This window comes from Rana temporaria, chromosome 2 (assembly GCF_905171775.1).
Source record: "Rana temporaria chromosome 2, aRanTem1.1, whole genome shotgun sequence".
Lineage (NCBI taxonomy): Eukaryota > Metazoa > Chordata > Amphibia > Anura > Ranidae > Rana > Rana temporaria.
Window position 1 is genome coordinate 340,673,466 of NC_053490.1, and position 72,089 is coordinate 340,745,554.

At 44.9% G+C, this 72,089-nt stretch overlaps 1 protein-coding gene across 1 annotated transcript; it reads left to right on the forward strand.

Moving 5' to 3' along the window:
- The first annotated feature begins 24,810 nt into the window (after window positions 1-24,810).
- YOD1 (YOD1 deubiquitinase) lies at window positions 24,811-43,096 on the forward strand. The gene is made up of 2 exons (XM_040337531.1): window positions 24,811-25,104; window positions 41,218-43,096. Exons 1-2 carry the CDS (start codon window positions 24,897-24,899, stop codon window positions 41,910-41,912), a joined length of 903 nt encoding a protein of 300 aa, XP_040193465.1. The 5' UTR covers window positions 24,811-24,896; the 3' UTR covers window positions 41,913-43,096.
- Window positions 43,097-72,089: the final 28,993 nt, after the last annotated feature.

Here is a 72,089-nt window from a genome sequence, read left to right on the forward strand (position 1 = left end):
ATGAAACACGCCCCCTACTCGCCGATTTGAATTACGCACCGTTACGCCGCGAGAGATACACTACGCCACCGTAACTTACGGCGCAAATTCTTTCTGGATTCAAAGCTTTGAAAAGTAAGTTACAGCGGCGTAGCGTATCTCACATACGCTGCGCCCATGCAATTGTACGGGAATTTGCCCCATAAAGTACAATCTTTATCAACATGCAAAAAAAAAAAGTTAAATAAAAGTGTATCAGAGTCCACACTGGGGTTTAAACAGCATCGATCTCACCAAAATGACATCATATGTGATAAAAGGCATTGGGTAGAGCCAGAACACGTTACCACGCATGCATGCTGAGATGTGGCCATTTTGGTTACTGAAACAGTAGAGACTTTATATTTTATGCACGCTCTATGCTCTGCAATACATTGTATGTGCATTTGTATGTATGTGCATTTGCTTAATAAAGCTTGTTTCGTATGCGCTTTTAATACTATGGGAGTTGTGTTCTTTTATCCCTTATTGTGACATGAATTACTGGTTCTGTTGCAATTGAGGAGGTGGTGAGGAATTTCCATTTAGTGATCCGGAGACAAGCTGTAGAGGTTATACACCTTACTCACCTGGGAATCTTTTGAAGCACCATTAAGGGAGAAGAAGGCCTTTGAAATACAAAGTGATTTATGACCAGTCTGCATTGGGGGTCATATAGTTCTGGTTAGCCTTGCCTGCACAGCGTGTTGGTGTATGACACGAAGCTTTGAGGCTGGATATTTTATTCACTGGGAATCATATTTGTGATGGAGTTTGTCCCTTCCTTCATCTATCATATGGGGACTTTCCTTATATTATCTGTTGAAACTCGGGGTGAGATCAGAGCTGTTTAAACCCCAGAGTGGACTCATACATGGGTTATTATTATTTAGGTACTTATATAGCAATGTCAATTTACGCAGCTCTTTACATATACAGGGAGTGCAGAATTATTAGGCAAATGAGTATTTTGACCACATCATCCTCTTTATGCATGTTGTCTTACTCCAAGCTGTATAGGCTTGAAAGCCTACTACCAATTAAGCATATTAGGTGATGTGCATCTCTGTAATGAGAAGGTGTGTGGTCTAATGACATCAACACCCTATATCAGGTGTGCATAATTATTAGTCAACTTCCTTTCCTTTGGCAAAATGGGTCAAAAGAAGGACTTGACAGGCTCAGAAAAGTCAAAAATAGTGAGATATCTTGCATAGGGATGCAGCACTCTTAAAATTGCAAAGCTTCTGAAGCGTGATCATCGAACAATCAAGCCTTTTAATTCAAAATAGTCAACAGGGTCGCAAGAAGCGTGTGGAAAAACCAAGGCGCAAAATAACTGCCCATGAACTGAGAAAAGTCAAGCGTGCAGCTGCCAAGATGCCACTTGCCACCAGTTTGGCCATATTTCAGAGCTGCAACATCACTGGAGTGCCCAAAAGCACAAGGTGTGCAATACTCAGAGACATGGCCAAGGTAAGAAAGGCTGAAAGACGACGACCACTGCACAAGACACACAAGCTGAAACGTCAAGACTGGGCCAAGAAATATCTCAAGACTGATTTTTCTAAGGTTTTATGGACTGATGAAATGAGAGTGAGTCTTGATGGGCCAGATGGATGGGCCCGTGGCTGGATTGGTAAAGGGCAGAGAGCTCCAGTCCGACTCAGACGCCAGCAAGGTGGAGGTGGAGTACTGGTTTGGGCTGGTATCATCAAAGATGAGCTTGTGGGGCCTTTTCGGGTTGAGGATGGAGTCAAGCTCAACTCCTAGTCCTACTGCCAGTTTCTGGAAGACACCTTCTTCAAGCAGTGGTACAGGAAGAAGTCTGCATCCTTCAAGAAAAACATGATTTTCATGCAGGACAATGCTCCATCACACACGTCCAAGTACTCCACAGCGTGGCTGGCAATAAAGGGTATAAAAGATGAAAAACTAATGACATGGCCTCCTTGTTCACCTGATCTGAACCCCATTGAGAACCTGTGGTCCATCATCAAATGTGAGATTTACAAGGAGGGAAAAACAGTACACCTCTCTGAACAGTGTCTGGGAGGCTGCGGTTGCTGCTGCACGCAATGTTGATGGTGAACAGATCAAAACACTGACAGAATCCATGGATGGCAGGCTTTTGAGTGTCCTTGCAAAGAAAGGTGGCTATATTGGTCACGGATTTGTTTTTGTTTTGTTTTTGAATGTCAGAAATGTATATTTGTGAATGTTGAGATGTTATATTGGTTTCACTGGTAAAAATAAATAATTGAAATGGGTATATATTTTTTTTTTGTTAAGTTGCCTAATAATTATGCACAGTAATAGTCACCTACACACACAGATATCCCCCTAAAATAGCTAAAACTAAAAACAAACTAAAAACTACTTCCAAAAATATTCAGCTTTGATATTAATGAGTTTTTTGGGTTCATTGAGAACATGGTGGTTGTTCAATAATAAAATTAATCCTCAAAAATACAACTTGCCTAATAATTCTGCACTCCCTGTACATTGTACATTCACATATGTCCCTACCTTCAAGGAGCTTACAATCTAAAGCCGCGTACACACGACCATTTTTAATGTTGTAGAAAAAACGATTTTTTTTTCAACATGATTCTTGCAAAGCCTGCCTTGCCTACACACGATTGTGAAAAAAAAGGTTGAGCAAACCACGGTGACGTACAACACATACAACGGCACTATAAAGGGGAAGTAATGTTGCATATTTGCACATTCATTGCTACTTATAGATAACTGTTATATAAATTGCTAATGCATATGAATTACAGTTATTTATTTATATAAGAGGTGCGTTCAAGTCAAACTGGGACGTTTATAAAAAAAACAAATTTCAAGGAGTGGAAACTATTTATTTTTAAACATACTCCCCTGCTACATTCATACACGTATCCCAGGCCCGGATTCACATACATTGGCGCATATTTATGCCGGCGTAGCGTATCTAATATACGCTACGCCGAAGCAGCGCACAGAGGCAAGCACTGAATTCACAAAGCACTTGCTCCCACTCGCTCTTAAAAATACGCTGGGTTTCCTCTGCGTAATCCGGCGTAGGTGGAAGTGGGCGTGAGCCATGCAAATGATGGGCCAAGCGTCATAGAAGTACTTAAAATGAACGGCGCATGCGCCGTCCCGTGGCCGCATCCCAGTGCGCATGCTCAGAATCACGTCGAAACAACTGCCTAAGATACGTCGAATCACTGCCTACGACGTGAACGTAACCTACGCCTAGCCATATTCACGTACGACGTAAACAATGTAAAATACGACGGCTCTGTTCCCTGGTCCATACCTTTGCATGAGTTGCACCTTCTAGATGGGGAATAACTTTACACGGGACGTACGACTTATGCAAACCGCGTATATTATGCGCCAGGCGCAACTACGTTCGTGAATAGGCGTATCTCCCTCATTTGCATATGTGCATAGAAAATCAATGGGAGCGGAAAATGCGCCCAGCGTAAATATGCGCCCACGATACGACGCCGTAGGCAAGTTACGTCGGTCGTAGGAAGCCTATTTTTAGGCGTATCTCAGATTGTGGGCACGGTGCACAGATACGACGGCGCATAGTTACACTTACGCGGCGTATCTCGAGATACGTTGGCGTAAGTGCTTTGTAAAATCCGGGCCCCAGTGTTTAATTAACCACTTAAAGTAGTTGTCAACCCACTGTTAACACTTGCACCTACAGGTAAGCCTAGATTAAGGCTTACCTGTAGGTGCAAGAAATGTCTCCTTAACCTACACGGTTAAGGAGATATTTTCACAGAAACGGGCACCACTGTCTACGTAGACAACGGCACAGGCGCACTGAGCGGTGCCAATTTTCTGAATGGCATTAACGGGGTTAATGCTGTGCTTTCGCGCATGCCCAGCGACCTGCCGTTCCCGCGCGCATGCGCGGAAGTGACGTCATCGCCGCTCCTGCCAATCACAGCGCTGGAGCGGCGAAAACAGGAACTAGCGACGAGGGGACATGGCGGCAGCAGTGGACGGGACTAAGGGGGACTTTGGGGGCTTCGATCTCAGGTAAATGACACATAATGAGCTAGTATGCTGTGCATACTAGCTCATTATGTCTTTCTCTTGCAGGTTATTTAAAAAAAAAAATATCCAAGGGTTTACTTCCTCTTTAAGGACCTTTGCTGTTTTTCAGACTCTGTGTTTACAAGTTTAAAACAGTTTTTTTTTTGCTAGAAAATTACTTAGAACCCCCAAACATTATATATTTTTTTTCTAACACCCTAGAAAATAAAATGGCGGTCATTGCAATACTTTTTTGGCACACCGTATTTGCACAGCGGTCTTACAAGCGCACTTTTTTTGAAAAACATTCACTTTTTTTAATTAAAAAATAAGACAACAGTAACATTTTTTGGTTTTCTTATTTATTTTTCTTGATTTTATTTATTTTTACACTGTTTTAAAAAAAATAATAAAAATGGGTCACTTTTATTTCTATTACAAGGAATGTAAACATCCCTTGCAATAGAAAAAAGCATGACAGGTCCTCTTAAATATGAGATCTGGGGACAAAAAGACCTCAGATCTCATATTTAGACTAAAATGCAATAAAAAAAAAAAATTGTTGTAAGGGTTTAAGGTTCTAAAGCTAGTGTCCTTCCTTAACTGTTACATATGATTGTAAGGGGTTAAGAGTTTCAGATCCAGTGTTATTTCACTCATTATTAGTAGAATTCTAAAAGGCCTTATGCCGCGTACACAAGATCATTTTTCGGCATGAAAAAAAACAACGTTTTTAAAAACGTCATTTAAAATGATCGGGTGTGGGCTTCACATTGTTTTTTGGCTTCTGAAAAACGTCAAAAGAAAAATGAAAGAAAAAAACGTTTTTGGGGTTGTAAAAAATGATCGTGTGTGGGCTAAAACTAAGTTTTAAACCCGCGCATGCTCAGAAGCAAGTTATGAGACGGGAGCGCTCGTTCAGGTAAAACTACCGTTCATAATGGCGTAAGCACATTCATCACGCTGTAACAGACAGAAAAGCGCAAATTGTCTTTTACTAACACGGAATCAGCTAAAGCAGCCCAAAGGCAAATAGAACTACCCCTTTAGAGTGCCGTTGTACGTGTTGTACGTCACCGCGCTTTTTTCATAATTTTTTAAAAACAATGGTGTGTGGGCAACGTCGTTTTTAATGATGAAGTTGCAAAAACGTTGTTTTTTGGACATGCTGAAAAACAACGTTTTTTTTCATGCCGAAAAATGATCGTGTGTATGCGGCATTGCATACATAATTTCTTGTAGTTTTTATCTCTGAACAAAAGATTATACATGCGAAACATTCCTTACTAATTGCTAGAAATGTATTTTTCCTTTATGTTATTGTTCTCACAGGTGTTGTTTTTATATATTCTATTACATGTGAGACATTCCTTATTAATTGCTAGAATTGTATTATATATTTTTTATCTATATTTTCCCTATCTTGTACTTTATTATTTTAAATTTAAGGTTTACATGCAAAATAATCCTTACACATTGTTAGGAATGTTTCCTCCTTTCCCAATTATATTATGCAGCTGTTGTTTTTCACTTACTAAGCTTTTTTAATGAATAGAAGTCTGTTTTTAACGAGTAAGCCATAATATCTTATCTTTACAGAACATGTAGTATTTGTATTAACCAATCACATATTGCCAACATAATAATTCTTTATTCCTTACCCAAATTAATGTATTTTGTCCCCTCCCCTTTTTGTAATGCATATAACTGTCTTAATATTATCAGTAAAGTTAGAGAATGATTTCAGATACATCGTGTTCCTGTGTCTTTACTATTCCTGTACTGAAATCTCTCTCAATGGGGGGGCATCTGAACAAACACACTGGGACTGCCTAAAGTCAATCAGCGCCAGTCTGCACCCCTACAATTGTCATCTGAAAAAATGACAACAAAAAAATTTGCCTTTAAGACGCATGGGCGGAAGTGACGTTTTGACGTTGCTTCCGCCCTGCTATGCTATGGAGATGGGTGGAGGCTATCTTGCCCTCACTCGTATCCATGGCAAGCAGCGAGAAGGACCCGATCGTCTCCGCCGCTACCGACAGCTCCGGTAAGCGGCGAAGGGCATGGGAGAGCGGCAGGAGGCCCTCTCCCGCCGCCTGTAACGGTGATCTTGTGGCGAATCCGCTGCTGAGACCACCATTATCGTTTACAGGACCGGCCACGGAAAAGATGGATGAGTGAGTGAGTGAGAAACTTGTATAGCGCAACACATGCGAACTGAATCGCCTCTGGGCGCTTAGCTGCTGCCGTTACCGAGATATTCATCTTCAAAAGTGCCGACATAAATGTACATGAGACAGTCCTTAAGTGGTTAAAGTGGCTGTAAACCCTAGAAAAAAAAAAAAATAACTGCAAGACAAAGGCATAATGACCTAGTGTGCATTCACGGTACCTACATGTAAGCCTTATTATAGGCTTACCTGTAAGCAAAAGTGGTTGTAAAGGGTTTACAACCACTTTAATGCCTGGAGAGCTTTGGTATAGAAAGATTTGTCAGGACGCCTGAACCATCCTATAGCAGCTTGCTTCACTTGGTCATCAGTGAAATGCTGAATTCCGAGAAACTCTTTTAGGGGTCCAAACAGGTGGAAATCACTCAGAGTGAGGTCCGGGTTGTAAGGCCCCTTTTACACAGAATTTCTGATCAGGTCCACCTGTCACTTTTTCAGGCAGACCTGATAGAAGCCTCCATTTACCTCTATGGAGCAGCGGATGTCAGCGGTGACATGTCCTCTGCTGTCCAATCTGATCCTGTCCATGAAATCCAGACTGGTGGTGACCCTATTTTCCACCCGTGAAAGAACCCAAAGAGGGATGTATGGTAAAAAATAAAAATAATCAGGGCAGTATAAAACCCCAAACTATGAATTGCAAGCTGAACACTAGAGCAATATTTCACATCACCTCTCATTACAATATAGAAACAAATAGTGCAGCACAACTAAATAAAACAATTGTCCTTAGTGAAACTAAAAACCAAAGTCCCATATGGAATAGGGAAAGTCAATAGAAAATATTAGTGTACAAAATGACGAATGACAACCCCCACCACCAACAGACAGACAGACTGGCCGCTCACCTCAGACAGTTGACCCCTGAGCTAACAGGATCAGGATCGGATTAACATAGGGGCTGATGGAGCTGCAGCTCCAGGCCCCTTTCTCAAGATAGGCCCATTTGCCCAAAAAAAAAAAAGATCGACTTTGGGGGTTGTAGCTCGACGACCAGAGGTCACAGAAACACCACATTTGGGGGGTAGGCAGTTGTAGACCTACCCCACAACTGGTTATGGGACGGCTATCATTTATGGTTCCGGAGATACGGGCCTGCTTGCACAGCCTGTCAGAAGCTACATTCAGAGCGGCCAATATAAATACAAGCTGACACACTGCAGCAGACTGATAGGATCACAGGGCTTATAATTATTTGTATATTACTCATGGTAATTAACCCCTTACCACCCAGGCCAATTCTAACACGTCTCTACCACATGTAAAAATCATCATTTGTTTTTTGCTAGAAAATTACTCTATGGTGGTCTTTGCATTTTTTATGTTGCACGGTATAGAGCTGCACGATTCTGACTAATGAGAATTGCAATTTTTTTGCTTAGAAGATAGATCACGATTCTCTCACGATTCTTGCGGCTTAACATCATCTTTCACATTAAAACAAACAAAAAAAATGGGCTAACTTTACTGTTTTGTTTTAATGGTTTTTATTATTCATTGAAATGGGCAAATGCAGTGCGACATAAAATATGGCAGCAATTGCCATTGTATTCCCTAGAGTCTCTGCTAAAATATATGGGCCAGATTCACGTAGAATCGCCCTACGCTGCGGCGGCGGCGTAACGTATTACATTTACGTTACACCGCCACAAGTTTTCAGCGTAAGTGCTTGATTCACAAAGCACTTGCCTGTAAACTTGCGGCAGCGTAGCGTAAATCCGCCCCGGCGCAAGCCCGCCTAATTCAAATGGGGCGGGGACCATTTAAATTAGGCGCGTTCCCGCGCCGAACGTACTGCGCATGCTCCGTCCCTAAAATTTCCCGACATGCATTGCGCTAAATGACGTCATTGGTTTCGACGTTAACGTAAATGGCGTCCAGCGCCATTCACGGAGGACTTACGCAAACAACGTGAAATTTCAAATTTCGACGCGGGAACGATGGCCATACTTAACATTGGCTAGACCACCTAGAGGGCAGCTTTAGTTTTACGCGGCGTATCTCTACGGAAACAACGTAAATTTACAGCGACGGGCAAAGCGGACGTTCGTGAATCGGCGTAACTAGTCATTTGCATATTCTACGCCGACCGCAATGGAATCGCCACCTAGCGGCCGGCCTAGAATTGCAGTCTAAGATCCGACGGTGTAAGTCACTTACACCTGTCGGATCTTAGGGCTATCTATGCGTAACCTGATTCTATGAATCAAGCGCATAGATACGACAATCGTATCTCAGAGATACGCCGTCGTATCTCTTTTGTGAATCTGGCCCTATATGTTCGGCGGTTCCAAGTAATTTTCTAGCAAAAAATATTGCTTTTTAACTTAAGAAACAAGTGTTGGACTTTAAGTGGTTAAATTTCCTGCATTTACACACAGAAGTTTGATCTAAGAAGATAGTTAGTTACAATGGGCCAGATTCAGGTACAATTACGTTACGCCGCGGCGGCGTAACGTATCCCATTTACGTTACACCGCCGCAGGTTTACAGCGTAAGTGCCTGATTCACAAAGCTCTTACCTGTAAACTTGCGGCGGTGTAACGTAATTACGCTCGGCGCAAGCCCGCCTAATTCAAATGGGGCAGGCACCATTTAAATTAGGTGCGTTCCCGCGCCGAACGTACTGCGCATGCTTCGTCCATCAAATTACCCGACGTGCATTGCGCTAAATGACGTCGCAAGGACGTCATTGGTTTCGACGTTAACGTAAATCGCATCCAGCGCCATTCACTGACGACTTACGCAAACGACGTGAATTTTAAATTTTCGACGCGGGAACGACGACCATACTTAACATGGGTTACACCACCTTGAGGGCAGCCATAGTTTTACGCGGCGTATCTCGACGGAAACAACGTAAATTTAGAGCGACAGGTAAAGCGTACATTCGTGAATCGCCGTAACTAGTCATTTGCATATTCTACGCCGACCGCAATGGAATCGCCACCTAGTGGCCGGCCTAGAATTGTATCCTAAGATCCGACGGTGTAAGTCAATTACACCTGTCGGATCTTAGAGCTATCTATGCGTAACTGATTCTATGAATCAGCCGCATAGTTAGGACGGGCGGATCACAGAGATACGACGGCGTATCAGGAGATACGCCGTCGTATCTCTTTTGAGAATCTGGCCCTATGTTTCATGTTGTTACAAACTTGGGGGATTTGTTCTTTACACACAGAAGTGTATCCGTTTGATCTAAGAAGGAAGTGTTAGTTACAATTGGCCAGATTCACGTACGGCGGCTTAAAGTTGTGCGGGCGTAGCGTATGTAATTTACGTTACATAAAGTGATGGTGTGTACGCGGCATAAGCAATTTTTTTAGGTTACATGTTTAGAGTTACAGAGGAGGTCTAGTACTAGAATTATTGTTCTCGCTCTAACGATCGTGGCGTATGTAACCTGTGTGTATCTGGCTCTGATACTAGCCAGTGCCTACCCAGCCACTGACTAGTATCTCTCCCCAGCCTGTCCCCACACACCCTCTCACCTTCTGACCTGTGGATGGGGAAATCACTCCTGCAGTGTTATTGTGGTCTGCCAGTGTGTACAATGATCAGTGTTGCTAACTATAGCTGGCAGCACTTATTGTTTTGTGAAACAGGCTGGTTGTACTGGTTGTAAGTTGATTAATAGATTGACTTGTGTAAAACCAGCTAGCCCATACATAGATCGACTATGGCTGGTCTCTGCATAATTGGAGTAATTTCAATCCATGTATGACCCGCTTAACCACTACGCAGTCCCTAAACATCCTTCCACTCCTGTACATAGTGCTCACTGTCATACTCTCCACACTCCTCTCCTGTACATAGTGCCCACTGTCATACTCTCCACACTCCTCTCCTGTACATAGTGCCCACTGTCATAACCTCCACACTCCTCTCCTATACAGAGCGCCCACTGTCATACCCTTCACACTCCTCTCCTTTACATAGTGCCTGCTGTTGCACCCTCCACACTCCTCTCCTGTACATACTGCTCACTGTCATACCCTCCACACTCCTCTCCTATACATAGTGCCCACTGTCATAACCTCCACACTCCCCTCCTGTACATACTGTTCACTGTCATACCCTCCACACTCCTCTCCTATACATAGTGCCCACTATTATACCGTCCACATTCCTCTCCTGTACATACTGCCCACTGTCATACCCTCCACACTCCTCTCCTGTACATACTGCCCCATCATACCCTCCACACTTCTCTCTGTTACATACTACCCTGTCATACCCCCACACTCCTCCTGTACACACTGCCCACTGTCATACCCTTCACACTCCTCTCCTGTACATAGTGCCTGCTGTCATACACTTCTCTCCTGTACATACTGCCCACTGTCGTACCCTCCACACTTCTCTTCTGTACATACTGCTCACTGTCATCCCCTCCACACTCCTCTCCTGTACATACTTCCCACTGTCATACCCTTCACACTCCTCTCCTGTACATAGTGCCTTTTGCAGTACCCTTTGCACTCCTCTCCTGTACATAATGCCCACTGTTAGACCCTCCACATTCCTTTTCCTCACCTGCACATACTTCCCACTTATATACCGTCCATACTCCTCTCCTATGTCGCTTACCCACAAAAACAGTTCTTTAAAATTATACTGAATATCCTCAATGTTACCAGCTCTAGAATGGACACACTTTTGTTAGTTCAACTAAAGGAAATATCAGTTCTCATATTTGTTCTGCCCCATTATTAGTACTCATTTAATTTTGTGATTACTACTATGATGTATAGAGGAACATAGGGGATCTTAGCTACTCTAAATATGGCACTTGTATAAAAAAGTGTCCCTGAAAATATTTTTTAAATGTTGGCAACTGTGCACTTAGGCACTGCCCAAGGGCCACCGCCCACCGGGTCAGTAGGGGGCCCCATGAGAGGCTCCTGGGATATTAAAGCGGTAGTAAACTTTCCTGACATTACACAACGTACAAGTATACACAGCATATTAGCACATTAGTGTACACTTAAATTTTCAGACTGAGCCCTCCAGTGCTGCGCTGTGATCAATCTGGCGGGGCCAGGGCGCTTCCATCTTTACCCGGTCTTCCTTCTGGGTTCTGTGCCTTTGGTCACTTGCCTTGGCCGGGCTGCGTTGATGTCATTTCCACGCATTTATTTATTATTTATAAAAGGCCCCACCAAAATTCTCAGCACCAGGCCCATGATGTTCTTAATCTGGCCCTGAACAGGATGGTCTAATGCGTTCTGCCCAATACTGGGTATAGATGATCAGAGGCTACTGTACCTGGTATGGGGGATATATTCCTGATTACATGTGAGAAAGTAAGGAAAACTAATAGTGCCCTCTGCAAAAATGAATCATTTAATAATAACAACAGATAAAACACTCACAATATTTCCACTTGTCAGCAGGCATATAACAAAGCAGAAATTCTGCTCTGAGGCCCCTTTTACACTGGGGTGGTGGGGGCATCAGCGGTAAAGCGTCACCATTTTTAGCGGCCGAGAAAGGGTTAAAACCGCCCACAAAGCTCCGCTGTATCGGTGCTTTGCCGGCAGTTCAGTCACGCTGCCCATTGATTTCAATGGGCAGGGGCGCTGGAGGAGCCATGTACACACCGTTCTTTTTACCGCTCCAAAGATGCTGCTTGCAGGAGTTTTTTTAACGTCCTGCCAGCGCAAGCCCTCTGGCTTTCACACTGAGACTGTCGCTTTACAGGCACTATTTTTAGGCCAAAAAAAACAAAAACGCAGAGGCGATCAAATACTCTATTTGTGGGAAAAAAGTACATTCGTTTTATTTGGGTACTTCGTTGCACGACCGCGCGATTGTCAATTAAATCGACACAGTGCCATATTGCAAAAAATGACCTGGTCATTAAGGGGGTAAAACCTTCCGGGGCTGAAGTGGTTAATAAAATGCCCCTTGTGCTTTGTGATCATTTTTTCATATTTTTTTATGTTGGATACGATAGTTCAGAATCAGTTTGAATTCATGTTTAATAACACTTTTATCCTTCTGTGTCTCCGATACTAAAGATGTCCTAAAGAGAACAGGAGAGGTAGAGAAATATCCCAACTGGCCTCAAGCTGTGGCTTCTGAAGGAAGGACAACTCTAGATTGAGGTCCCACAGAGTTGTTGGGCCAGATTCACGTAGCTCAGCGGATCTATAGATCCACTCGATCTACGTGAATTAAGATCCGCTCCCGCAAGTTTAGGAGGCAAGTGGCTGGGAGATGAGGACGTGACGCACGTGAACGTGAGGGTGGGAGGTGCCGGAGCACTCTATGGCGTGTGGCAGCGGGAGCGGAGAGCCGACGAAATCAGCTTCGGACCGGTGGATGCCAGCGTGAGAGGCTGACACCCCCGGTGAACGAGTCGGAGACTCAGCCCTGCTCTGGCCGGCCTATCTAGAGATCCTCCAGACGGGACCCAGAGGGACATCACGTGACCTGGACGAAGCCGCGTGATTGGCTAGCACCGCGCAGTCAGCAGCTGGGGACGGAGGACGCGCCGCCACGAGCGAGGATGACCCAGGAACGGAGTATCGACAGCGTCGGCAGCGGCAGCAATAGGAGGTCCTGAGGTTGGGTGAGGCGCTCTGCGGAGCCGAGCAGGGTTGGGTGCCATCCCGCATACCCCCCCCCCTAACTCCCGAGGCCCCCCTACTCCCCCAGGTCCTGTGTTCTTGTGATGGGACTGTCTGTGGATACCGCAGCTAGGAGATAAAGGGGAATTTCTAGCAAGAGCCGCAGCTCAAGAGATAACGGGGAATTCCTAGCAAATATCCTACCAACTGTGCAATGAGTTAATGCTGAACAGGTTAGAGTAAAATACTCTGCCATTGTGATATAACACGGAGCCAAAAGGACTTTTTTTTTTAGTATCATCAATGTGGTGGTCAGGAGCGGTTACCAGTAATCACTAGCCCGGGGCATGTACTGGATAGATGTCACGTATGGGGTTAATTAGGGCTAAATTATTGGTTATTGCCGCAGAGAAAAGTATGCTGTAGAAATTTCACGTGTGATCTATTGATTTTCGTTAAGTCAAGTCGACAAGTTTACCTAAAGAGATGGGACCTAAGTTACAACGATCACAGGGAAGAGACTTGTGGCAGAAATCTTATATGTAGTGGAGCGAGCTGGACACTTGTTTTTTTTTGTTATTTTGTCTATCTTACCAGTATGACTGTATATATACAATAACCTATAAAGTAGCAGGACTATCCTTGTATGTAGGTGAGGCGCAGTGATCAACTAACGCGGAACACACAGAGAGACTAGCACGGCAATGTACCGTGCGCTAAGGTATCAGTGCGTTAAGAGACTCTGAATTGAGATATATCACCAGGTGCCTATAAGAGATACCGCATCTTATCAGATTAAGCCCCTGGGTAACTTCTCGCCGCAAGTTGGCCGTATAAATTATAACACACAGAACTATATGCAGAGTACAACCCAGTGAAGACAAGTCTCAACAGTTTAAAGAGTTGCTTTTACTCAAAGCACAGACACACATATAAAACCTCACTGGATGCGTGGGAAATCCAACCCGGAGAAAGGTTACCCTGGGTAAGGAGGACACACCAGAGAAATCACCGCTGCTTAAGCCATAAAAATACACGGCGGACAGCCCTCACATAGAAAGATTAAGCTACAGCTGGCTTGACCACGGTGGTAATAGAGCTGGATACCCCCACTCCGGGGTATTGTGTTCGGTTCCTCCACTCTGTGTCTCCTTCTGGGGACCCTTCTACTGTACTCCCTCTCCTTCAGGGGGCTCTCGGCCGTCTCTTCCGTCTCTCTTATCTCCTCTCTACCCGCTCCGCCCTATCCCCTCTCCTGAGGGGAGTAGAGAGAATAGCGAGGGGGGAATAGATATTTCCACACAGAGGAGCTCAGGCAAGGCTAAGTAATAATATATCGTAGACTGTAAAAAGTCCTTATTCAAACTGGGGAAGAGAATTAGACCCTCCAATAAAATGAATAGATCGACGAGAGGGGTCACCTTAAAACCCACTAAGAATAACTCGGGGAATAGCTCCATACAGCAATATATGACTCAAGAGGGGAGCCTTAAAAGTCCGGGGCTTGCAAAAAAGACTGAAAAGAAGAAGAATGAATTAAAAAAGGGAGCAAGTAGTACGGAGAGCTCTAAGGGTGAAACTACAATAGAAAGCGAGCAAGATCATAATAACACGGAAGTGTTGGTCTCGGACTTACAGGACACACAGCCCCCCACAAAGGCAGAAATGAATGCTATGCTATTAAGGATGGAAAATGTCATAAAGACAGAGATCAATAAGGTGAGAGAGGACCTCGGAGGACTTAGAGAAAGGGTAGTAGAGACGGAAAGGAGATTAGAGGAACAGGATCAAGAAATAAACACCCTGAAGGGGCAGGTTAGGGCCCTGACCGAGAGCCAGAGAGTGGCGGCCTACAGGATAGAGGACCAGGAGAATCGCAATAGGCGACAGAACCTTAGAGTCAGAGCGATAGTAGAGGAAAAGGAGGAAGACCTCATGGAGATCATGAATACAATTTTTTGCCCTTTACTTGAGAGACCAGCAGAAACGAAGCCCCTCAAAATTGAAAGAGTGCATCGAGTGGGAAATCCCCAGATGATAGATAGATATGGGCCAAGAGATGTTGTTGTTCGGTTCAAGAATTTTGTTGATAAAGCAGAAATCTGGAGAAGACTTAGGGGGAAACCCCCCCTGAGATACAGAGAGACTGACTTACAAATATTCTCTGACCTATCTAAGGAAACGCTGGCAAGGAGAAGACAATTGAAACCACTCTTAGAGCTGATGCGGGCACAAAATATAAAGTACCAATGGGGCTTCCCGGCATGCCTAATAGGCATTAAGGGAGGAAAAACGGCTCGATTAAGATTTCCAGAAGAACTGAATGATTTCTGCTCTAAAATGCAGCTAGAACCCCCCGACTTGTCGACTTGGGTGGATTAGTGTGGCTATGAGTTGTCTGGATCTCCGGGAGCATGGACCGGGGGGGGGAGGAGGGGGAGGAGGGGGAGGGGGGGAGTCTAGGGAGTGCACGAGCACCACCACTATCAGAGGAGTTGAGGGTGAAGGCGAGGAATTGCCCATCCAAGGCTCATAGGCCAAGAATAGGCCAGGGGGGAGGAGGGAGGGAGGGGGGATGGGGAAGGAGGGAGGGAGGGGGGAGGGGGGAGGGAGGGGAGATGGGATGGAGGAGGGAGGAGGAGGGAATGGGAAGAGTGGGGGGGAGGGGGGAGGTAGGGAGACCATCTGACCGACTTCACAAGAAAATATCCCAAACACTTAAAAAAAAAAAAAAAAAAAAAAGATATATGACAGATGTCAAGTTTCTCTCATATAATGTAAAGGGACTAAATTCCCATATTAAAAGACACAAAATTCTCTGTGAATTAACACAGTATAAAACAGACATTGCCTACCTTCAAGAGACCCATATTACCTTGGAATCCAATATAAAGCTCTACTCAACAGAATATCCGATATGGTATTATGGGGATACAATCTCATCGCGATCTCGGGGGGTTGCTATTGGATTCGCTCGCAGAATCCGATTCACACTGGTGGATAGACAAACAGACCCGGAGGGGAGATTTCTGTTCCTGAAAATAAAACTTGGAGGAGAGATCTATACCCTAGCTAATGTGTACGCCCCCAATGTAAACTCGGTTAAATATATGAGTAAAATTATGAGAAAACTAAAAGAATTTGAAGAGGGACATGTAGTTTTGATGGGAGATTTCAATTTCTGTATGAGTCCAAGCCTCGATAGTACGTCCTGTGCACAGGGGACAAATAGTGAACAACTAAAAATACTGATAAAACAAATGACACAAAATCAAATGGTGGATGTATGGCGGATCCTCAATCCGAGGGCCCGTGACTACACGTTTTTCTCACCTGTGCATGGGACGTACTCGAGGATAGACTACGTCCTCGTCGACCACAGACTTCTGGAGAGTGTGATAGAAGCAAGGTGTGAGATCATGACGTTATCAGACCACGCCCCTATAACCTTAAAAATAAAAACTTCTATACAAAAAGACACACCACCAGAATGGAGATTGGATGAGAGTCTGTTGGGGGACGAGGAGGTAGTGGAGAGGATACAGAAAGAGTTGGAATGGTATTTTCTGGAGAACGATAAGGAGGGTATCTCCAGAGCATCTCTTTGGGAGGCCCATAAAGCGTATATAAGGGGAATCTTCATCGTAGAAGGGGCAAGGAAAAACAAAATAAGAACGAGCAAATTAAAAACATTAAGGGAGGAGATATATCGGCTAGAACAGGCGCATAAATCACAGGGGCAAAAAGGGGAAATATTTCATAAGTTGAGTATAAGTAGGGATGAATACAGAGCTCTGGCGGAACAAGAAACTAAGAAATATATAGACCGGACAGAGAGAGAAAGATATGTCTGGGGAAACAAACCTAGTAAAAATTTGGCTAGAATGGTAAGAAAAAAGAAAACTAGGAATTTTATAGAAAAAATCAGAGACAGGAATGGTGACTTAGTACATGCGACAAATAAAATAGCAGAAGTATTCCGGGGGTACTACGAAGAACTTTACGATATCCAACAAAAGATCAGGTGTCCACGCGAAAAAATGGATAAGAGTAGGGAAATACTACAGTTAGCCAATCTCCCAAAATTAGAAGAAAAGGAGGTAGAAGAGATGGAAGGTTCAATAACGGAACAGGAAATAAGGGAGGCTTTAAAAAATACTCCTAAGGGGAAAAGCCCCGGGCCAGATGGCTTTACATCTGCCTACCTACAAAAGTTCAGCACCATCTTAATCCCCAGACTTTGCCAATACTTTAATGGTCTTGGAACTGATTATGAAATGAGTAGAGAGGCTTTAACAGCAACGATTACAGTGATCAAAAAAGAGGGAAAGGACAATACGACTTGCTCGGGTTATCGACCGATTTCACTCCTGAATGCAGATACGAAACTGTATGCAAAAATTTTAGCGGAAAGAATGAAGGGAGCGATGACAGCTATCGTCCACCCAGACCAGGTAGGTTTTATACCTGGGAGGGAGGGAAAAGACAATGGTGTGAGGGCGCTTCTTCTCCTGGAGCAGATCAAAGAAAGTGGGACCCCCGGTCTATTCCTGTCGGTTGATGCTGAGAAAGCTTTCGACAGGGTAGACTGGGGATTCCTGATACAAACCCTAGAATTCATAGGATTAGGTCCAGGGATGATAAGGAGAATCAAAACTCTATATTTCCATCCGTGTGCAAGGATCAAAATTAACGGATCCTTATCCGCTCCTTTTGAGATGAAAAATGGGACTAGGCAGGGATGCCCCCTATCTCCCATCCTCTTTGTCTTATCATTGGAACCCCTCCTGGCGATGGTCCGACAAAACCCAGAAATCTATGGGATAGAAGTAGGTGAAGATGAGCATAAACTGTCAGCCTTCGCAGATGATGTATTATTCTACATAAGCAGCCCAAGAGTCACTCTCCCGAAGTTAATAGATACCTTAAAACAATATGGCGAGGTCTCAAACTTTAAAATGAATATAACAAAAACGGAGATTTTGAATATTAATATCCACAAGGACGAAGAACTATACTTGCGGAAGAAATACAACTTCTCCTGGCAAAGAGAGATAAAATATTTGGGGATTAAAATGGCAAATAGTTTGAAAAAAATATATAGAATAAACTTTATCCCCCTTCTCGATGAAATCAAAAGAGAAATTAAAACTATATATAATAGACCAATATCGTGGTTTGGGAGGATAAATGTGGTAAAAATGGTACTTATCCCCAAAATTTTGTATAAATTCCAAATGGTCCCAATTTATTTACCTCCGTCATATATTAAAATAATGAATTCCCTCCTAATGAAGTACATATGGAACAATAAAAAACACAGAGTCTCTGCCCAAATACTAAAACGAACCAAGAAAAAAGGCGGCCTGGCTGTACCTGACATTAGATTATACTATAACGCTTCGGTCCTCACACGTGTCATAGAATGGGCTAAAGAGTCACAGGATAAAAGGTGGATAAGTATTGAATGCACGTTAGCGAGAGCACAGTTAGGGAGATTAATCTGGAATCCTCCACACCGTAGAACCCTATACACGTCAACACACGCAATCACACACAATGCTTTAAGGATATGGGATCGACTACACAAACAATTAAAAACTAAATTCAACTCACCCCTTATGGATTTGAAAGAAAACGAATATTTTGCACCTGGGACTAAAGAGATAGGGGGTAAGTGGATCAAAAACAGAACACAGTTAAAAGACATAACACTAGAGGGCAAAATTATGACCCTCCACGAAATCAGGATTGAAATGGAGGCACTCAGCGAGTGGAGATACCTTCAGTTGGTGTCATTCGTTAAGTGCCTCCCACACCCATTGAGGTCACGAGAGGAGTACACTATACTGGAACAGTTGTGCAGTACCGAAAGCTCAAAAGGAAATATCTCCAAAGTATATAAATATTTGCAGAAAATAGACGAGTCGGATACGCTAAACTACATACAGAAATGGGAGAGAGACCTGGGAGTCCCAAGGGGGAAGACGACCATAGGGCGAATCCTTAACCTGACTCATACTTCGGCGGTTGATGTAAAAACCGCCGAGATGAATTTCAAGTGCCTGACAGGGTGGTACATCACCCCAGATAAAATGGCCAAATTCGGAGTAGGGGAGGCAGAGGAATGCTGGAGAGGTTGTGAGGCAAGAGGAACGATGGCCCACCTGTGGTGGGACTGCGTAAAAATCAAAGCGTTCTGGGGAAAAGTTTTGGCTTTGATAAAAGAGATAACTAAAAAAGAACTGGAAAATAACCCTTGGATAGTCCTCTTTCATGGAGGAGAAACGCCAGTGAACGAATATAGGGGATCACTAATTCCGCATCTGTTGAACTCTGCAAAACGATTGATACCCCTAAAATGGAGAAACCCGGGAAGTCCGCAAATATGGGAGTGGATAGACTCTGTAGAGGGGACCTATAGGAGGGAGAAAGTAAAATTTGGTGGCGAAAAGAACAAGGTAGGGAATAAGGACATCTGGGAAACATGGATTGATTTCAAAAAGTCCCGGAAATACGCAGAAAATATGAGAGAGGAATAAGAATGCAGCATTACAGTCAATAAAAATGCTAGGTGGAGTCGGGAGATGGTCTGGGAGGGGGGGGAAGGGTAGTGGGGGGGGGGGGAGGGAGGGGAGGGAAGGGACTAGGAGGGGGGGTTGCGCCACGTCACCACGTAATGATAGCATGTTGGACCCCGTTTATATGAGGAAAGCTCTAGCCTGTCTAAATTGCTAAAGGGCTGAAAGAAGCTATGTCTGGGGAAAAAAAAAAAAAAAAAAGGAAAAGAGAAGAAAGAAAAAAAAAAAAAAAAAAAAAAAATTTTTTAAACAATATGCAAATAGCAGAATAACAAATATGGAATCAAGCAAAAAAATAAATAAATAAATAAATAAATAAATAAACTACCACAAATGATGCTATACCTGAAATAGAGACGGAATTATGAATAAAATCATGAGCAGGTCTCTTGCAGTGGTTATGTCTGACGTGGAAAAAAAAAAAAAAAAAAAAAAAAAGGAGGCAAGTGGCTAATTCACAAACCACTTACCTCCAAACTTGCGACGGCGGATCCTAAATCCCCCAGCGGAATTCAAATTCTGCGGCTAGGGGAGTGTCATATTTAAATCAGGCGCGTTCCCGCGCCGATTTAAATGCGCATGCGTCGTCCGTGGAATTTCCCGGCGTGCATTGCTCCCACTGACGTCACTAGGACGTCAGTGGTTGCGACGTGAGCGGGACTTGCGACGCGCGTGTTCGTGAATCGGCGTACGCAAACGACGTAGGAAAATTCAAATTCGACGCGGGAACGCCGGCTATACTTAACATTGGCTGCGCCTGATAAAAGAAGGGGTAAGTATACGACGGAAAACCGATACGGAAACGACGTAAGAACACTGCGACGGGTCCGCGTACGTTCGTGAATTTGCGTATCTCGCTGATTTACATATCATTTATCGTAAATCAGCGGGAACGCCCCCGGCGCCATTTTTAAATTTAAAAAAAGATCCGACAGTGTAACACAGTATAACACTGTCGGATCTAGCCCTATGTATGCGTAACTGATTCTATGAATCAGGCGCATAGATAGGACCAGTTTACGTCAGAGATACGATGGTGTATCTGTAGATACACCGTCGTATCTCTTTGTGAATCTGGCCCGTTGAGTTTACTGCTAGGACAGCTTGAGCAACACCTTGCACAAAGTCTCTAATCCAGGAGTTGGAAGCCCAAGGCAGAAACCCTTAGGCCCCTTTCACACTGGGGCTTTTTTCAAGCGTTATTTGAGCGTTATTCGAGCGAAGCCTCATCTGCAATCCCAATATGCTGGTAATGCACCACTAAGGCCCCTTTCACACTGGAGCGGGAGCTGCGGTGGCGGTTTAGCGCCGCTAAAAATAGCGGCGCTATACCACCGGTATTGCCGCCGGAATCGCCCACTAGCAGTGCGGTATTAACCTCCGCTAGCGGCCAATAAAGGGTTAATACCGCCCGCAATGCGCCTCTGCAGAGGCGCATTGCGGGCGGTATTGCCGCAGTTTCCCATTGTTTTAAATGGGAAGGAGCGATATACACGCCGCTCCTCTCACCGTTCCAAAGATGCTGTTGACAGACCCTAACGTTTTAGGGCTTTTTGCAGTGCCTCAGTGTGAAAGGGTAAGGCGTTTTTACAGCGCTTTCAATTCATTTCAATGGAGAGGGGTGTTTTTGGAGCATTTTTTTTTAGCGCCCAAAAGCTGCTCCAAAGATGCTGCTTGCAGGACTCAGTGTGAAAGGGTCCATTGAGATGCATGGAGAGCGTTTTATGAGCGTTTTAATAGCGCTATTTGTAACGCTAAAACGTTCTAAAACGCTTCAGTGTGAAAAGGGTCTTAGGGCTAAGGACTTGTCCTGAGTGAACCAAAGATAAAGATAATTTAATTTGTTGGGGGGGATCCTGGAGCTCCTATTTAACCACTTAAGACCCGGACCATTATGCAGGTAAAGGACCTTGCCCCAATTGCGCGGTTGTGCGACATGGCTCCCAAACAAAAATTACGTCCTTTTTTTCCCACAAATAGAGCTTTCTTTTGGTGGTATTTGATCACCTCTGCGGCTTTAATTTTTTGCGCTATAAACAAAAATAAAGCGACAATTTTGAAAAATATTCAATATTTTTTACTTTTTGCTATAATAAATATCCCCAAAAAAGATATAAAAAAAACATTTTTTTCCTCAGTTTAAGCGTTTATTGATTGGTTTGCGCAAAATTTATAGCGTCTAACAAATAGGGGATAGTTTTATTGCATTTTTATTAATATTTTTTTTTCTAGTAATGTCGGCGATCAGCGATTTTTATCGTGACTGCAACATTATGGCGGACACATCGGATACTTTTGACACTATTTTGGGATCATTGTAATTTTTACAGCGAACAGTGCTATAAAAATGCACTGGTAACTGTAAAAATGACACTGGCAGTGAAGAGGTTAACCAGGAGGGGGTACTGTAGGGGTCAAGTGTGCCCTAAGGGAGTGATTCTTACTGTGGGGGTGTGGCTGGGTGTGTGACGTCACTGATCGTTGTTCCCTATGACAGGGAACAGACGATCAGTGACACTGCCACACTCCCTGTTCTTCCTCTCTGTGACCCGATCGCGGGACACCAGCGGCAATCGGGTCCGCGGTTCCCGCGGGGACGGTCACGGAGCTGAGGACCGGGTCCTGAGCGCGCCGCCACGGCTGGGCTCTTAAAGGGGACGTACATGTACGCCCTTGTGCCCAGCCGTGCCATTCTGCAGACATATATCTGCATGCGACGGTCCTCAAGCGGTTAACCACTTCAGCCCTGAAAGAATTTGACACCTTCCTGACCAGGCCATTTTTTGTGATACGCCACTGCGTTGCTTTGACTGACAATTGCGCGGTCGTGCAACGTTGTACCCAAACAAGACACATTGATGTCTTTTTTTCCCCCACAAATAGAGCTTTCTTTTAGTGTTTTTTTTTTTTTTGGGCTATCAACAAAAAAAGAGTGTAAATTTTGAAAAAAAAAAAACAATATTTTGTACTTTTTGCTGTAATAGGCTCATTTTTTTTTTTTAAAGGCTATTTTATTCCTCAGTTTAGGTCGATGCGTATTCTTCTACATATTTTTGGTAATAAAAATCGTAAAAGGCATATATTGATTGGTTTGTGCAAAAGTTATAGCGTCTACAAAATAGGGAATAGATTTATGGCATTTTTTTTTTTTACTAGTAATGGTGGTGATCAGCGATTTTTATCGGGACTGCGACATTGCGGCGGACAGATCGGACACTTTTTTGGGACCATTGTCATTTATACAGCGATCAGAGCTAGAAAAAGTCACTGATTACTGTATAAATGTCACTGACAGGCAAGGGGTTAACACTAGGGGGCGATCAAGGGGTTAACTGTGTTCCCTCAGGGTGTGTTCTAACTGGGGGGGGGGGAGTGACTAGAGGAGGAGACATATCACTGTTGCTAACTATTAGGAACACACGATCTGTCTCTCCTCTCCTGACAGAATCGGGATTTGTGTGTTTACATACACACATCCCCGTTCTGTCTCTAGTGCCTGCGATCGCGACCCCTGGCCTTGTGCATCGGGTCCCCCGCCATGCTAGGGTTGCCACCTTTAGTGGCCTGCCGCCTGGGACACCTTTGGGTGCCTCAAGGAGAACAGTAATGCGATGCGTATAGCATGCCACAGCACACAGTGGGTGTGGCCAAATTTCTCTTGCTCCCCCAGACAGCTGGGTGCTCCCAGACGGCAGTAGATTTGTGTGTCACTATCTTGGTTACTTGGGGAGTCACAGCCCAGTCTGAATAATGTGTCTGGGTATCAGTCTGCCTGAAACCCGAACACACAATTCAAAACGCAGACTGTCAGGGTGAATCCTGGACAGGTGGCAACCCATGGCAATGCGCGCCTGCTAAGGATCTTAAAGGAGCCAATGTACCTGTACATTGTTTTGCGCACTGCTGCCAACCTGCTGACGTATATGTACGTGAGTGGGAAGTGGTTATAGTGGACCTTCAGTCATTTTTTTCAACTTTCCATCTATTACATCTTCTGAACTTGTTTTAACTTTGGATAGTAAAACATTTTTTTTTTCTGCCAGTAAATACCTTATACAGCCCACTTCCTGTTTCTTGTCTGGTCATTAGCCTAGGCTTATGTCACCATACACCAGGGCTCGACAAATCCCGGTCGCCAGGTCGACTAGAAATAGGGTCCTGGCAACTTGGCTTGGAAGGGGCGCCATCTGGTGGTGAGCCGTTGGTATTACAAGTTATTACCACCAGATGTGAGCTGGCGCCATCTGGTGGTAGCCGTTGGTATTACAAGTTAAGCATTACAAGTTAAACAGCAATTCTAATGTCATTTTTCACTATTTTCACTGCCATCTTCTTCCCTCTAATTAGAACCCCCAAACATTATATATATTTTTTATCCTAACACCCTAGAGAATAAAATGGCGATCATTGAAATACTTTCTGTCACGCCGTATTTGCGCAGCGGTCTTACAAGCGCACTTTTTTGGGAAAAAATTACACTTTTTTAAATTAAAAAATAAAACAGTAAAGTTATCCCCATTTTTTTTAATATTATGAAAGATAATGTTACGCCGAGTAAATTGATACCCAACCTGTCACGCTTCAAAATTACGTCTGCTTGTGGAATGGCGACAAACTTTTACCCTTTAAAATCTCCATAGGCGACGTTTAAAAAATTTGACAGGTTGCATGCTTTGAGTTACAGAGGATGTCTAGGGCTGGAATTATTGCTCTCGCTCTACCAATCGCGGCGATACCTCACATGTGTGGTTTGAACACCGTTTACATATGCGGGCGCTGCTCACGTACGTGTTCGCTTCTGCGCGCAAGCTCGTCGGGACGGGGTGCGTTTTCTGGCTCCTAACTTTTTTAGCTGGCTCCTAGATTCCAAGCAAATTTGTCAACCCCTGCCATACGCAACTCTCTCTCTCTCTAACTCTAGTGAGGGTTTGCCAGGAAGGGAGGGGGGTGAGTCATAAGAGGGCCAATGAGAGCTGGAGGTGTGTCTATGTAAATCCAGGCAGCAGCTTCAGCTGCCCACAGTTAAAATGGCTGCAGCCAGACAGTGGCGGGAGATTTCTGCAGCATATTTAGCAAGTACAGAATCGCAGTATATATAAAATAATATGCAAAGTGGTTGGAGGAAAGCTTTAGAATGACAAAGATGTTTTATTACAAATTATGTGACTGCAGTTCTTCTTTAAGTTTAATACAAAAAAAGTCTGAAGGCAAAAAGGAAAAGCAATTAGATGGTAGCAGTTTTCCTGCACTAGAAAACAAAGACATTTCACTGGTGATTAAAAAAAAAAAAAAAAAAAATCTGGAGCAAAGGTGTACCAACATGGCGTATCGCTCGCTACCACGAACTCTCGCGAGATTTGCGGCGATTCAGCGTGCCTACCCGGCTTCCCCGGTTATTGTTTAGTTGGTCGCCGCTTACACCAGTCTTAGCAGCTACTATGATGCGGCTCCGTTGTAAAACCCGACAGGGCACACACTTACTACAGGGGCTGACAGAGGTGTCCAGTGTCCGGGAGCTGCAGGAGCTTATAGCGGGGGTAAGCGGCATCTCCGGGCCCACACAGCGAGTCATGGTGGGCTATCCCCCTGCCAGTCTGGACCTGAGCGATGCTGACGCCCCCCTGCGGGAGCTGCCAATCAAATCAGGTAATGACTGGGCTCGGTGTGTGTTACTGGGGCTGAGAGCACGAGGTGGCCGTACATTGTCCTAAAAGTAATGGTGCGAGGACCTACATGTTGAGTTTGTTTAGGTTCTCACCCTGCTATGATTCTAAGGCTAATGTTAGCCAGGTGACTACCACTAAGGATTTTCATAAGGCTCTTTATCTTTATGGAATCCCTTCCTCTGTAGCTGTTCCGTCAGATTTGGCGAGTGGTGACCCATCAGAATTGGTGACGTTTCGTCGCCATCTTGCTACACCCCGCACTCCTCCACAGTAACGATACACAAAGAAGGGGGCAAGCGGACATCTTGTTACACCCACCTAAGTTTTGCATTTCACGGTTATTTTTATAACCGGAGCGTATATGGTGAAATAATGGGCTAGATTCAGCATTGATTTACGGAAATTCAAAGCTGCGCCGGTGTATCTTCTTTCTGTATTCAGAAAGCAAGATACGCTGACATTAGCCTAAGATGCGACTGGCGTAAGTCTCTTACACCGTCGTATCTTAGGGTGCATATTTACGCTGGCCGCTAGGTGGCGCTTCCGTCGTTTTCGGTGTAGAATATGCAAATGACCTAGATACGCCGATTTACGTACACCCGGCGCTATTTTTTTTTACGTCGTTTACGTTAGGCTTTTTCGGCGTAAGGTTGCTCCTGCTATTATGAGGCGTACGCAATGTTAAGTATGGACGTCGTTGCCCCGTCAAATTTTGAATTTTTTACGTCGTTTGCGTAAGACGTTCGCAAATAGGGCTGGACGTAATTTACGTTCACGTCGAAACCAATGACGTCCTTGCGGCGTACTTTGGGGCTATGCACACTGGGAAATTCCTCGGACGGCGTCACGTCGGGTCACCAAGAATTAACATAAAACACGCCCCCTCATCATTTGAATTACGCGCGCTTACGCCGGCCCCATTTACGATACGCCGCCGTAACTTAGAAGGCAAGTGCTTTGTGAATACAGCACTTGCCTCTCTAACTTACGGCGGAGTAGCGTAAATACGGTAAGCTGCGCTGCCGTAACAATGCGCGCCCCTACCTGAATCTAGCCCATAGTGTTTAGAAGTCCCTCGGACTGTTTACATGTTGAAATATAAAAGCAGTGGTGTTCTGTCACATTAGCAAACCTGTGAGATCAGCAGGTTGGCTCCCTGCTTTTAAAATTCGACCTTTAAACAGTCCGTCAGATTTCTAAATACTCTATTTCACCTTTTTATAACGGTGAAATGCAAAACTGCGATGGGTGTAACAAGATATCCGCTTGGCCCCTTCTCGGTTTATCGTTACAGTGGAGGTGTGCGGGGTGTAGCAACATGGAGGCGACGGAACGTCACTTCCGTTACCAATTCTAACGGGTCGCCATATCTGACGGAACACAGCAAGATGTCACTTCCATTGCTGGTGATCGACATTCAGCACTTAAGACCCGGACCTTTAGGCAGCTAAAGGACCCGGACAGGTTTTGCGATTCGGCACTGCGTCGCTTTAACAGACAATTGCGTGGTCGTGCAACGTGGCTCCCAAACAAAATTGGCGTCCTTTTTCCCCACAAATAGTTTTCTTTTGGTGTTATTTGATCACCTCTGCGGTTTTTATTTTTTGCGCTATAAACAAAAATAGAGCGACAATTTTTAAAAAAATTCAATATTTTTTACTTTTTGCTATAATAAATATCCCCCAAAAATATCTAAAAAAAAAAAAACGTTTTTCCTCAGTTTAGGCCGATACATATTCTTCTACCTATTTTTGTTAAAAAAATATCGCAATAAGCGTTTATCGGTTGGTTTGCGCACAATTTATAGCATTTACAAAATAGGGGATAGTTTTATTGCATTTTTATTCATTATTTATTTTTTACTACTAATGGCGGCGATCACCGTTTTTTTTTTTTTTTTTTTTGTGACTGCAACATTATGGCGGACACTTTGGACAATTTTGACACATTTTTGGGACCATTGTCATTTTCACAGCAAAAAATGCATTTAAAATGCATTGTTTACTGTGAAAATTACAATTGCAGTCTGGGAGTTAACCACAAGGGGGCGCTGATGGGGTTATGTGTGACCTCAAGTGTGTTTACACCTGTAGGTGTGACGTCATCGATTGTGTGTCCCTAGCTTCGGACCAGATCGTGGGCGCCCGCGACCGGGTACTAGCACAGGACGTACGTGCATGTGCCCAGCCGTGCCATTCTGCTGACGTAAATGTGCAGGAGGCGATCCTTAAGTGGTTAAACAGTCCGTCAGATTTCTAAATACTCTATTTCACCTTTTTTAACAGTGAAATGCAAAACTGCGATGGGTGTAACAAGATATCCGCTTCTCGGTTTATCGTTACAGTGGAGGTGTGCCGGGGTGTAGCAAGATGGAGGCGGCGGAACGTCACTTCCGTTACCAATTCTAACGGGTCGCCATATCTGACGGAACACAGCAAGATGTCACTTCCATTGCTAGTGATAGACATTCAGCAGCATTCAGGCCAGCGATATCTTGCTGAATTGGGTTTCAGAAGGAGCGATTCCATAGGCAGTCTCGTTGGCAATCTTGCTAGTGTCCTGTCGGAAAGCTGCTACCCATCGGAGATTGTAAGAGAAGGGATGATGCGTTGCGGCTATTTTGGTATACCTGCGCTCATCCACAGTAAGCCTACATGGGGCAAGCGGACATCTTTGTACCCCCACTGAAGTCTTACATTTCACAGTTATGTAGTACAGTATTTGGAAGTCAATGTGACTGTTTTGATTGGTTTTGATGATGATTTTTAAAAGCGGCGGCCTGTCTGATTAGAAAATGCGTGAGTTTAGCAGGCTTGCCGATGCTTTTAAAATTTAACTTCAAAACAGTCACGCGGACTTGCAAATACTGTATTTGGCTAAGCTCAGTTTATTGGTCAAATGAACTGAAATACAAGACTTGAGTGGGTGTACAAAGATGTCCACTTGGCAACTTCAGACTGTAGGCTTACTGCGGGCGGGTGTACCAAGATGGCCTTGACGGAACGTCACTAAGGTTGCATTTTTTTAATGGGTAGCGACTTTCTGGTAGAACACCGGTGTTCTGTCAAAAAAGCCAATTCATTGAGATCTCCAATCGCATCACTTCCGGTTACTGTAAAGCAGGGATATGCAATTAGCGGACCTCCAGATGTTGCCAAACTACAAGTCCCATGAGGCATAGAGAGACTCTGACAGCATCTAGCATGACACCCAGAGGCAGAGGCATGATGGGACTTGTAGTTTGGCAACAGCTGGAGGTCCGCTAATTGCATATCCCTGCTGTAAAGCATCAGTAATTGGAGATTTAGACAAGTTGCTGTTGTGTACACAAAGAGTTTGCTGTTTTGACAAATAGCGGCTAACAAGGAAAAAGTTGTTGTCGCCACCTCGGAGGTGGCCATGTTGTTGTTATCAGACAGTCTAACAATGTCTCCTCATAATATCGTGTACCAGATTGTACATGTTTGCCGGTGTTGTGTTAAACAGCAACTTGTCTATATCTCCAATTACTGATGCTTTACAGCAGGGGTTGGTAACCTGGGGCACTCCAGAAGTCCCATCATGCCTCTGGGAGTAATTGTAACTGCCAGCCTTGCAATGCCTTGTGGGAAATATAGTTCCAACAGCTGGAGGGCCCCAGGTTGCCTACCCCTGCTTTACAGTAACCAGAAGTAATGTGATTGGAGATCTTGTGGCCAGCTGAATCTGGATCACAAGAGTGCAGAGGGGAGTGTAGTGATCCTCAGAAGTATGGCCAAAAGCTGCTTCTTTAACCACTTCAGCCCCGGTAGAATTTACCCCCTTCCTGACCAGACCATTTTTTGCGATACAGCACTGTCGCTTCAACTGGCAATTGTGCGGTCGTGCAATGCTGTACCCAAACAAAATTTACATCCTTCTTTTCCCACAAATAGAGCTTAATTTTGGTGGTAGTTGATCACCCCTGCGGTATTAATTTTTTTGCGCTAAAAGCAAAAGAAGAGCGACAACTTTAAAAAAAAACACTTTTTTTTACTTTTTGCTATAATAAATATCCCAAATTTAACAAAAACAAATTTCTTCATCCGTTTGGGCCAATATGCATTCTTCTACATATTTTTGGTAAGAAAATCGCAATAAGCGTATATTGATTGGTTTGCACAAAAGTTATAGCGTCTACAAAATAAGGGATAGATTTATGGAATTTTTTTTTACTAGTAATGGCGGCGATCTGCGTTTTTTTTTTTTTTATTATTATTTATTTATTTATTTTTTCCCCTTTTTGGGTGGGGGGGTAGCGACAGACCTGATGCTTTTTTGGTACCATGGACATTTTATACAGCGATCAGAGCTTAAAAAATAGTTACTGATTACTGTATAAATGTCACTGGCAGGGAAGGGGTTAACACTAGGGAGTGATCAAGGGGTTAAGTGTGTTCCCTAAGTGGGTTTCTAACTGAGGGGATTTGGCTGACTAGAGGAGGAGCCAGATAGTTGTTCCTATTGTTTTTCCTCCCCTGTTAGAACAGGGATTTGTGTTTACACACACCCTCGTGCCCGCCGGCCACACATCTGATCCCCCGCTGTGCAACGGCACATGCACCTGCTATGGCTCTCAATGAAGCCGCCTTATATATACACGGCGATTCGAGTGCCATTCTGTGTGTGTGTGTGTGTGTGTATGTGTGTGTGTGTATGTGTGTGTGTGTATGTATATATGTGTATGTATATATATATATATATATATATATATATATATATATATATATATATATATATATATATATATATATATATATATATATATTCATTCCTGATCAAAAGTTTAAGACCACTTGAAAAATGGCAAAAAATCATATTTTACATTGTTGGATCTTAAAGCGGTTGTAAACCTTAAATTTGCACTTTTACCTACAGGTATGCCTATAACAAGGCTTACCTGTAGGTAAAAAGAATATCTCCTAAACCTGTACGGTTTAGGAGATATTCCCCTCGCAATGCGAGCGGCGCATGCGCAGGGGGGATCCACGGTGGAAGATCCGGCAGCCGCCGGACCTTGCCGATTTTAAATCTCCCATGCGCGGGAGTGACGTCATCGCCGTTCCAGCCAATCACAGCGCTGGAGCAGCGCCGCTCCAGCCAATCACAGCGCTGGAGCGGCGATACCCGGAAGACACGCCGGAGCAAGATGACATCTCGCTCGGCGTGAACCAGGTAAGTGTTGTTCACCTCGTTTTTAGGTAAGTATTTCATAATCGGCTATTATGCGGTGCATACTAGCTGATTATGCATTTTGCCTTGCAGGTAAAAAAAAAAAAAAAATTATATATGCGGTTTACAACCGCTTTAACAAGGTTCCAAGTAGAGCTTCAACATGCAAGAAGAAGAAACGAGAGTGAGACAAAACATTTTTTGAGCATTCAATTTAATGAAAACAACGAATAAACTGAAACAAAAGTTTAGGACCACATGCCTTTAAAAGGCCAAATCTGTGCAAAGATGTGGATTCATTGTCATCTTCTGTCAGGTAGTCACACATTGTGATGCCAAAGACAAAAAATCTCTCCCTTTTTGAACATGGTCGGGTTGCTGAACTGCATAAGCAGGGTCTCTCATCAAGACACTGGACGATCGACCCAAATTAAGGCCCTTACTGGTGCTGACTGCAGCCCCATAACCATCAGACGGCATCTGAGACTGAAGGGCTTTAAAAACAAAAAACGTCTTCAAAAACCTTGTCTCCTTGAACGCCACAGAACTGCTCTTTTGGACTTTGCAAGAGAGCACCAAACATGGAACATTCAAAGGTGGAAGAAAGTTTTATTCTCTGAGAAAAAAATGTAACCTTGATGGTCTCCAACGTTACTAGCATGGCAAGCAGATCCCACCTGAGATGTTTTCTACGCGCCACAGTGGAGGGGGCCCCATAATGGTCTGGGGTGCTTTTTCCTTCAGTGGAACAATGGAGCTTCAGGAAGTGAAGGGGCGTCAAACGGCCGCTGGCTATGTCCAGATGTTGCAGAGAGTATTCCTCATGACTGAGGGCCCTCGCCTGTGTGGTAACGACTGGGTTTTCAACAGGACAACGCTACAGTACACAATGCCTGCAGGACAAGGGAATTCTTCCAGGAGAAGAACATCACTCTTTGGCCCATCCTGCGTGTTCCCCTGATCTAAATCCAATTGAGAACCTTTGGGGATGGATGGCAAGGGAAGTTTACAAAGATGGACACCAGTTCCAGACAGTAGATGGCCTTCGTGCGGCTGTCTTCACCACTTGGAGAAATGTTCCCACTCACCTCATGGAAACGCTTGCATCAAGCATGCCGAAACACATTTTTTAAGTGGTCAACAATAACGGCGGAGCTACTCATTACTGAGTTCATGTTTGGAAGTTGGATTTCTGTTTTGGGGGGGTGTTTTTTTTTTTTTTTTTGGAGGTGTGGTCCTAAACTTTTGATCAGCTGATTTCAGTTTATTCGTTATTTTCATTAAATTGAATGCTTAAAAAATGTTTTGTCTCACTCTCATTTCTTCTTGTTGCATGTTGAAGCTCTACTTGGAACCTTGTTAAAGCGGAGGTTCACCCTTTCAAACATTTTTTGACATCACACAAAGTCGCGCCATCCTACCGACACAATGCCTGTGTTTTTTTTTTTTTGTCAGCACATACCTCTTAATCCCGATTTTCACCTCACGGCGATCCCGTGGGAGTGGGCGTTCTCAAGCACTGCCGGTGATTGACAGGCTTCCAAACGGCGCATACTATTAAACATTTTAATATTATACAGGAGCTGGTTGGGAAGCAGTTAAAACTGTCCTTTTCCTTCCTAATATCTCCAGTGGTTCCTTAGTGATCCTGCTGCTGGTGATTTGTCACTAGCAACAGAATCGCCCATTTGGTTTCAGTCTAATGGTGGCTATAGACAATTCTGTAAATTATCAATTTATTTTCTGTTTACTATAGATGTATTGTTCCTTTTGAAGATTAACCACTTCCATACCGGGCCTATTTTGGCACTTCTCTCCTACATGCAAAAATCATATTTTTTTTGTTAGAAAATTACTCAGAACCCCCAAACAATATATATGTTTTTTTAGCAGACACCCTAGGGAATAAAATGCCGGTCATTGCCACTTTTTATCTCGCACGGTATTTGCGCAATCATTTTTCAAACGCCTTTTTTTAAGGAAAAAAACAGTTTCGTGAATTAAAAAATAACAAAACGGTAAAGTTAGCCCAATTTTTTTGTATAATGTGAAAGATGAATTTACGCCGAGTAAATAGATACCTAACATGTCACGCTTTAAAATTGCGCACACTCATGGAATGGCGCCAAACGTCAGTACTTAAATAAGCGACGCCTATGGAGATTTTTTTTTTTTTACAAGTTACAAATTTAAAGTTACAGAGGAGGTCTAGTGCTAAAATTGTTGCTGGCGCTCTAACGCACGCGGCGATACCTCACATGTGTGGTTTGAACGGCGTTAACATGTGTGGGCGGGACTTGCATGTGTGTTCGCTTCTTAACGCGAGCTACCGGGGATAGGGGCGTTTACATTTTTTTTTTTTTTTTTTTTATTATTTTATTCTTTATTTTACTCCAATTTATTTTAAACTTTTTTTTTTATCACTTTTATTCCTATTACAAGGAATGTAAACATTCCTTGTAATAGCAATGGTTTGTGACAGGTACTCTTTGTGGAGAGAGGCAGGGTCAATAAGACCCCACATCTCTCCTCCAGGCTGGAAAGCATTAGATCGTGAAAAAACATTCACAGATCTAATGCTTTCAGCCGCGATTGCATTTGCATTGTTTACATTCCGGGACCCGGGCGTGACGTCATAACATCGCGCCCGGGCCTCCGACGATCATAGAGATGACTGGTGACCATCTGGTCACCAGTCTACTCTATGCTTTCCATCCGATGCCGGCGGATCGTTTCTCTGGGTCTCCGATGGCAAAGGAGAGCCCGGAGAAGCACCGGATGGCGGCGGGAGGGGGGGGGACGTCCCCTCCCGCCGCCTATAAGAACGATCAAGCGGCGGAACTGCCGCTATGATCGTTCTTATGGTGCACAGATTCGCTGGCTGAAGAGATGGATATCTGAATGATGCCTGTAGCTGCAGGCATCATTCAGATATCCCCACTGAAAGTCCAGGACGTCATATGACGTCCTTGGGCGGGAAGTGTTTAAACCCATTTCATCAATATATACAATACACAGGGAAGTGGATTTCGATCTATGGTTAACCACTTCCTTACTGGGCACATATACCCCTTCCTGACCAGGTGAAATTTCAGCTTGTGGCACTGCGTCACTTTAACTGACAATTGCGTGGTCGTGCGATGTGGCTCCCAAACAAAATTTACGTCCTTTTTTTCCCCACAAATAGAGCTTTCTTTTGGTGGTATTTGATCGCCTCTGCGGTTTTTATTTTTTGCGCTATAAACAAAAATAGAGCGACACTTTTGAAAAAAAAAAACAATATTTTTTACTTGTTGCTGTAATAAATAGCCCAATTTTTTTTAAAAAAAAACTTTTTTTCTCAGTCTAGGCCATACGTATTCTTCTACATATTTTTGGTAAAAAAAAAAAAAAAATTGCAACAAGCGTCTGGTTTGCGCAAAAGTTATTGCGCTTACAAAATAGGGGACAGAATTCTTTTTTTTTTTCTTTTTTTTTTTTACTACTAATGGTGGCGATCAGCATTTTTTTCGTGACTGCGACATTATAGCGGACACTTTTGACACATTTTTGGCGCCATTCACATTTATACAGCGATCCGTGCTATAAATATGCACTAATTACTGTATAAATGTGACTGGCATTGAAGGGGTTAACACTAGGGGGTGAGGAAGGGGTTAAATGTGTACCCTGAATTGTGTTCTAACTGTGGGGGGAGGGGGGTGACTGGGGGAGGTGACCGACTGGGGGAGGTGACAGATCTGTGTCCCTATGTACAAGGGACACAGATCGGTCTCTCTCCCCTGACAGGACATGGATCTCTGTGTTTACATACAGAGCTCCACGTCTTGTCCCTGTAGCCGCCGATCCCGAGTGCCTGGCGGACATCACGGCCGCCAAGCACTCGCATCGGCATCTCGGCGATGCGGCGAGCACGCGCGTGCAGGCTGTAAAAACATGGCCAGTCGGAAGTAGAACCACCCTGCGGCCATATAAAGTCGTACGGCCGTCGGGAAGTGGTTAAAGTAGAATACCAGCTTACACCCAAATAGCCTTTAAAACTTTCCACCTCTCGCCTCCTAACACCTATCCTATGCTAACTTACTTGTGTAAGGATGATGTATATACTTATCTATTTTCAGGCTGCTCCAGTCACGTGAGATCCCATGTGTCAACCAGAGACGGCTGCAGAGGAGAGAGCTCTTCAATGGCAAAGCTGGTAAAGGCTGGAGCAGTGCCATCTCCCATAGGCTTCAATAGTCCAATGAGTTGGGTGTCCCCTCCCTCCCCTGCAGCTGCAGTGACTGATACAGAGGACCCAGATCACGTGACCGGACCAGAGCAGCCTGAAAATAGGTAAGTGTATTTCTTACACAGATTAGTTGGCATAAGTGTTTTGGGGGGGGGGGCTGATTGCCTGGACAGTTTTTTAATTGGAACTAAACCAACCTATCTTTTTCAACCAAGGAAGCTTCTATCTTGGCCTCTGTGCTGCACATGTGATCAGTTATGACACCAACTATTTGATGGTTTAACAGTTTGGTTGAGGGTGAAAGCAAATGTGACAGCATTTTCAGCATGCCAGGAATGTAACTTTTTTTGAGACTGTTAAATCAATGGGTTTAGTTTAACGTTAAGGCCCCTTTCACACTTGTATGACATGACCGTTGTACAACTGTGTATCCGACTTTACCATGCGGCTTGTAGTCTGACATGTGTCCAACTTTGATCCCCGACAATACCAGGCACGGTCTGGTATGAATCTTTAGGGGGAACTCCACGCAAAATGTAAAAAAAACTTGCATGGGTTCCTCTCCAAGTGCATACCAGGCCCTTCGATCTGGTATGCATTTCAAGGGGGACCCCCACGCCGAAAAAACAGCGCGAGGGTCCCCCCCAAAATCCATACCCTGACTCTTATCTGAGCACGCAGCCCGGCAGGTCAGGAAAGGGGGGTAGGGACGAGCGAAGCCCCTTCCCCCGAACCGTTCCAGGCCGCATGCTCTCAACATGGGTGGGTGCTTAGGGGCATGAGGGCCCTGCGCCCCCCACCCCAAAGCACCTTGTCCCCATGTTAAGGACAAGGGCCTTTTATTGACAACCCTGGCCGTTGGTTATCGAGGTCTGCGGGCGGGGAGCTTATTGTAATGAGGAAGCCCCCTTTAACAAGACTCTCTCCTACTGGCCCGGCGGTCAGGGAAGGAGAAGTGGTGACTTGGGCATGCGCGCAGTAGGGTTCCGGGTTCCCTTACTCGCAATGGAGACGGCATGCACATGACAGCTGATGGACTCCAGGACAGGTAAGTAATTGATTATTAAAAGTTAGCAGATGCAGTATGTGCAGCTGTTGGCTTTTAATTTTTGCAGCGGTGGGCAGACCTCTGCTTTAAATATGAAGTACTGTGTAAAAGTTTTAGGCAGATGTAAAGTAATGCAGGTCATACATGGGTCGAATTTAGAAATAATTTTCTTTTGAAAATCAGAAATTTTTGTGATCCCCCATGGTACCATTTATTTCGAAATTCGACCAACCAAGCCTTCAATTTCACATTGTGTTGCTACAGAAAATAACTTTAGTGGCTGGTAATCTTCTTTCCAGGTCACCGCTCATGCACAACTATTTTTCGATTTATATTTTTGGCACGATGCTCCCATCATTGATTAGAGATTAGTTTGTTTTTCCAAAAATCACTTAAATTCGATGGCCACAAGAAAATTGACTGTTTCAGCCCACTGCGAAATTCGAAAGAAAATTCTTAGTTACGATTTTCATAAGAAAATTATTTCAGAATTTGAGGGTTTTCAGTGTTGTGCTGAAAGAAAAACAAGTGCTGATAATGGCTGCCCAAAACGCTGTGATTTTGATGCAATGTTTACCTTGCTCATGCTGTGTTTTTCATGTCATGTGACTCAAAAAGTGAGATGGGTGCTTTTTTGCTGCATTTTCAATGGGGATGTGCGTTTTTATTGGTTTGGTTTTCCAAAATGCAGGATTTTTAACACCGCTTCAAAAAGTGCCGATAATGGCAGACTATATATTTATATTCATGATATTCATTAAAAAGTCGAATATGATACAAATTAGAGGTAGACCAATATATCGGCCGATATTTGGCCATTTTTGTTGCATCGGCCGATTATTATGAAAATTAGGCTGCTATTTTACACCACCGCCGCTCCTTCTCCACACTCGGCGGCTCTGGCAGCATCAAGAGCTGCGCTGAGTGTGAAACTGACAAGTAACAGAGAGGAGCTGACGGCTCGATGTCGGGGGTGGGCGGGACCCGGCCGGGTGGGTGGTACCCAGCAGCTATATTACACCAGCCAATGCGATGGTATCTGGGCGGGCCGCTACGTGTATGTGGCCCCGCCTCCTTTCTAAAGCAGCCCAATCATTGGCTGGTGTAATTTAGCTGGGTCCCACCCACCCCTGACTCCTCTGTTAGTTTCACACAGTTACACTTGGCTTAGTGTTAAACCTGCCAGTGCCACCGCCAGTCAGTGCCATCTGCCAGTGCCAACCAATTCCAATTGTTAGTGCCACTGCTAACCGGTGCCATCTGTCAGTTCCAAACCAGTGCCATCTGTCAGTTCCAAACCAGTGCCATCTGTCAGTTCCAAACCAGTGCCACCTTCCAGTGCCATCTGTACTGAGGACATCAAGTGTGTGCTAGAGTGACAGGAGTAAGCAGGAAGGAGTGGAGTGGGTGAGGGTTTTTTTTTTTTTTTTTAATTGTCCTAAAATTTCGGCATCATATATCGGCCGGCCCAATTTCTAAATATCAGCATCGGCCAGGAAAAAAAACATATCAGTCTACCACTAATACAAATATTATATATATTGTAATTATTTTTTTTTTTTTTTTTAAATCAGTTTCGGCCAAGTGCATCCTAATTACTAGTTTCATCACTACTTTTAAACATATAATATTTAGTTGTTGATTTTTTTTATCAATTTTTAAAGAAGAAAAATCTAAATCAAATCAATATTTGGTGTGACTACCTCAAACCAGCATCAATCATATGTAGTTTGAAACCTGGTTGAACTGCCAAACTCTGAGGTGAAGTTGTGGAAGACTGTTTCATGTCGCAGATCATACACCATGGCAAGAGGGAGCACAGCAACAAGATACAAGCAAGGTTTCTCCCAGGCAAAGATTTCAAAGCAGACTGGAGTTTCAATAAGTGCTGTTCAATCTCTTTTGAACAAGCACAAAGAAACGGGCAACGTTAAGGACTGTAGACGCAGTGGTCAGCCAAGGAAACTTCATACAGCAGATGCATGACACATCATGCTTTCTTCCCGTCAACATCTGAAGACGTTCAGCAGTGCCATCAGCACAGAACTGGAAGACAACAGTGGGACCCAGGTACACCCACCATCTGCTTGGCGAAGTCTGGCTAGAAGTTATTTTAATGGAAGAATTGCTACCAGAAAGTCATACCTCCAATGTGGAAACAAGGCTACGTGACTTAACTAAGCAGGAAAAAATAGGTACTGGGGTGGTGAAAAATGGCAGCAGGTGCTCTGGACTGATGAGTCAAAATTTTAAAAACTTGGCTGTAGCAGGAGGCAGTTTGTTTGCCGAAGGACTGGAGAGTGGTACAATGAGTGTCTACATTCAACAGTGAAGCATAGTGGAGGTTCCTTGCAAGTTTGGGGCTGTATTTCTGCACATGGAGTTGGGGATTTGATCAGGAGCAATGATGTATGTATGTCAGTGCTGAGAAAAACAGGCAAATGCTTATCCGTCATGCCATACCATAAGAGAGACGACCCCAAACATACAGCCAATGTAATTTAGGAACTATCTTCAGCGTAAAGAACGTAGTCCTGGAAGTGATGGTTTGGGCCCCCACAAATCCCTGATCCCAACATCGAGTCTGTCTGGGATTACAAAAAGAGACAGAAGGATTTAAAGGCAGCCTATATCCAGAAGATCTACGGTTGGTTCTCCAAGATGCAAAAGGGAAAAGCTCTGCAAAACCCGTAAGAAGGTGTCTGACAGCCTCAGCTCAGGCTCCAACCAGGCCATGCCACCAACATGTTTCACTCCACCCACAGAGCTTAGTTATGATGAAGTTCAGTGAGCAGAGTGAAGCGGGTTAGTAGCCTAGCCTGGTTGGAGCCCGAGCTGAGGTGTACGAGGCTGTCATACACCACCTTACGGGGTTTTTCCGAGATGTGCAACTTCTAGGACTTTTTCCCTTTTCCAATAGATGCCTGGAGCCTGAGACCAGCTCTGTCCTTGTCTGGACTCCAAGCGGTTGTTACAAAGGAGGACCTAGTGAAGCCTTGAGCTGTGCCTCTAAATTTAGTTTGGGTCATTGGTTCTCCAAGATGGTTGGAAAGACCTACTTGCCAAGTTCCTTCTGAAACGTACCTAGAAGAATTGATGCTGTTTTGAAGGAAAAGGGTGGTCACACCAAATATTGATTTGCATTGGATTTCTCTTCTGTTTTTTTTCTATTTATATTGCTAAAAACTAAACACTTCCATTTCTGAAACCGTTTTTCATTTACAGCATTTTTGCACACCTACCTAAAACTTTTGCACAGTAAATCTACACCTCAGTCTGCAGGGTTGCGTACCTCTGCTTTACATGGCAAAGTAGCTTGTTAAAATGATCTACCGATGTTGCCCCAAGACAGAAAGTTTCATACTGACAGGGCCGCCAAGTATAAGAAGAAAAAAAAGCCTTTAGTGCAAAACCATGACACCCAGAGTAAGCTACAATATCTAGTATATGTGTACATTAAAAGATACCAGCTATTTCTTAAACAAGCTTCCTTTTTTATTTTTTGCCTCCGATTTTAGTTTCACTTGGTTTGATTCTGAGCATGCACGGGTTTTGAACCGATGCTTTTGTGTACTAACCATCGGTTTGGACCGATGGTCAGCCGTCCATCGGTTCGATTTTTAAAGCAAGTTGTCTAATTTTTGTCCGAAGGACAACAGACCGATGGGCCGTACACACGGTCGGTTTGGACCGATGAAACTGGACTTCAGGCCATTTTCATCGGTTTGGACCGACTGTGTGTACGCGGCCTAAGTGTCTCAACTCTGATCACCATTTCCAGGAAGCTTGCTTTTACTGGCCAACGAAGCTGTCTCATTAAATACTGACATGGCAGTTTGTAGTCTCATTTTTGAAGTCTAAAGTAATAAAGTGAATACAAATCAAATACATTTTTCTATTTTAACAAAGGTAACACGGGGCATTTTGCATTTGTTCTTCAGCAGAGCTTTAAACTATACATATTCATAAAGAAGCTTCAGGAAAAGGGAAGCTTGCTGTGTTGCCTAATAAATTCTACTATAGTAAGTCTGCCCATTCACTGATGGGAGCTGTGAGGTAGGTTTGTGATGTGTACTGTATAAGTAGGTCTGCTGAGTGTATTGGGTGCCTTCTCTGTGCTGTACGTCACGTACTCCTGATTACGCCATTCTATGTTGTGTACAGAATGTTGCATACACCACACCTAAATACTGTGAATTACACTCTGAACATTGTAATCTGTTGCATAATCCATATTGCAATTGTCTCCTTATTGTCATATTAATCAAGATTAGTTGTTTATACAACTGTGACTCTGAAATTCTATCCCTTGTGCAAGATTTGTAGTTTCCTTGTGGTATATTCAAATGAGTCTGGGATTTCTGTAGAATTTAGATTTCCATATTTCCTGTTAAGAAAAACCTCACCTTATGTCGCAGGTTTGGGTATCACCTGGGAATGAGCATTGTACACTTCAGGATCACCCCAAATCTATTTTTCATAATGTTGTGTTTTTATTGTACATCATCTTTTATTTTATTTGTGTGAGTATGTTGCAAAGTCTCATTCCTGGCAATCCTGCCAGTAACACCACCATCTGTTTCAGGCTGACTTCCAAGCCATTGCCTTATGCAGATACCTCCCACAAGAGCGCCCTTTTCATAATTCCTTACTGTTCTCCCATCAACCCGGGAATTTTGGGGTGTTAACCATCCATTCTTGCATGTTTCAATACCTCCTGTTGTATTCACCCACATTTTGAAATCCGCTTTAAAATATCCATCAAGGAGAGTGGGTTTGGATACCTTCAAAATACCCACAGCACTTGCACTGACTCAAAACACAAGCATAGAGTGTATGTTAGGTATCGATGTGTGTCATGTGTCCTCGGCAATCGGCACACTGCCAGATTGCTGTGACAATCCAAAGTTCTCTTGTCTAGACTTGGGTAACAACCATAAAACCAGGCACACCCACCACACATTAACAACTTAGCAGTTTGTCAGCATGAAGGTAAAAAAAAAAAACATTCAGCCTTTACAACACCAAGTTCACCTTTTGGGGTGTAAAGCGTTCCAGCTCCTGCTGCCAGTTCCCCTCCTCCGAGTGACAGTGGGCAGGCGTTGTACAAATCTTTGTATATATATGTGGAGTTTTAAATAAAGCTTTTTAAAAAAAAAAAAAAAAAGAAAGACAGTGCGCAGGGAATCTTCTCCCCACACCCGCTGTCACTTTTTGAAAAAGGCATGGCCTTGCGGGGCTCCACCCACACAGCCACGCCATTCATTCAGTTTCCTATGAAAAAATTAACTACAACTACAATCAGCCAACACGGCTGAAGGCTTGTAGTTCTGAATGAACTGTAAGGGCCCTAATAAACGCTCCTGAAGTTCATTCACAAGCCCTGCATCGTTCAAAAATTCAACCTGTATGAAGGTATGGGCAGAAAGCTGAAAGAAGTCTACAGAAACCTGACACCGCGCCCCTGCTCCTCTGATCAGGGGTGCAATTATTTCCAGGATCCTGCAGGAAAAGCCAATAGTGCACTTTTTTTTGTTTTTGTGAAAATATGTGCATTTATTTATTTTTGTGTCTGTAAAAGTGACAGGTATTCAAGGTGTATATTTTTTATGTATTTTAAACAGGTGACACATTGGTTGTGGAAGAAGATAAAAGCAGGAATGCTACTGTCGTGAAGCAATATGTAAATGATCAGACTCTGCCAAGCGCTCCAGCAATTGTTCGTAGAGTAGTTCCAGCAGACAATTCCTGTCTCTTTACAAGTGTTTACTATGTGGTGGAAGGTGGTGTATATGACCCAGCGTGCGCACCAGAAATGCGCAGCCTTATAGCTGAAATTGTTGCCAGTGATCCCACAAGTTATTCTGAAGCTGTGCTTGGAAAAAGTAATGAAGAGTATTGCTTGTGGATTCGTAGGGATGACACATGGGGTGGAGCTATAGAAGTTTCAATACTTTCCAAATTTTATCAGTGTGAAATTTGTGTAGTAGATACCCAGACAGTGAGAATAGATCGTTTTGGGGAAGACGCTGGTTACAGCAGACGGGTTTTTCTAATTTATGATGGCATTCACTATGACCCTTTACAGCGCCAGTTTCCTGATCCTAGCATGCCACCTATGACCATTTTTTCCACAACAGATGATGATGCACTGGTGCAGGCCTTAGAGTTGGCAGATGAAGCAAGGAAAAAAAGGAAATTCACAGATGTGAATAGATTTGCTCTACGTTGTATGGTTTGCCAGAAAGGATTAACTGGACAGTCAGCAGCAAGAGATCATGCCAAGGAAACCGGGCACACCAACTTTGGGGAGGTGTAGTATCCCAAACTTTGGAAAATTGGTGAAAACTACCTCGTACCCCAGAACCCAGTATAACGTGCATATGCAGTGATATTCTGAAAACAACTAAGGAAAGTAGGCAACACCTGCTTTCTTTCTTTTTTCTTTTTTTTTTTTTTTTTCCATCAGGGTTTTGGGATATTTATTGTGTTTAAAGCTGAACTATCGCCAATTTTTTGGCAGTTTTAAGATTATTTAAATGATTTATGGTTAAAATAAGTTTCATGCCACAGGCTAAAGGTACCCATATGCATTAGGTGGCTCCAATGCCGGCCATCAGGGTAGCAAAAAATATTTTATCTGGCACAAGTATTCCTAATGCTTTTATACTGTATGTGGTATTGTGTTTTTTTTTTTTTTTTTGGTCTGTGAATTTGATAGCGCACAGTCAGCCAGTGGCTAACGAGCCAAAGTGGCTGAACAGCTGCTAATGTGATCTTTGACAAGTACGTATATCCACACACACTTACTTTTAGTGCTTTCTTACACTTTATTCTGGCAAAGAAGCCGACAGATGTAAATTTTTCCAACAGTTAAATAATTATATTAAGATGAAATGCTTCTTGGCATAATGGTGTGGTTTTTAAACTAAACCAACTAGGGGTTAAGTGTATGCATGTGTAAAAATCCTTCATTTAATCTACAGTAGCTGTCAGTTCATTAATTACCTAAATGTAATCTTAAATAGTACCCCCATCTGCCTGTAAACTATAATATCTGCATTAGAAAACTGGCTAAAAAAGATACCACTTTTTTTTTTTTTTTTTTGCATACTGTACATACACTGCATTTAACAATGTTTGCGTACAATTGCTTTATTCTGTAATAGGTGCTATGTCCCACCTTTTTCAGTATCTCCTCAGTATACCACTTCAGCCATTTGAAAATCCAATGTAGATGCAACATTCTGAAAGGTATATAGGACTAAACAAACGCCTACTGTATATATCCAACGACATTATGGTCTGGTAACTCTCCCAAGCAGCAGTTACTGCAGTCTGGGAGATTGTGTCCTGTATACATTACAAAGTATGTCTTTGGGTTGCGGTAGCAGATGGGCGAGGTGGATTGCTAAAAAACAGACATGGCACAATTGGGGCCCTTTCACACATACCCTGGCCCTTTGCGGATGAAAACGGGACATACATGGGTCCCTATGTGATTACGGGTGTCAGCGGATGAACACCCGTAATTTGTCCGCCTCCGCAAAGATACGCATTTGCAGATGGAAGAAATCCTATTTTTCTTCCGTCTGCCGGATCTGATTGGATGAACACGAACTTACGGTCCGTGTTCGTCCGATCCCCCATGGGAGAGCGGAGGAAACACAGGGCAGTCCCTGCACAGTGTGCGGGGACCGCCCTGCCAGCTCAGCGGGGATTTTACGGAGGATCCCCGCTGAGCTGTACGGACACACGGAGCGGATCATTACTGATCCGCTCCGTGTGAAAGGGCCCTTAGGGTGCATATTATACAATTTTACTGATACTTTTAGCTAGCTAATCTCTAGATGAGCATCCTTTTCCTTACAAGAACCTTGTAAACTGATAACTTCCAGTGCTTGGTCTGCACGCTTTGTGCTCCCACCTTTTTCTGAGGTCTAAAGCAGTGGGTCTCAACTTCAGTCCTCGAGTAACCCCAACAGACCATGAATGCAGGTTTTCCTTTCTCTTGCGCAGGTCTTTTATCCAAGAGAAATTCCCAAAACATGGCCTGTTGGGAGTACATGAGGACTGAGATTGAGAACCACTGGTCTACAGAACCCCTACCCACTGTTATACAGAAGAGGAAATGTTTGTAGTGCAGATCAGGAGAGCAGCCTAAGGTGACAACACTACTTCTCCATAGATACTGTACAGTAAGAGAGTGTTGCCAACATGAGACAGGAATGGTTAGTGACAAGATCACCAGGTTAAAATAAAGGTGGAAGAATAAAGCTAGTCAACCACCACATCTAACATCTGCTGTTTGTGAGGTTAAGATGTGCCTTAAGCTGAACTCCAGGCAAATGGACGAAATGCATGTATTGGAGCTGTTTTACCTGCCAAAGTATTTACATTTCTGTTCATCCAGTCAAGATGTTTACACAGCCCTAATTGCACGTCTTGACAATGAAAGGTGAAACGGCGCGTAGATGAGCTTATCGAACACTCTGCTCCCTCCTCCTACCAGCATGTCCCTCAGTCCATGAATGCTGCAGTACAAATGACTGGCTCTGTGTTGTGCTTCTTTTTCTGCCAGTCTGATCTCTGCTTTACAGTTGACTGCAAAAGGCTGATACCAGGTCAAGTTGCGGTCACGTTAAAAAGGCCAGGTTAAGTTTTAATAAATTTACTGATGAATACAAAGCTGCATTTGTCTTTTAGATCTGCCTGGAGTTCAGCTTTTACGTTGGATTTGTAACCTTATTTTTTCCTATCCATTCAGGGACATGGTAGTATACCCCAAAAATGAATATCTTCCCATCTACAGAAGGACTGGGATACTGGTAAACAAGGATAAGCCCTCTTACTACCAACATGCCTTAGATATTTTGCTTGTCTCCTAGAAGGGAAGGATGTCCTTTCTTCAGTTCCAAATGTTACGATTTTTTGCTAGCATTTTTGTCTTTAGTCAAGATTTTGCTTGAGCTGGTTTCTACAATTGCATCTATGCAGAGTAGCCTTTCTCCAGCCTTGCTTTGGAGGGTTGTACCTAAAGCCTGCTGGTACAAATGTTGCAGTGCAAAGTGATCTTCAGGGACTGAGTTCCTCGCTAGTCACTAGTTGTTGAACCTCTGGGTGCCTTGAATTTACCAATCTCTGCTGGTATCACTGGGGGTGAGATTAACGCTGTTGCGTTCCTCCCTTTTTCCCATCTCCCAGCTACTTTGCAAAGAACCACATGGACCTCCAATCTTCGATGTGTTCCTATTGCATTCCTACTATGACATGCCCATCTTCCCAGCTATCTGACCCTACACTTGCTACCAGCAGTTGGGTTCTGTAGGTATCCAGGAGGCTTTGTCCAATACCCTGTGCTAAGCTGCTTGTCATCAAGCAGTTGCGACATGTCTGATTCTAGAAACTTAAGGGGAAAGTCCCACTGTTCCAGGTGCAGTCAGCTCGCACTCAACTCAAGCTTTCAAGTGTTGTGTGCAGTGTGCCTACTGATGCTTTCAACATCTGCATCTGGAAATTCTCTTGCTCCTAGAGCCTATGCCACCTTTAAAGTCTTCCCCCTACACAAGGAGATTTGTATTTGTCATGTTTGACTCTTTAGGCCAAATGGCACAGATGGTTGTTGACTTGCTGAACGCAGAGGTCACAAGCTAGTTTTCGCTCCTTCCCTCGCAGGTTCTGTATCAGGTATGCTAGAAGCCACAGAGCCATTAGCTGCTGAGATTCGGAGTACCCATCCTGCATCTCAAAGCTCTAAATGTTTTCATTTGAGCTCAGAATTTCTGTATGGAATCCACCAGGTTTGTCATTGCCTCCCTTCATCAGGGAGATGTCCTGCACAATTGCCTCCCTTCATCAGGGAGATGTCCTGCGTTGTTCATATTGGAGATGCACACCTGCATGCCCATATTGCTGTTCCACCATTTCTTGATGGCGAAGACACACCATTATCAAAGCTTTTGGTTTTGGTGATGTAGTTGCACCCTTTTCCTGTCAAAACACTCGCTATTTGATCTCTAAGTGCCTTTGGGTTCTTCAGCATCAGGCAACTGTTTCCCATAAGGCCTTCTGCTCACACGTTTTCCAAGTTCTACTAGGTAGATGTTTAGTCCTCATCTGATGAAAGGTTGATCCGATGGCTCTTTGAGCTTCACAATCCCCAGTACTGTTGTTTTCTAGTTTGCCTGTTAGTGTTTTATTTATTGTTTCTCACCCCCCCCCCCCCCCCCTAGTTGGATTGCTTTTTGGACAATTAAAGTGGTTGTACAGACTCAAGTGTTTTTTTTTTTTATTTTTTTTTTATTTAACTTCATGCATTCTGTTTATGAGCCCCATCTTGATGCAGCCATGTGGACGAGAGACTCGGCTCTCCCAGGTCTCTACTTCATTGGCTGAGACAGCAGCGGCAGCCATTGGCTCCTGCTACTGTCAATCACAGCCAGTGGTCCAATAAGGAGAGAGTGGGGATAGGGCTGAGCTGCGCTGTGAGTATGCCCGCTTTCTATGGGGGAGCTAGGCAGGAGAGAAGGGCCTGGTGCATTGGTGGGGAACTTGCGAAGAGGAGGAATGGGGCTGTTCTCTGCAACGCTATTGCATACAGCAAGCAAGTATAACATTAAACATTAAAAACTTTAATCACTTTAACCTTCCCTGTGTCCTGTAATTGACTGTCCCTCTGTGTTCATGATCATGCTAGTGTTGCTGCTTTGCTACAAAGTTGAGGCATTCTGGTAGTGGGGGGGGGAGCTGGCTTTATCCTGGGCTGGCTTACCCTTCCCCCCCCCCCCCCCCCCTTTCTGTAGGCAGAAGTATTTGGGAGCAGTGCTTTTAGTAAACCCATTTGTTTAATTCCATTTTGTCCTGGATGAGAACATAAAGAAGCAAAACTAGTTTTAAAGGGTAACTCCACGTGTGTGTGTGTGTGTGTGTGGGGGGGGGGATCACAAATAAAAAAAGCATACATAAATGCGACACAAGTCATATTGTAACTGAACGTTAAGAAACAATACTGTTTCTTTTCAATCTGCAGCACTGTAATGTTCTGTAAAATCCATTATGAAGTCATTCTGTACACTGATGGCGTATAGAACACCAACCCAGGATTATCAAGTATTTCATGCTTGTCATTATGGGACTGATTGTCCTAGAAGTCTGCACTAAGTCACATTTTGGTCACCAACTTCAACAAAGATGTCATTTTTGGTGAGATGCTCCCAAAGGGAAATCATGTCTAAAAGGTTGCAGACTTCAAAGCTCATTAATCACCCAGAGGGAAATGATGATGATGTAGTGTGTGTGTGTTGTTTTTTTTTTTTTTCAACAAAAGTGGAGTTGCTCTTTAATCTTTAGCATTTCCAATGCAGGATGGGTGGATAAAAACTCCTAGATTACTCCTCCTTGTCCCAACTGTGAGCCATAATTCAGACTGATGATTGGACGTCCCTTCAGTATGTGAAGATTGTAAAATCAATATAAATGACCTAATCTGTGAATTATGCAACATTTTATGTTTTGGAAGCAAATTTTAGATTGAAGCAGTTTGTAAAGACTGACTTAAAAAAAAAAAGTATTTCTTTTTTACATGGTTTAATGCTTGCAGTCAATAATGTACTGTTTCAATATAATCGCTACCATATCAAAGTGGATCATTGTTTGGAACTGCTCATTGATACATTTTGTTTTTGGAACGGATATCACATCCACCTTTGCTGGAGCTGCATTTAAAATTTTCAGATACCATTGCTGCTACTGTATTTTAATTTGCACAAGAGGACTGTATGTATGCGAGTTTCTGTGCAATCCTACCAAAGCCTTACAAAGCCACAATACTGGAAATCTTTTTATGTTACAAGCATGTAAAATGAATAATGTAAAAACAATTCTGCAGAGACCTGTAACTGTTACGGATTTTGTATTTAATGTTGCCGAGTTAAAGAATTGTATTATCCTTGCCACCATCATGGGAGATCACTTGTTTACAAACTGGAACCAAGACAGATGAATGCATCGCTTTAGCCAACTTGCCGGAGCATCACATGTCCAATACAACTATGGACCATTCCAGGGAAAGGGATGTTTTAATTTCTTTTCCTGCATGAAAACAACTTGAAAGATCATCTTATAACTGAACTTCTGGTACACATATAAGCTGCATTCAAAAAAAGTACTTGAATATGTTTCTCTTGAATAAGCTGTTTTTTGTATTTATTCATCACTGGTAAAGGCTGTTACTTGTGCTGTGTGTACACAAAATAATTAAGACTATTTCAACGAATCTGTGAGTGTGCTTTTTTTTTTTTTTTTTTTTTTAAGTAATGAACGATGAACCTTTTTTAAATGTGTACCTTTTTTGTGTTTATCGCAAGTTGCATATCCTGCAGGTAGCAAAATTTGGCAGAAGAAACTTTACGAAGAGTTGTGCAAAGCATATTTGTGGAATGCAAATTTGTATACTGTTTACAAACCTATTTAGTTGCTAAAGTAAATGTCAAATTTCCTAAGTTATGCACGGTTAACGTGATCTTTTTTTAAAATATTTTATTATAATAAACATGTTGTACTTGCCTGCTCTGTTTGCACAGAGCATCCCTGATTCTCTTCTGGGGTCCCATGCTCCTGGCTCCTCCACTATGGCAAGCGTCCCCATAGGAGGTACTTGTGCGTGCTCGCTCTCAAGCCGCCATGTCTTCATCTATTAACACAGACCAGGCGGCTCAGCTAGGGATCTGCTCTGTTCCTTTTTCATTTCAGAGTGTGGTTTACAACCACTTTAAGGTGAGAAACTGTCTTTTATACAGACATATATTTTAGTGCAACCTGATCCTTCTTCTGTTTTTGTGTGAAGGTGAGCGGGTTGGCTTTGTTTCCACTTTAAAATAATGTGTGTGGTTTTTTTTTAAGTTTGCTACTCTATGAAGATTTTCTGGTAAGACTTCTCAGAAATACAGATGTGTGTACCAGAGTCATAGGCCCCATGTACACGGATGTTCTGAGGCAGTTGGACACTTTTTTTTTCAACTGCCCCTGATCTCATTCAATGTTATCTTATGTGTACATGTATACAGGTTCGTTTACAGTCTTTTTTTAGGCAGTTGCGTTTTATATTTTTTTCCCTATTACAAGGAATGTAAAAATCCTTTGTAAATGGATAATAGCATGACAGGTCCTCTTTACAGAAAAATCTGGGGTCTATAATGCTCCCCCCCCCCCCCAGACTTCTCCTCTAGGCTGAAAAACCTGAGATGATAAAAAAAAAAAGTGATCCCCTCCCGCTTATAAGAACAATCAAGCGGCTTCCATGGCTGTCCACAGTGTTCTTCAACTCTGTGGTTTTGTAAAATTAAAAGCTTGGCAAAAAAAATAATGCAAAGCTTGGAAACTTAAAGAGCTCCAGTATCCTGTGTAAAAATTAAGTCAGCAGCTACAAAAACTGCTGACTTTAATAAGCAGCCACTTGCCTGACCCACGATCCAGCTGTGCTCATCCCAGCCATTTTCACCTCCCGTCTTCTGTGCCTGGCATCCTAACTATGGGCACCCGATTGTGAAAGCTTGATGCCTGTGCAGTGCATTCTGAATGAGGAGCTGCACATTATTCTGGGACCTTCGACATGTCTTAAAAGACTGAGGGGGGAGGGCTTCTGCCAAAATCGGGTATCCGCTCCCTCCCTAATGTGCCATTTCATTTAGAGGAACTGGGGAGGAGGCCTTTAAAGGGGTTGTAAAGGTAAAAAAAAAATCCCTAAATGGCTTCCTTTACCTTAGTGCAGTCCTCCTTCACTTACCCCATCCTTCAATTTTGCTTTTAAATGTCCTTATTTCTTCTGAGAAATCCTCACTTCCTGTTCTTCTGTCTGTAACTACACACAGTAATGCAAGGCTTTCTCCCTGGTGTGGAGAAAGCCTCTTGAGGAAAGTGGAGTGTCCTGACCCTCCTGCTCGCCCCCTCCCCCCTCAAGAGGCTTTCTCCACACCAGGGAGAAAGCCTCACATTACGGTGTGTAGTCAGACAGAAGAACAGGAAGTGAGGATTTCTCTGAAGAAATAAGGACATTTAAAAGCAAAATGGAAGGATGAGGTAAGTGAAGGAGGACTGCACTAAGGTAAAGGAAGCTATTTAGGTAATTTTTTTTTTACCTTTTACAACCCCTTTAAAGCGGAACTTACCCTTTTCGTTGAAGCTCCGCTTTAAGGATAGGTTCACATCTATTTATATTTTGGTGCTTTTTTTCAGTTACTGCATTACTGTCCATTTAACATGGTTTCCTATGGAACACGTTCACGTCTATGCTTTTTTTTTTTTTTTCAGCTGCTGCATTTTTGGAAGGGGTCAGTGATTTTTTTTTTTTAATGCAAAATGGTGCGTTTTTGGTTCAATAGATTTCAGTGGAGAAGGTGCAGCAAAGCAGTGTTTTTTTTTTTTTGTCTTGATTTGCGTTTTTAATTTATCCAACAACAAATTGGCTTAAAAAAGCATAAAAAAGAGAAAACACAAAATGCACGTCAGAAACCGATCCGAAGCTCCGTGAAATCGGCCGCAGGACTCACGGACCCGATCGCCGCTAGAGTCCCGCGATCGGTCCCCATGGCTGAAGAACGGGGAGAGCCGTGTGTAAACACGGCTTCCCCGTTCTTCACTGTGGCGCTGTCATTGATTGTGCGTTCCCTAATATAGGGACGCACAATCAATGATGTCAGACCTACAGCCACACCCCCCTACAGTTGTAAACACACATGAGGTCACACTTAACCCCTTCAGCGCCCCCTTGTGGTTAACTCCCAAACTGCAACTGTCATTTCCACAGTAAACAATGCATTTTTTGCTGTGAAATGGCAATGGTCCCAAAAATGTGTCAAAATTGTCCGAAGTGTCCGCCATAATGTCGCAGTCACGAGAAAAATCGCTGATCGCCGCCATTAGTAGTAAAAAAATTAAATAATAAAAATGCTATAAAACTATCCCCTATTTTGTAAACGCTATAAATTTTGCGCAAACCTATCGATAAACGCTTATTGCGATATTTTTTTTTTTTTTTACCAAAAATAGGTAGAAGAATACGTATCGGCCTAAACTGAGGACATTTTTTTTTATATATGTTTTTGGGGGATATTTATTATAGCAAAAAGTAAAAAATATAGCATTTTTTTCAAAATTGTCGCTCTATTTTTATTTATAGTGCAAAAAATTAAAACCGCAGCGGTGATCAAATACCACCAAAAGAAAGCTCCATTTGTGGGAAAAAAGGATGCCAATTTTGTTTGGGAGCCACGTTGCACGACCGCGCAATTGTCAGTTAAAGCGACGCAGTGCCGAATTGCAAAAAGGGGCCTGGTCTTTTATCTGCATTTTGGTTCGGGTCTTAAGTGGTTAAAGTGATATTAAACAACCATATAACTTACATATACAGCAATCTAATTACCTCCCCTAGTAAAAGCACCACAAGAAGCACACACAAACACTGGCTAGGCACATATTTAACCCTTTGCCCTAGATTTTTAAGCCTTTTCCAACCAGCGTCAGTACATATGTTTAGCACTGATCACTGTATTAGTGTCACTGGTTCCCAAAAGTGTCAGTGTCTGAATGCCGTAATACCACTATAAGTTGCTGAGCTCCACCATTACTAGTTAAATAAAAATGTTTGCAGATGCAGTAACTTTTAGGCAAACCAAGCAATGGGATTTTTTTTTTTTTTTTTACCAAAAACATGTAGAAGAATACAAATTAGCCTACATTTATCAAGAAATTCGATTTTCTTGTATTGGATAGGTTTTTTAGCAAAAAGTTAAAAAAATATATATATTTTTCATAATTGTCTGGATTTTTTGTTTATCGCACAAAAAAAAAAAAACCTCGGTGGTGATCAAATACCACCAAAAGAAAACTCTATTTGTGGAAATAAAGGACATTAATTTTGATTGGGTAGTGTGCTAATCAAAGGACCTGGCAGCAGTGAATATGCACTACAGGTAAGTTTTGGAATTAGGTGAGGGTGCAGAAAAGCTGCTTGGTGTTTTTTTCCCCTTTAATGCAGAGGATGCATTAAATAATGTACCACTTTGAGTTAACCAACCCCACTATGTCATTGGTTGGTATTACAGTGGATATAAAAAGTCTACACAACCCTGTTAAAATATCAGGTTTCTGTGATGTAAAAAAAAATGAAAAAGATAAATAATTTCAGAACTTTTCACACTTTTAATGTGACCTATAACCTGTACATCGCAATTGAAAAACAAACTGAAATCTTTTAGGTGGTGGGGAGTAAGGGCTCTTTCACACGGAGCGGATCCGTATTGATCCGCTCCGTTAGCCCGTTTGGCTGAGGACACTCTTTAAGAGGGGATCTTGATGTGAAGGGGGTTAAGGACTGTGATGTGCACTGGGGACTAAGGATGCTGATATAATAATGGGTTAAGATCTGTGCATGTGCATTAGGTGCACACGTTGTGGGTGGATTAGCCTATTTTAATGGGCTCACTACCCACAAGAAACAGAGAGAAAGAAGTCCTTGACCTTTTTTAAAAAAAAAAAAATTGCACCGCACCAAGCTGCATTGTGCTGCAGCAACAGAGGTCCGACATGATATTCGGACCTCTGCTAGAAGAAAATGTTACTGACCGGACCTCGGCGAATTGTAATTCAATACCCCTGGTATAAAGGGACAAGGCACAGGCAGCGCCATCACCCCAATCTTCACATTTTCTATCACGTTCACCTACCCCTTTAAGGCCTCATTCACACGGACGGACCGTTCATGTACACCTGTCAGTTTTGACGGCGGCCCTGAACGGCGGCTCCATGCATCTCTATGGAGCGTCGGTTGTCAGCGAGACATGTCCGCTGACATCCGACCCTAATCGATCCGCTAAAAACAGACGTATGGGGGCCACGTCCCCATCCGTCCATGTGGATCGGATCGGGTAAGATCTGATGAAAATGGACATGCTGTCCGTTTTCATCAGATCGCTCCATAGGAGACAGCGGTGCCCGACAAGCCCCTCCCAGCTCAGTGAGCAGCTTGTCATCCATTGGCTCAGTGGAGATCTGCGTAGCGACGGAGTCCGCCTCGTGTGAATGAGGCCTTAGGGGTTGGGTTTCCAGGGGGGGCAGCAGCCCAAATCACGGTCCTAAGCGCAGGCAGATTATTATTTTTTTTTTTCAAATTACACAATTTTTTTTTTTTGCATTTAAAAAGGTAGGTGCAGAGAGGGGGGGGGGGTTGGCCACGGAATGGTGAGAGAGAGATTATACAGTCCAGATTACAATTTGCAGGGGCAGCAAAGGTGACAGAGAGAGGGGGGTGCACCATGCAACCCCCCCCCCTCTGTCACCTACCTTTTCTGTCCCTGCAAATTGTAATCTGTATAATCTCTCTCACACCATTGCACGGTGCACTCTCCCCCCCCCCCTCTCTCTGAGATTATTATACAGTTTACAATTTTCAGGGGCAGCAAAGTTAAGTGACAGAGAGAGGAGGGGGGGCCCGGGGGGGGGGGTGCACCGTTATATGGTGAGAGAGAGATACAGTATACAGGTCAGGATTTCATTAAAATATATTTGTTCACCTTGTGCTCCAGTTGATGGCAGGGATACCCATCTTCATGAGCTACAGATCTCCATGCTACACCGTTAATGTCTTCTCCTCTCTGCCTCCTCTGCCATGTGACCCTGCAGGAGAAAGGAGTGGGCGGTGCTGGCGCCGCACAGGACGGTGGAACTGATCTGACGTTCGGTCCTTCTTCCCTTCGGCTCCTCCCCTCCCTCAGTCACATGATCGCTCCAGTCAATTGAGTCCTCCACACAGCGCCGGGTTAGATGTGAAGGAAAGTGCGGCGGCGGCGAGCATGGCGGCCGCTACCCGCCGGTGACCGGCCCGCCGCTGCTTTATATTTCTGACACACGCGTGACACTGGAGTGACTGCCTGGCATAGGGCAGGCATCTCCACCCCTGCATAATTGCAAAGTGCGGCCGCGATGGCGGCCAGCGGCCGCCGCCGTGGCCCACAGCTGATTAATTTTGACTGACAGCAGGCGGCCTACCGGGAATTTTCCCGCTATCCCGGTAGGCCAGTCCGGCCCTGGTCACAGGCAGTGCCGGGACAAGGTCACCCAGTGCCCAGGGCGAACATGCCAAACTGCGCCCCCCCCCCATGTTGCGCATGATCAAGCATCTTACTCACATCTGATAAACACACCTGATTGTTGTGTTTAAAGGTTTTTATTGGTATTTCAGAAAAGAAAAATCATATAATAAAGCAATATATATGCGAAAATATATCAAGACAAACATCAGATGAATTAAAGTGGATTAACAATATTCATAGAATAGCATTCATCATAGAAACATATATTATTATATCAATGGACGTAGTTAAAAAGATCCAACAGGGGTAGATCGAAAAATAAGACCGTATATCATAGAGGAAATTAATCAGTCAAAAACAAACAATATTAATAAAAAGGGGGAGGGAGGGAAAAAAAGAGAGGAAGAAAAAAAAAAAGGGGGGGGTATCAAATGGTAATATAAAATTCTACATGAAACCATATCCATTTCAAGTAATGTTAGAGTGGTGAGTCAAATTATGAAATTCATCAGATTCGGTGAATTTTGTCCAGCAATTCCATCTATCATGGAATTTAGTAGGGGAATCCAATGATTGAAAGATCAGTTCCTCTATTTCCGCAATCCGTTCAATTCTTCGGAACCATTCTAAAATGCTAGGAGGGGAAGTGTCTCTCCAGTGTATCGGGATGCAGAGTTTGGCTGCATTAATCAGTTGTAAGACTATTGTATTTCTGTATATGTGGTGGGGTAATGAAGTCCCCCCCCCAGATCCAAACCAATGAAGTAGGAATTAGGCAGCGGAGAAATCTGGAGAGTGAGAGGTAATGCGAGAGATAATACGGTGGACACCCTTCCAAAAGGGTTGTATAGCGGGGCAGTCCCACCATATATGTAAGAGGGTTCCTAAAGAGGAATTGCAGCGCCAACACGTAGGTGGGGTGGCAGGATTGAATTTATGAATGACATAGGGGGGCTGATTTACCAAGCCTTTACTCCATGACTCATGGAGTAAAAGCAGGAGTAGCAGCCGTTTGGTCATTTACTAAATAAATACGCTGCTAGTGCAGTGTATTTCCCTAGTTACTAATGTGCTCCATGCGCCCAGGAGAGGGTGCATTGTGCACCAGTACAGACCTGGCGCACGGCACATTTAAATGTAAATTGTGGGGGTTTGGGCGGGAGTTTATTAGGGGGGGAGGTGGGGGGATGCAGGGGAAGTGAAGTGACATGTGTTTGAATGTGTTTGGCGGGCCGAATTGAAAGGGAAAGTGTTTTTTGAAAACAGATCCCCGTACGCTTGCACAGTGCGCCTGAACCTCGGGAGGTTCATTTGCATACTGGGCATGCGCAGAGAAATTTTGGCGCTTCCTGTGCGCCTTGTCAGTACGCCGTGAAAATCTTGGTAAATACCAAGCGGCGTACCCGTGAATGCGCTGCGTGACGCGGCGCACGGGAATCTCCGAGCTGTTTTCAGCCATGAAGGGGAACTCCGCGCCAAATTTCAAACTTGAAATCGGCGCGGGTCCCCCTTCAGGGCTACATTAGGCTCTTAGGCTTGGTCCGGAACGTGAGGGGTTAAACCCTCACCAATTCGGCGCGGGGTCCCCCCCCCAGATCCAAACCAAGCCCTCATCCCAAGCACGCAGTCTGGCCCGGACAGGAATGGGGGTGGGGACGAGCGAGCGCCCCCCCCCCCTCCTGAGCCGTACCAGACCGCATGCCCTCAACATGGGGGAGTGTGTGCTGTGGGGGAGGGGGCACTGCCCCCCCACCCCACAGCACTCTTGCCCCCCATGTCGATAGGGACAAGAGCCTCTTCCCGACAACCCTTGCCATTGGTTGTCGGGGTATGCGGGCGGGGCTAATCGGAATCTGCGAGCTCCCTTTAATAAGGGGGGCCCCAGATGCCGGCCCCCCACCCTATGTGAATGAGTATGGGGTACATCGTACCTCTACCCATTCACCTGGGGGAAATGTAAAGTAAAATAAAACACCACACAATAAAATATTTTATTAATCTGCTCCGGAGCCCCCCCTTTCTTCTTTAGCTCTCTTACAAGGGGGGGTTTCTTCTCTCCCGATCTTCCGCCGGGACCCTGGGCTTCGGTGATTTCTGCCGGAGGAGGGCGCCATCCCTCGGTCCTCTCCGGAGCTTTCCGCCGGATGCCCCCACCCCATTTAAGCTCTTTTACATTAGGGGGGGCATCCGGACTTCGGGGTCTTCTGCCGGGGGATGGCGCCTATCCCCCAGTCTTTCCGGTGCCTTCCGCCAGGGTTCCGGTCTTCCTGGTCTTCTGCCGGGGGTGCGCCAACTCCCAGGTCTTTTCTCTTCTGTCTTCTCTGCTCCCTCTTCTGCCTGGCTCCCCCGCGGAGCCAGGGCTTTCTTCCGTCTTCTCTCTTCCTTCTTCTGCCTGTCTCCTCCGGGAAACAGGGCTTGTCTGCGCTGTCCTCTCCCTTCTCTTCCATTGGATGTTGACACGACGAGGTTCCGCGCTGACATGCCGTGTCAGCGGCGGGCATGGACTTATATAGGGTAATGCCACCATGTGACCTCAACCCATGTGACATCACATTCCCTGGGCATGATGGGAATGTGATGTCACATGGGTTGAGGTCACATGGTCGCATTGCCCTATATAAGTCCATGCCCGCCGCTGACACGGCATGTCAGCGCGGAACCTCGTCGTGTCAACATCCAATGGAAGAGAAGGAAGAGGACAGCGCAGACAAGCCCTGTGCTCCCGGAGGAGACAGGCAGAAGAAGGAAGAGAGAAGAAAGAAGACGGAAGAAAGCCCTGGCTCCGCGGGGGAGCCAGGCAGAAGAGGGAGCAGAGAAGACAGAAGAGAAAAGACCTGGGAGTTGGCGCACCCCCGGCAGAAGACCAGGAAGACCGGAACCCTGGCGGAAGGCACCGGAAAGACCGGGGGATAGGCGCCATCCCCCGGCAGAAGACCCCGAAGTCCGGATGCCCCCCCCCTAATGTAAAAGAGCTTAAATGGGGTGGGGGCATCCGGCGGAAGGCTCCGGAGAGGACCGAGGGATGGCGCCCTCCCCCGGCAGAAATCACCGAAGCCCAGGGTCCCGGCGGAAGATCGGGAGAGAAGAAACCCCCCCTTGTAAGAGAGCTAAAGAAGAAAGGGGGGGCTCCGGAGCAGATTAATAAAATATTTTATTGTGTGGTGTTTTATTTTACTTTACACTTTCCCCCATGTGAATGGGTAGAGGTACGATGTAAACCATACTCATTCACATAGGGTGGGGGGCCGGAATCTGGGGGCCCCTTTATTAAAGGGGCCTCTCAGATTCTGATAAGCCCTCCGCCCGCATACCCCAACAACCAACGGCCAGGGTTGTCGGGAAGAGGCTCTTGTCCCTATCGACATGGGGACAAGAGTGCTTTGGGGTGGGGGGGCAGTGCCCCCCTCCCCCACCGCACACACTCCCCCATGTTGAGGGCATGTGGTCTGGTACGGCTCAGGAGGGGGGGGGGCGCTCGCTCGTCCCCACCCCCATTCCTGTCTGGCCAGACTGCGTGCCTGGGATAAGAGCTTGGTCTGGATTTTGGGGGGGACGACCCCACGCTGTTTTTTTTTGGGGGTTTAACCCCTTATGTTCCAGACCAAGCCTGAGAGCCTGGTATGCACCTGGAGGGAACCCACGTTATTATTTTTTTTGGGTCTGGAGTTCCCCTTCATGAACAGCGATCTGTCATTTACCCATGTCAGTCCCACCCCCCCTTCAGTTAGAACACACCCAGGGAACATATTTAACCCCTCCCTCGCACCTAGTGTTAACCCCTTCCCTGCCAGTGGCATTTTTATAGTAAGCAATGCATTTTTACAGCACTGATGGCTAGAAAAATGCCAATGGTTCCAAAAAAGTGTCCGATGTGTCCGCCATAATGTCGCAGTACCGATAAAAATCGCTGATCGCCGCAATAACTAGTTAAAACAAAAAAAAGCCATATTTTGTAGACGCTATAACTTTTGCCAAAACCAAACACTAAACGCTATTTGCGATTTTTTGGAACCAAAAATATGTAGAATACGTATCGGCCTAAACTGAGTTTTTTTTTATTTTTTAGAATATATATTTTTGGGGATATTTATTATAGCAAAAAGTAAAAATAATTCTTTATTTTTTAAAATTGTCGCTCTATTTTTGGTTAGAGCTCTAAAAAAAAAAAAAAAAAAGGAAGTGATCAAATACCACCAAAATAAAGCTCTCTTTGTGGGGAAAAAAAAGGTTGCCAATTTTGTTTGGGAGCCACGTCGCACGACTGCGCAATTGTCAGTTAAAGCGACGCCGTGCCGAATCACAAAAACTGGCCCGGTCATTGACCAGCAATATGGTCCGGGGCTCAAGTGGTTAAAAATTAACAAAACACTAAATTTAGCCCAATTTTTGGGGATAATGTGAAAGATGATGTTACACCGAGTAAATAGATACCTTACATGTCACGCTTTACTATTGGAAACACTCCTGCAATGGGGCCAAAATTAATTCCGTGAATATCCCCATAGGCGACCTTTTTCTTTTTTTTCCAGGTTACCAGTTTATAGTTACAAAGAAGGTCTAGTGCTAAAAGTATTGCTCTCGCTCTAACGCACGCGTCAATACCTCACATGTGTGGTTTGAACGGTGTTTACATATGTGGGCGGGACTTACGCAAGTCCCGCCCACATATATAAACATCGTTCAACGCGTGCGTTAGAGCGAGAGCAATACTTTTACCACTAGACCTTCTTTGTAACTATAAACTGGTAACCTGGAAAAAAAAGAAAAAGGTCGCCTATGGGGATATTCACGGAATGAATTTTGGCCCCATTGCAGGAGTGTTTCCAATAGTAAAGCGTGACATGTAAGGTATCTATTTACTTGGTGTAACATCATCTTTCACATTATCCCCAAAAATTGGGCTAACTTTAGTGTTTTGTTAATTTTTAACCACTTGAGCCCCGGACCATATTGCTGGTCAATGACCGGGCCAGGCTGGAAAGCATGAGATCAGGGAAAAAAAAAAAAAAACTCTCATGCCATTGCAGCTTTGTCCCTACATGTGTGATGAACTGAGTCTGCTCAAACACTTAGAAAAAATCCTTTCTTTTTAAAAGGTGAAAATCACTTGGATGGTCATAGAGCGTGGGTTGGGTTAATTAACCAGGTGTAAGCTCACCCACACTAGAGACTGCAATTTGTTCATGTGATTTCAATTGCTTCATTACTAGCACATGTTATAAAAACCGTGCATCGATCAGTCCTCAGCTGCCCTCATAGGGGCAGGCAGAAATGCTGTTGTGGAACACAAATGTGGTTCGTTGCATGGGTTTTTATTTTGCCAATGGTTTTTGTTTATTTTTAAATGATGTTCACTTTGATGTATTTGTCTCTGCTGCCTTATTTTATGAAAAAATTGTGAAGATGTTGCGACTTTAAATCTTGTTGACCAATAAAAATTACTTTAAAATTTTGAAGTTTGTTTTTTGTTACTTTTTCATGCAACATATTTTGACAGCTGCAGCTGAAATAGGTTTGGGCCTAACAAATTAGGTGTGATTTTTGTCTAAGCTTCTTTCCTGGTGTGTAATCATGAAATGTTTGCCATGTTTATTCCCCATGACTTTAAACTGGTAAGTATTTTCTTTTAACTGTAGTGGTCCTCAGCCCTCAAGTACCCCCGATAGGACATGTTTTGTGGATTTCTCTTATCAAGAATTGCTGTCCAGACTGTCTTTTAAAGCACATGTGCAAGATGAAGGAAAACCTGCAAACATGGCCTGTGGGGGGGGGGGGGGGTTGCTATTGGTGGACAGGCTTGAAGTGCTGATTTACAGCACTGTGCTTAAATCTAGGGCAAGGCAATCCTATTCTAATTGTGGGTGTTTGAGGGAAGCCAAGTGAGTGTTAGAACCCCTGCTTGTCTTTTTTTTTTTTGGGTTGAGCTTTGTGTCCCTTTTCTTAAAATTGGCTTCACTTCCTGTCACACAGCTGAACAGGAAGTGAGGTTAAAACCCTACCAGTGTCTTTTCTTGGGGACACAGGTCAATCTAACTAGTGTCCCCATTAAGCAAATTGCACTCCAGCACTGCTGTGTACACCCCAAATCATGGGTCTTCAAACTACGGCCCTCCTGTTGTTCAGGAACTACAATTCCCATCATGCCTAGTCATGTCTGTGAATGTCAGTGCATTACAAGGCATCATGGGATGTGTAGTTCTACAACAGCTGGAGGGCCGTAGTTTGAGGATCCCTGCCCCAAATGATTATTTAGTTTGGGGTTTAGTAAAGGCAAAGCCACTCTGCAGTACAAGCATAGTTGCTGAAAATGAGAGAGGAAGCACTGATGGTTTTAACATCCAATCCTGTAGAAGCAAAGTTGTTTTGTTTTCTTCCTTGCTTTGCACTTGTAGTGCAAAGTGGATTTGCCTTTAGTAAATGGACCCAAAGTCCAGGATCCCTAATAATTTGGGGTGTACACAGCAAAATGCTAGAGTGCAATTTACATAATGGGAAACTATTTAGATTGATCTCTGTGTCCCCAAGAAAAGATATTAGTAAGGTTTTACCCTCACTTCCTGTTTGGCTATGTGACAGGAAGTGAATGAATTTGAATTAGAAAGGGTGAAGACACCTCACAAATGTTCTCACTATCAGGGGTGCAGACATCCCCAAAAAATGAGCAGATAATACTTATTTGCAAATTAATAATTTTTTAGTTACAGTAGGTGAACCCGATTTTGTGTCAATCTCGCTCTCTTTCTCAGCGAGATTGAGCACCTACGAGCCCCATCGCGGGAGCCAGCGCCGAGCTGGCTTGCCACGATGGATACAGAGCCGTCATAGAAGCGACGGGAGATCCGACTTGGATTCCCGCCAATTCTACACGTGTGCGGCGTTTGTTATGAATCCTGAGGGGGAAGTCCCCGCCGGATTTTAAATAAAAATCCGGCATGGGTCCCCCCCTCAGGAGCATACCGGGCCCTTAGGTCTGTTATGGGTTGTAAGGAGAGCCCCCCTACGCCGGAAAAAACGGCGTAGGGGGTCCCCCTACAATCCATACCAGACCTGTATCCAAAGCACGCTACCCGGCCAGCCAGGAAGGGAGTGGGGACGAGCGAGCGCCCCCCCCCCTCCTGAGCCGTACCAGGCTGCATGCCCTCAACATGGGGGGGTTGGGTGCTCTGGGGCAGGGGGGCGCACTGCGGCCCCCCCCACCTCAGAGCACCCTGTCCCCATGTTGATGAGGACAGGGCCCCTTCCCGACAACCCTGGCCGTTGGTTGTCGGGGTATGCGGGCGGGAGGCTTATCGGAATCTGGGAGCCCCCTTTAATAAGGGGGCCCCCAGATACCGGCCCCCCACCCTAAGTGAATGAGTATGGGGTACATCGTACCCCTACCCATTCACCTGCAAGAAAAGTGGTAAAAACACAAATAAACCACACAGTGTATTAAAATATTTTATTTTTCTGCTCCGGAGGCCGCCCCCTGTCTTCTTTATTAGCTCTTTTACCAGGGGGGGCTTCTTCTTTGACGTCTTCGGGTGGGTGGGGGCCGCCGTCTGGTTCTCTTCCACCGCCGGGGGGGGGGGTGGCTTTTAAAAAAGCCCCCACCCCCCCGGCGGGTTTCCTCCGGCGTCTTCGGCGGGGCTCTTCTTCTTCCGCTATCCCGACGGGTCTTCTCAACTCTCCGGGGTTCTCCTTCTGTCTTCGCCGCTCTCCGTTGTTGACTCGGCGCACCCCGGTTCTTCGTCTCGCTGTCCGGTGTCTTCTTCCGTGATGTACGTCTTCTCCTTCCGTGCTGTGATGAGTTCTTCTTCCGTGCTGTGACGTCATGTTCTTCACTTCTCTCCTTCTCCCGATGTTGCCACGCCGGTCCTCCTCGCTGAAATGACGGATGTGCGCCTTGCATCGGACCTATATAGGCCTCACAGTCCCATCATGCTCTGTACCTACCCATGTGATACCTACCACGTGGGTAGGTATCACATGGGTAGGTACAGAGCATGATGGGACTGTGAGGCCTATATAGGTCCGATGCAAGGCGCGCATCCGTCATTTCAGCGAGGAGGACCGGCGTGGCAACATCGGGAGAAGGAGAGAAGTGAAGAACATGACGTCACAGCACGGAAGAAGAACTCATCACAGCACGGAAGGAGAAGACGTACATCACGGAAGAAGACACCGGACAGCGAGACGAAGAACCGGGGTGCGCCGAGTCAACAACGGAGAGCGGCGAAGACAGAAGGAGAACCCCGGAGAGTTGAGAAGACCCGTCGGGATAGCGGAAGAAGAAGAGCCCCGCCGAAGACGCCGGAGGAAACCCGCCGGGGGGGTGGGGGCTTTTTTAAAAGCCACCCCCCCCGGCGGTGGAAGAGAACCAGACGGCGGCCCCCACCCACCCGAAGACGTCAAAGAAGAAGCCCCCCCTGGTAAAAGAGCTAATAAAGAAGACAGGGGGCGGCCTCCGGAGCAGAAAAATAAAATATTTTAATACACTGTGTGGTTTATTTGTGTTTTTACCACTTTTCTTGCAGGTGAATGGGTAGGGGTACGATGTACCCCATACTCATTCACTTAGGGTGGGGGGCCGGTATCTGGGGGCCCCCTTATTAAAGGGGGCTCCCAGATTCCGATAAGCCTCCCGCCCGCATACCCCGACAACCAACGGCCAGGGTTGTCGGGAAGGGGCCCTGTCCTCATCAACATGGGGACAGGGTGCTCTGAGGTGGGGGGGGCCGCAGTGCGCCCCCCTGCCCCAGAGCACCCAACCCCCCCATGTTGAGGGCATGCAGCCTGGTACGGCTCAGGAGGGGGGGGGGGCGCTCGCTCGTCCCCACTCCCTTCCTGGCTGGCCGGGTAGCGTGCTTTGGATACGGGTCTGGTATGGATTGTAGGGGGACCCCCTACGCCGTTTTTTCCGGCGTAGGGGGGCTCTCCTTACAACCCATAACAGACCTAAGGGCCCGGTATGCTCCTGAGGGGGGGACCCATGCCGGATTTTTATTTAAAATCCGGCGGGGACTTCCCCCTCAGGATTCATAACAAACGCCGCACACGTGTAGAATTGGCGGGAATCCAAGTCGGATCTCCCGTCGCTTCTATGACGCGCTTGCTGGGATGTGCTGTCACTATTCCAGTGAGTGTGAGATGTCGGCGAGATCTCGGCACCCTGTCGCCGAGTATCAGCGCGACGCTGTCGTGCTAAAAGCACAATATCACAAACACCTACTGTAACATTGGGTGGGGTGCTCTAACACACACATTCATACATATTAGCCACGCTGTATCCTGGCCTATTGGCATGGTTATATTTTCTTAGGCCTCTCAATAAAACTCTATGAAATTTGTGCTTAAACTAGAACCAGGGGCGGACTGACAACTCATGGGGCCCCCGGGCAATAGAAGAGTATGGGGCCCCTCTGGCTTACAGATGGCCACTACGCCAGGAGGTAGTGCAGAGGCAGGGCAGCTAAAATCTTGGGATATTCACATTAAAAGCATGTCATTTTCGGACATATCAGGGACAGATCTAAAAAAAACACAGATTTTTACATACTGTCCCTGGTTTTACTGAGCCTGGCAACCCGGATGGGGCCCCCTAGTGTCATGGGGCCCTCGGGCAGTGCCCGAGTGACTCAATGGTCAGTCCGCCCCTGACTAGAACTATAATCAACACGTTTTATTTTCTTTAATTTTGGATAGAGTGAGGGAGGGTTATAGGCCCTGTCAGTTTATTTTGTATTATCTGTGTCCAATTGGGGAGATTTGCCTTCACTTCCTGCCCCATAGCCAAACAGGAAGTGAGAGAAAAACTATGCAAATTAACCACTTCCCGCCCAGCCTATGGCCGATTTACGTCCGGGAAGTGGTTACACAATCCTGACAGGACGTCCTGCAGGATTTCATGCCGCGCGCACTGACTGGCAACCTGGGAAAATCAGTGCCACCCCACAGTGTCCATCAGTGCCACCCCAAAGTGTCCATCAGTGCCACCCCACAGTGCCCATCCATGCACAGTGCCCACCTATCAGTGCCCACCTGTGCCACCCATAAGTATCCATCAGTGCAACCCATAAGTGCCGCCCATGAGTGCCCATCTGTGCCGCCCATGAGTGCCCATCAGTGCCGCCTATGAGTGCCCATCAGTGCCGCATACCAGCGCCGCCAATCAATGCCACCTCATCTGTGCCCGTCAGTACTACCTCATCGATGTCCATCAGTGCCATCTCATCGGTGCCCATCAGTGCCGCCATATCAGTGCCCGTAATTGAAAGAGAAAAACGTATTTACAAAAAAATTAACAGAAAAAAATAAAAACTTTTATTTTTTCAAAATTTGCAGTCTTTTTTTAGTTGTTGCGGAAAAAAAAATCGCAGAGGTGATCAAATACCAACAAAAGAAAGCTCTATTTGTGGGGGGAAAAGGACGCCAATTTTGTTTGGGTACAGTGTTGTATGACCGCGCAATTGCCATTCAAAGTGCGACAGTGCTGAAAGCTGAAAATTGGCATGGGCGGGAAGGTGCGTAAGTGCCTGGTATGGAAGTGGTTAAGGGAATCCAGTGCCCCCCTCCCCCCCAGAACTAGTGTGTGGGTCCCCTGAAAATTCCTGGGCGGGTCATACAAAAACAGGGTGTGACCTTGACAGGAAGGGGTGGGTAATTTTTCTATTAGGAGGTGCAGATATGTAGTCAGGCCTAGGGCAGCACAAAACCTAAATATACTGCTGCATATTAGGGCTTATTTAGACCGGATCCGATTTACAGCGTGTTTTTATATTGTGGGAGGAAACCCACACAGGCACAGGGAGAACATACAAACTCCATGCAGATGGTGTCACGGGCTGGATTCGAATCAGCGACCCTTTTGCTGCTAGGTCAAAGTGCTATACACTACACCACTGTGCTGAACGAACATGATTGCAGCTGAAAGCATGAGATCTTTTTTTTTTTTTTCAATACCATGCTTTCCAGCCTTATTGACCCCGCCTCTCTCCATAAAGAGGACCTGTCACACACTAGTCCTATTACAAGGGATGTTTACATTCCTTGTAATAGGAAGAAAAGTGATCCAAAATCAAAAAAAGTGACAAAAAAGTGCAAGAAGAAAAATATGAGGTAAAAAAAAAAAAAAAAAAAAAAAATAACGCCCCTGTCCCTAGAAGCTTGCACTCAGAAGCGAATATGCATGTAAGTCCCGCCCACATATGTAAACACCATTCAAACCACACATGTGAGGTATTGACGCGTGCGTTAGAGCGAGAGCAATAATTCTAGCCCTAGACCTCCTCTGTAACTCTGAACTGGTCACCTGTAAAAAAAAAACAAGCATCGCCTATGGATATTTTTATGTCCCGAAGTTTGGCGCCATTCCATGAGTGTGTGCAATATTAAAGCGTGACAAGTTAGGTATCTATTTACTCGGTGTAACATCATCTTTAACATTATCCATAAAAATTGGGCTAACTTTACTGTTTTTTTTTTTTTAATTCACGAACCTTGTTTTTTTTGGGCCAAAAAAAAAGGCGTTAGAAAAATTATTGCGCAAATACCGTTGGAAATCAAATAAAAAATGACCGCCACTTTATTCCCTAGGGTGTCTGCTAAAAAATTATATATAATGTTTGGGGGTCCTGAGTAATTTCCCAGGAAATAAATATAATTTTTACATGAAGGAGAGAAGTGCCAGAATAGACGCGGTATGGAAGTGGTTAAAGTGAAATAATAAAAGTGAAATATTCCTTTAAATTTCATACAGGGGGGAGGGGGGGTACACACATGTTTCCCGTGCTTAGAACTGTCCCTGTACAAGATGTCATTTCTGAAGTGAAACAAAAAAAAGGAAGTTTAAAGTACTCATGGCTATAAAGAATACAGTCATTGCTCATTAAAAATAATAATTAAAAAAAAAAATGGGGGTCCCTCCAAATTAAATTACCAGGCCCTTCAGGTCTGGAATGGATATTAAGGGGAACCCCGCCGTAAAAACCCCCCAAAAAAATGGCGTGGGGTCCCCCCAAATATCCATACCAGGCCCTTCAGGTCTGGTGTGGATTTTAAGGGTAACTCCACCCCAAATTGAAAAAAAATGGCGTGGAGTCCCCCTAAAAATCCACACCAGACCCTTATCCGAGCACGCTGACCTGGCCGGCCGCAGAAAAGAGGGGGGGACAGAGTGCGGCCCCCCCTCTCCTGAACCGCACCAGGCCACATGCCCTCAACATGGGGAGGATGTCCCCATGTTGATGGGGACAAGGGCCTCATCCCCACAACCCTTGCCCGGTGGTTGTGGGGGTCTGCGGGCGGGGGGCTTATCAGAATCTGGAAGACTCCTTTAACAAAGGGGACCCCCAGATCCTGCCCCCCCCTATGTGAAATGGTAATGGGGTACATTGTACCTCTACCATTTCACCCCCCAAAAAAAGTCAAAAGTGTTAAAAATGACAGTAGCCGGTTTTTGACAAATCTTTTAATAAAATCTTCTTTTCTTCTTTCCTTCGGGTTTCTTCCGCTGCTTCTTTCTTGGGTCTTCTTGTCCACATCTTGCCCGACGTGTTCTTCTATCTTCTCCGTCCGTCAGCCTTCTGGTCCCGCATCTTGCCCGTTGTCTTCTCCTGTCTTCTTCTCCGTCCGTCCGCCAGCCTTCTCGTCCACTTCTTAATTCTTCCCCGGACGCCGCGATTGAATTTGATTTGGCCACCGTGTTGCGCTCCTGGGACCCACCCCCCTCTGACGCCACAAGTAAACTCCTTAGAAGGTCATGTGCGTCAGAGGGGGGCGGGGTCACATGAGTGTGACACGGCGGGAACTTCAATTGGAAGCGGCGGCTTCTTCTTCTCCGGGCGGCGAGCTTGAAATTGAATTCCCCCGCCGTGTGACGCTCTGTGACCCCGCCCCCTCTGACGCACATGACCTTCTAAGGAGTTTACTTGTGGCGTCAGAGGGGGCGGGTCCCAGGAGCGCAACACGGCGGCCAAATCAAATTCAATCGCGGCGTCCGGGGAAGAATTAAGAGGTGGACGAGAAGGCTGGCGGACGGACGGAGAAGAAGACAGGAGAAGACAACGGGCAAGATGCGGGACCAGAAGGCTGAAGGACGGACGGAGAAGATAGAAGAACACGTCGGGCAAGATGTGGACGAGAAGACCCAAGAAAGAAGCAGCGGAAGAAACCCGAAGGAAAGAAGAAAAGAAGATTTTATTAAAAGATTTGTCAAAAACCGGCTACTGTCATTTTTAACACTTTTTTTGGGGTGAAATGGTAGAGGTACAATGTACCCCATTACCATTTCACATAGGGGGGGGCAGGATCTGGGGGTCCCCTTTGTTAAAGGGGTCTTCCAAATTCTGATAAGCCCCCTGCCCGCAGACCCCCACATCCACCGGGCAAGGGTTGTGGGGATGAGGCCCTTGTCCCCATCAACATGGGGACATCCTCCCCATGTTAAGGGCATGTGGCCTGGTGCGGTTCAGGAGAGGGGGGGGGCCGCACTCTGTCCCCCCCTCTTTTCTGCGGCCGGCCAGGTCAACGTGCTCGGATAAGGGTCTGGTGTGGATTTTTAGGGGGACTCCACGCCATTTTTTTTTTAAATTTGGGGTGGAGTTCCCCTTAAAATCCACACCAGACCTGAAGGGCCTGGAATGGATATTTGCCGGGAACCGCACGTCTTTTTTTTTTTGGTGTTTACGGCGGGGTTCCCCTTAATATCCATTCCAGACCTGAAGGGCCTGGTAATTTAATTTGGGGGAACCCCTACATATTTTGTTGTTTGTTTTATGAATGAATCCCTTTAGAATTGTCAGAGCCGACAATTCATTATAGCCGCGTGTGAATTTTTTATTGACTTTTTTCCTTCTGAATGTCATTTTGTGCAGGGGCAGTTCTAAGTGCGGGAAAAATGCGCTATTTCACATGCTGACATTACACCCCCCCTAGGTACGAAATTTAAAGGAATATTTCACTTTTATTGTTTCACTTTAAGAATTATTCATTTCACTGCTCCCGAAAAAATGGCCGTTTTAAAAAATAAAAAAAACATTGATACATTTTCCCTGGGGCAGGACTGAGGTCCCCAAACACTTTTTAGGACAAAACTTGCAGATTAGCCTTTAAAATGAACACTTTTGATTTCTCCCATAGACTTCTATAGGGAGTTTGGCGCGGCTTTACATATTACTTGCAATGCGCCGGCTGCTACGCTGGTTCATGCGCCTAATTAAGCCTCCACCCGGCGCACTAATTAAGGCATGAACCAGCGCAGCGCACAGAGCATAGTAAATCAGCCCCAGGGTGTCCTATACCACCTGGAGAAAAGTTTATATCCATTTTCCTGAATAAGGACATTTATGGAACCTTTATGAATATTATTTAAAATATGATGCCAGTCATTGGTAGAGAGGTGTAAATCAAGATCTCTTTCCCAACGCAAGATATTTCCATCCTTTTCGAGTTCCGTATCAGAAAATAAAAGTGAATGTTTTCAAAATAAGATGACGTTGGGGGCTAACATTGACACACAATTTTTCAAACGGGGTTTTGGGCCTACACCAAATCTGAGGGGGGTTAGAGTTTACTACAGAATTTAGCATAATTTCGTAATCCATTTTGGAAATATTGAAATCTGGAAATGTAAGACAGAAAGCATCGTAAGTTAGATGTTTGCCATCAATGAAAAAGAGTTCCGCTCTTACAGAGGGCGCCAAGGTAGGCTTAATGGAGAAGGAACCTGCGGAAATAGGAAAAAGATTTGGAATCACGGGGATAGGAGTCATTGGACCTGGGGAGGATGAGATGTTAAGTTTAGTACATAATGTTCTAAAAATCTGTAGTGTGGGAATTGTAAGGGGGTGGGCACTATATTCACGGGGTATTTCACGAGGTTTGGTCCAAGGGAGTTGATGTAGAGGGACCTTAGATGAAAGTCCCTCCAGATCAACCCAATCCTTCGTCTTTCTGTGAACGTGCCAGTCAATGATACGGGATAGATGGCAAGACCAATAGTATTTCTGCAAATTCGGAAGTCCCACTCCACCCAGCAGTTTAGGGTTGACTAGCGTATCCCATTTAATCCTAGCTTGTTTAGAATTCCAGACAAATTTCAGACAATTTTTTTTATACAAATTAAAGAAGGATGCCGGCAACTTAATCGGGATGGTTTGTAAAAGATAGAGGGCCATATCCACAAAAGAGATACTCCGGCGTAAGCCGTCGTATCTCTGGTTCTAACTTTGGAACTGATCCTCAGAAGCAGTTTTCCTAAGTTAGGCAGAAGATCCGACATCTGTAAGGGACTTACACTGCCGGATCTTAGGATGCAGTACCGCATCCGCCACTGGGGGCATTTCGAGTCGAAATGCCTCTTCTAGTATGCAAATTAGCACTTAGGGCGATCCTCAAAGCTTTTGTGCCTAGTTTTTTCGCCGTAAGTGTTAGTTTGCCTGGTGTAAAACTAGGGCTGCTTTTACAAAGTGTAAAGTTAGTCACACCTTGTAAAGGCCCATTCAAGCGACGGCATTTGGTATGCATTCCCGAGGGAGAACTCCACGGCAATTTGTAAAATCCAAACCGGCATGGGTTCCCCCCCAGGAGCATACCAGGCCCTTAGGTCTGTTATGGGTTGTAAGGAGACCCCCCCTCCGCCGAAAAATCGACGTAGGGGGTCCCCCTACAATCCATACCAGACCCGTATCCAAAGCACGCTACCCGGCCGGTCAGGAAGGGAGTGGGGACGAGCGAGCGCCCCCCCCTCCTGAGCCGTGCCAGGCCGCATGCCCTCAACATGGGGGGGTTGGGTGCTCTGGGGCAGGGGGGCGCACTGCGGGCCCCCCCACCCCAGAGCACCCTGTCCCCATGTTGATGAGGACAGGACCTCTTCCCGACAACCCTTGCCGTTGGTTGTCGGGGTATGCGGGCGGGGGCTTATCGGAATCTGGGAGTCCCCTTTAATAAGGGGGTCCCCAGATACCGGCCCCCCACCCTAAGTGAATGGATATGGGGTACATCGTACCCCTATCCATTCACCTGTAGGCAAAAAGTAAAAGTTATTAAACACACAACACAAGGGTTTTTAAAATAATTTATTATTCTGCTCCGGATGCCCCCCCTGTCTTCGTTATTAGCTCAATTACCAGGGGGGGCTTCTTCTTCCACTCTCCGGGGGTATCCTTCCACTCTCCGGGGGTCTTCTCCGCTCTCCGGGGGGGTTTCTTCTTCCGCTCTCCGGGGGGGGCTTCTCCGGACTCCGGGGGGCTTCTTCCATCTTCTCCCCTCTTCCGCTGTTGACTCGGCGAACCTCGGTTCTTCTGCAGATGTCCGGTGCCTTCTTCTTCAGCGCTGGCTGCCTGCTATCTGTGTGTGTTAGCTCAATTTCTAACAGGCAGCCGGCGCGGTCTTCTGTGACGTCAGGGTCTTCTCTTCTGTTCTTCTCCCCTCTTCCGATGTTGCCTCGTCGCATCTTGTCGCTGTAATGATGGAAGCGCGCCTTGCATCCCATTTATATAGGCATCACCGTCCCATCATGCTCCGGCAGGTACCCACGTGTTTTTTTTAAATTATTTGTTTTCCCGGCGCGTCTTTTTTTTCACCCGTCGCAACTTTAGTGTCCCGTCGCAATCCACAAAGCCGCCCGGCGTCAATTACGTTCGCGCGCTGCACGTCGGGAAAATTACGTCACACGCATGCGCAGTACGGCCGGCGCGGGAGCGCGCCTCATTTAAATTGTAAACGCCCCCCGGAGAGGAGGACCGCCTTACGACGGCGGCACTTAAGTTACACGGCTTGAAATTTTTACGTAAGTGCTTTGTGGATCAGGCACTTAGGTAGAAACTTTAAGTCAGTGTAACTTAACTGCTGAAAGTTAAGTTACGCCGCCTGGCTGAGGATTTGGCCCAGAGTAATCTAGGGAGGATATTCATTCTGATTATGGATACTCTTCCAAACCATGAGAAAAAATCTCTGTCCCACTTCAGCAGATCTTCTTGAATGGACTTAAGAACTGGCAGAAAATTGGAAGAATATAGGGCCAAATCCTCAAAAGAGATACGACGGAGTAACTGCTGTTACTCCATCGTATCCCTGGTCCTAACTATGGAACTGATCCACAGAATCAGTTTTCCATAGTTAGGGTGAAGATCCGGCATGTGTAATTGAATTACACTGCCGGATCTTAGGATGCAGTACCGCATCCGCCGCTGGGGGCATTTTGCATCGAAATGCCGCTTCGGGTATGCAAATTAGCACTTACGGAGATCCACAAAGCTTTTACGCTTTGTTTTTACTCCGTAAGTGTTAGTTTGCTATCGTAATTTTAGGGCTGCTTTTACAAGGTGTAAAGTTAGTACACCATGTAAAAGCAGACCCTTCTTTCCAGCGACGCGTTTTTTTTTTAACTTTGAATTTTTTTTTTCGCGCCGTATCTTTTTTTTTTCCCCGACGCAACTTTATTGTCCCGTCGCAATCCACAAAGCCCGGCGTAACGTAATTTCGCGCGATGCACGTCGGGAAAATTACGTCACAAGCATGCGCAGTACGGCCGGCGTGGGAGCGCGCCTCATTTAAATGGGAATCGCCCCCAAGAAATGAGGAACGCCTTGCGCCGGCGGAATTTAAGTTACACGGCCTGAAATTTCTAGGTAAGTGCTTTGTGGATCGGGCACTTAGGTAGAAATTTTAAGGCAGTGTAACTTAAATTAGAATTTCTAAGTTACGCCGGGTCTTTGTGGATTTGGCCCATAATTCATTCAGTCGAAGAGGTATGCGTACGCCTAAATAGGACAGAAAACGATCTTCTAAAAGGAAAATTTTGTTTACATATTGATATCATGCCAGGTTTTAGAGTGATATTCAAAGCTCTGGATTTGTCAAAGTTAATCGATAAGTTGGAGATCTGAGAGAAAAGGGAAAAGTCCTTCAAAAGATTAGGTAAAGTATTGATGGGATCTGTTAAAAAGAGCAAGATGTCATCTGCATAAGCGGCCAATTTATATATTTTATTGTTGATAGTAATACCTTTAACATCAGGGTTATTCCGAAGTCTTCTAAGAATAGGTTCCAGAGTCAAAATAAATACGATCGGAGATAAAGGGCAACCTTGGCGAGTTCCGTTCGACACGGAGAAAGCGTCCGACAGGTGTCCATTAATTTTAATCCTTGCAGTGGGAGACGAGTAAAGGGCAAGAATATAACGTAATAAGCGGTCGCCAAGTCCGATAGTCTTTAGGCATTCAGTCATATAATCCCACGCAACCCTGTCGAATGCCTTGTCCGCGTCAAGAGAAAGAAAGAATCCTGGTTTAGAGTGTTTAGTTAGCCAATGATGGATATTGATAGCCTTTTGAGTGTTGTCCCTAGATTCGCGTCCAGGGACAAAACCAACCTGGTCTAGTGAGATTAAGTCCGGGATCAGGGGCAACAATCTGTTTGAAATAATTTTG

What these genes read in the sequence shown, in the direction of transcription:
- YOD1 (XM_040337531.1), top strand. Translation starts at nt 24,897, where the DNA reads ATGATGCGGCTCCGTTGTAAAACCCGACAGGGCACACACTTACTACAG. An exon ending in GGAGCTGCCAATCAAATCAG is followed by an intron (nt 25,105 to 41,217) that starts GTAATGACTGGG and finishes TATTTTAAACAG; the next exon opens with GTGACACATTGGTTGTGGAA.